The sequence below is a fragment of the Aethalodelphis obliquidens genome, unplaced genomic scaffold (assembly GCF_003676395.1).
Source record: "Aethalodelphis obliquidens isolate GAN/ISIS:26980383/991018 unplaced genomic scaffold, ASM367639v1 scaffold43, whole genome shotgun sequence".
NCBI lineage: Eukaryota > Metazoa > Chordata > Mammalia > Artiodactyla > Delphinidae > Aethalodelphis > Aethalodelphis obliquidens.
The window spans coordinates 5181004-5248248 of NW_020837987.1; the positions used below are offsets into that span (position 1 = coordinate 5181004).

General features: G+C 53.1%; 5 protein-coding genes across 18 annotated transcripts; 3 read left to right on the forward strand and 2 right to left on the reverse strand.

The window, feature by feature from the left end:
- The first annotated feature begins 13021 nt into the window (after positions 1-13021).
- Positions 13022-18706, forward strand: FXYD3 (FXYD domain containing ion transport regulator 3). Of its 4 annotated transcripts, none has more exons than XM_027079085.1 (7): positions 13022-13144; positions 15684-15747; positions 17111-17143; positions 17251-17274; positions 17821-17895; positions 17976-18012; positions 18343-18421. In XM_027079085.1, exons 2-7 carry the CDS (start codon positions 15708-15710, stop codon positions 18404-18406), a joined length of 273 nt encoding a protein of 90 aa, XP_026934886.1. In that variant the 5' UTR covers positions 13022-13144; positions 15684-15707; the 3' UTR covers positions 18407-18421. The 4 variants fall into 4 exon arrangements, with proteins under 4 accessions (XP_026934886.1, XP_026934888.1, XP_026934887.1 ...); XM_027079087.1 differs by lacking the exon at positions 13022-13144 and adding an exon at positions 13159-13292; XM_027079084.1 differs by lacking the exon at positions 13022-13144 and adding an exon at positions 18514-18706 and having other exon boundaries at positions 18343-18380.
- Positions 18707-19484: 778 nt separating this feature from the next.
- LGI4 (leucine rich repeat LGI family member 4) lies at positions 19485-27670 on the reverse strand. Of its 2 annotated transcripts, none has more exons than XM_027078982.1 (9): positions 27140-27244; positions 26626-26834; positions 26305-26376; positions 24906-24977; positions 24722-24793; positions 24319-24488; positions 21992-22156; positions 21404-21909; positions 19485-20565 (listed from the first exon to the last, which is right to left on the reverse strand). In XM_027078982.1, the coding sequence occupies exons 2-9, from the start codon at positions 26802-26804 to the stop codon at positions 20251-20253; spliced, it is 1551 nt and encodes a 516-aa protein (XP_026934783.1). In that variant the 5' UTR covers positions 26805-26834; positions 27140-27244; the 3' UTR covers positions 19485-20250. The 2 variants fall into 2 exon arrangements, with proteins under 2 accessions (XP_026934783.1, XP_026934782.1); XM_027078981.1 differs by having other exon boundaries at positions 19592-20565; positions 26626-26697; positions 27140-27670.
- A 4160-nt stretch (positions 27671-31830) lies between these two features.
- LOC113606059 (uncharacterized) lies at positions 31831-32781 on the reverse strand. Its single transcript, XM_027079930.1, is given in 3 exon segments — positions 31831-32057; positions 32060-32302; positions 32345-32781. Coding segments are annotated over 3 exon segments (795 nt in total). The 5' UTR covers positions 32670-32781.
- Positions 32782-33278: 497 nt separating this feature from the next.
- FXYD7 (FXYD domain containing ion transport regulator 7) lies at positions 33279-45284 on the forward strand. Of its 3 annotated transcripts, none has more exons than XM_027079071.1 (12): positions 33279-33343; positions 33811-33843; positions 34424-34498; positions 34996-35032; positions 35960-36009; positions 36215-36266; positions 36521-36838; positions 41020-41049; positions 42688-42762; positions 42879-42921; positions 43080-43120; positions 44910-45284. In XM_027079071.1, exons 5-12 carry the CDS (start codon positions 35974-35976, stop codon positions 44930-44932), a joined length of 618 nt encoding a protein of 205 aa, XP_026934872.1. In that variant the 5' UTR covers positions 33279-33343; positions 33811-33843; positions 34424-34498; positions 34996-35032; positions 35960-35973; the 3' UTR covers positions 44933-45284. The 3 variants fall into 3 exon arrangements, with proteins under 3 accessions (XP_026934872.1, XP_026934873.1, XP_026934874.1); XM_027079072.1 differs by having other exon boundaries at positions 42879-42912; XM_027079073.1 differs by lacking the exon at positions 41020-41049.
- A 415-nt stretch (positions 45285-45699) lies between these two features.
- On the forward strand, positions 45700-57725 carry FXYD5 (FXYD domain containing ion transport regulator 5). 8 transcript variants are annotated; one of them, XM_027079067.1, is made up of 11 exons: positions 45884-45899; positions 46167-46258; positions 46368-46483; positions 46572-46632; positions 48435-48515; positions 49264-49317; positions 50641-50739; positions 53365-53433; positions 54729-54758; positions 54838-54912; positions 57408-57725. In XM_027079067.1, the coding sequence occupies exons 4-11, from the start codon at positions 46572-46574 to the stop codon at positions 57455-57457; spliced, it is 519 nt and encodes a 172-aa protein (XP_026934868.1). In that variant the 5' UTR covers positions 45884-45899; positions 46167-46258; positions 46368-46483; the 3' UTR covers positions 57458-57725. The 8 variants fall into 8 exon arrangements, with proteins under 8 accessions (XP_026934862.1, XP_026934865.1, XP_026934864.1 ...); XM_027079066.1 differs by lacking the exon at positions 46167-46258 and having other exon boundaries at positions 45786-45899; XM_027079061.1 differs by lacking the exons at positions 45884-45899; positions 46167-46258; positions 46368-46483 and adding an exon at positions 45700-45840.
- The last annotated feature ends 9520 nt before the right edge of the window (positions 57726-67245 follow it).

Consider the following 67245-nt stretch of genomic DNA (forward strand, 5'->3'; position numbering starts at 1 on the left):
TCCCTCCCAGTCTCTCTCTATTATAATCTCCCATTTTCTTTCCTTCAAAGTAATGTATCAGTATCTTAAATCCTCTTTTCTTTTTTAAAAAAATATATTTATTTATTTTATTTTTGGATGCGTTGGGTTTCAGTTGCGGCATGCGGGATCTTTCATTGGGGCGCGTGGGCTCTTTGTGGTGGCGTGTGGGCTTCTCTCTGGTTGTGGTGCCTGGGCTCCAGAGTGCATGAGTTCAGTAGTTGCGTCACGTGGGCTTTGTTGCCCCGAGGCATGTGGGATCTTAGTTTCCCGACCAGGGATCAAACCTTCGTTCCCTGCATTGGAAGGCAGATGCTTAACCACTGAACCACCAGGGAAGTCCTTCAATCATCTTTTCTATTGATCACTTCTTTGTTTCCTGTCTGTCTTCCTCTTGACAGAATAAGAGCTCTCCAAGGGCAGGGACTTAGTTTATTTTGTTGAAAACTAGACAAAACTCCCTGGGAGAAAGATAATAAACCAGTACATAAGTAAACTTCTAGTATGTCAGAAGGTAATACAGTTTGTTCTGTAGAAAAATTAAGCAGGAGAGGAGACAAGAGCATGCATTGGGGTGTTACGCTTTAAAACAGAGGGCAGGGAAGCATTGGGGCAGAGACCTGAAGGAGATGAGGGAGGGAGTCAGGTAGACACAGGAGGGAAGGGTAACCAGGCAGAGGGAACAGCCAGTGTAAAGGTCCAGAGGTTGGAATGGTGTCTGGTGTGTAGCTAGAGCAGGGTGAGCAAGGGGGTGAGTGAGAGGAGATGAGAGAGAGAGAGGCTGGTTCTGTAGGGTGGCACAGGCCACAGGTGGGAGTTTAGATTTTATCTGAGTGTACTAGGCAGCCACGGGAGGGGTTGGGGCAAGGGAGGGACAGGATCTGATTTGTGAATTTAAAGGATTCAATGGATGCCGCGTGGAGAGCGGATCACGGGGCGGGGGGCAGGAGCAGGGGGTCCCCAGAGGGACTGGTATCTGGGCAGGTCTGCCTGACACAGCCTGGGTGCCTGTGTTCCAGGTGAACGGGTCCCGACCCTGGCTGGGGGCACTCTCCGGGCATTCTCCACGTACTCCACCATCACAGTCAGGCGGCCCCTGGCCTCTCTGTGGCCTTTCACGTGCTCTCTGGGTGACAGCGCCTGAGAACTACACTGGCAACCTCTGTGGCCTGGCTGGGGACTTTCACACGGATACTCAGGGTGGCTTCCGTGGCTCCAACAGCACGTGGCTCTCTGATGCCCACGGCTCAGCCACAGGCCTGCCACCCTCTGTTCCCGCAAGACACAGACCTGACAAGGCAGCCCTATTCCAGGCCTTCTGCAGATGGCTGGGGCCCGGACAGGCCCTATCGGGCCTGCAGTAAGGACATGGAGCCTCGGATCCACTTGGAGAACTGCCACAGGGGCATCGCGGGAGACTTTGTGTGCCGTTCTGGGGAGCTATGGCCAGGAATGCCAGCGACGAGGCCTCCCCGTGCAGCCCTGGAGGCACCTGGTGGCCTGTGATGAGTGGGTGTTGCCAGGGGACGGTCCTTCTCAGCCTGTTCTCACCAGCTGGCCCCATACCACCTCCAGGAAATCCTCCTAGGTCAGTGCCACCCAAGTAAAGTCACTGCACACCCTGCTGAATAACTGCCCCCGTGAGGACTCTCCCTCTTTAAAATGCTTCATTAAAAATGATAGCTGGGGGACTTCCCTGGCGGTCCAATGGTTAAGACTCCACGTTCCCAAGGCAGGGGGCATGGGTTTGATCCCTGGTCGGGGAACTAAGATCCCGCAAGTGGTGCAGCACAGCCAACGATAACAACAAAAACATGACACTGAGTGACATCGAATCAGCCAGGACAGTCTAGGTTCCGCGGCAGGAACCAACCAACCGGACATTTCCATTCCCAACCATGACCAAGGGTTAGTCTCTCTCTTACAAATTCCACAGTATTGTCCAGGACATGATTCAAATTCATTTCCAGCCCGTGATGGCACGCTGGTAACACGTGCACCCCCTGCTCTTCCATCCTCACCTCGGAAGTCATAGCACGTTGGCCAGAACTCGTCGTGGTCCCACTCACCTGCCAGGGCGGAGCTGGGACGGGGAAGCACGTGGGCATTCAGTGGCCATAAGTGACGCTACCATATGCATTAGCTCATTCAGTCCCCATAACAGCCTGCCGAGGGAAGGGCTGTTATTACCTCTGTTTTATGGATGAGGAAACTGAGGCACAGGGAGGTTCCATACCTTGGGCAAGGTCACTCAGAGAGTCAGCAAGATGCAGCTGCTTTGATTCCAGCTGCCCTTAGGAGGAAGCGCACGCCTCTGGCTGAGCACCTGAGCCCTCACGTGGACTGACCTGCCCACTCTTCTGACCCCTGTCTGCTGCCCTTCACCTCTCTTTACATTTCCTGATGTGTGTCTACACCCCCCAGGTGGTTTCTTGCTGCTTCTTCAGGGCTCAGAAACCCAAACGCCAGTGGAGCCCGGCAGGCAAATGTCTGATGCAGATGTAATAATGAGGGGAGACTGCTGTATAGCACAGGGAACTCTACTCAGTGCTCTGTGGTGACCTAAACGGGAAGAAAATCCAAAAAAGAGGGGATATAGGTATACATATCGCTGATTCGCTTCTCTATACAGCAGAAACTAACACAACCCTGTAAAGCAACTATACCCCAATTAAAAACACATCATGACGGAGGCCAGGCAAATGTGGGAGTATGTCCTTCCTACGGGGTTGGCGCTGCTCTCCCCAGATGATTCTTGCTAAGTGGGAGTCCAGGCTCAGTGGAACCCAATAGCCTTCAAATCCCAGCTCTGACACTCAGTAGTTGTATGACCTTGGCAAGTCACTTAACCCCTCTTGGCCTCAGTTTCCTTATCTATGAAACGGGGTGATGAAAGTCCCTGTCTCCTGGGGTTGCTGTGAGGTGTAAACAAGATGCTATATGAAAAGCAAGCTCCTGGTATCTGCTCAATTATGGGTAGTTCTTTTCATCAGTGAGATGATAATGACGTTGCGTGGTTTGTGGCTAACTCAGTTTTCTTCAGTGAATTCAGGAAGAAGATATTAATAAGTATAAAATATAATACCCTGAGGAAGCATAGAGCAGAGCCCGGTGTAGAGTAATTGTTCAGGAAATGTTATCTCAGACCATCCTCATCACTGTCATCATCTCCAACATCACATCACCATGATCACCCCCATCATCATCATTACCACCACCATCCTCCTCTCCAGCGCCACGATCACCAGCATCACCATCACTCTCACGTTACCTCCTGATGATACCCCCACCTTCCCCCTGCTCTTATGACCTGCCCTTGGCCCCCTCAACCCTCCCTCTGCTCCCTCGGTCCTCTTCCGGTTGGATACTTTCCAGAAGAGCAATGCTTGGCTCGTTATTAACTCTCATCTGTCTTCCTCCAGAGCCGGTGTGCCCTCCCCACAGCCACTACAAGCTCTGCGGCTCCTCGTGTCCCAGCTCCTGCGCTGAGCCCACCCTGCCCGACATCTGCCCAGCAGGAGGGCTGCCGGTGTGACACAGGCTTTGTGCTCAGCGGCACTGACTGCGTGCTGGGCAGATGTGCCCCCTCCCCACCCCCGTCCAGCGTGGCTTCTCCATGGGGGGCAGGTACCACCTGGGGAGCAGTGAGAGCGGTACTGACACTGCGCATCTTCCACCAACGCCGTGCACCGCTCCCCCTCCTCCTGCGGGTCTGGGCAGGAGTGTGGGACCCTGAGGGGCATTTTGGGGTGCCGCCCGCCCTCCCCAGGCACCTGCCAGGCCTCTGGGCACTCACACCTTCAACGGGAGGACCGCTGAGTTCCCAGTCATTTGTGCTTCCATCTTTGCAAAGTCTTGTGGCTTCTCCAGCTTGTTGTACTTTTCCAAGGTGGAGGCTGGGAGGGGGGACAGGTCCATTTCAAAGCCGTCTCTCCAAGTGAATGGGACCCAGGTTTGTTCACAGAGAGACAGAGAGCATTGATCTGGCCAAGGTAAGCACTCGTTGACCCCTGGAGATGCCTGAGCTGACTGAAGCTAAAAGAAATGATTTGGCTGAAACGAAGTAAAAATCATGTGACACATCCTAGTGACAGTGTAGTAATTCTGGGTCCACGGAATTTTTCTGTATACCGGCTTGGTTGTTCTTGTTTACAAATAACAGGAAAGCTTATTAAAACTAACTCAAGTCAAAATTTTAGTGTGTATAACTGAAAATTCCAGAAGGACAGCTGGCATGACTTGATCAGGGAGCAGACTGTATCTATCAGCATTTCCCTTGGTTTGTGGTCCTCCATGGTGTCAGCTTTGCCCTCAGGCAGGCTTTTCTGGTGGTGGCAAAATGACCTCCCCTTCCAGGCCTCCAATGTGCTTTCTCCGCTGTCCGAAGCAAAACCCAAATCTTTTCTTCCCTCAACTACTAAACCAAAATGCCTGTGTTTCACTTTGATTGGACCCCACTGAGCCAAACGCTGTGGCCCAGGGATTCTCTTAAGCCTATCTGGTCCTAGGCTCAGGAGCTGTACATAGGAGAGACCCCTCCAACCCTCACAGCTGCTCATTGTAGGGAGAAGGATACAATGGGAGCCCACTCCAGTGGGATCGTATTCCCAAACCAGTATTTCTTGTTGCAACAATCTTCAAGGAATGTAAATGCCCTGGAAAACATCCCTTCTGAGACCTGAGACTTTTGTCTGAAACCCACAGGGGTGGATGTGTTTTCCATGCCTGAGGGCCCCTCCTACAGGAGTTCCATTGTTGGCTGTTGGAAAACACACAGCTGTGCCCCTCCCACCCCACCCCCTTCCAGGAAGGGAACCAGCTTTCAGAATTAGTCATGCTGTCAGCATCCCACACAACAGCCCCATTGAATCCAAAGGGCAGCCCTACAGGGTGAGTATTATTCTTATCCCCATTGTATAAATGGGGAAACTGAGGCCCAGGGAAGAAGACTTGGTAGCCCAAGGTCCCACAGTGAGAAAGAGGTGGAGCTAGGATTTGAACCTAGGTTTTCTGCCTCTGAGATCCTTCCCACTCCGCTTGTGGGTTTGGGTGCCCCCAAAGTGTGGCCCACTTAAGGAAAGGGGAGGGGGGTAACTGATTCTTCTGTTATGGGGCCTGGGACATAGTAACTCGCAAGAATGGTTTTCATTCATTCACACAACACATATTTCCTGAGCACCTACTATGTGCCAGACTTTGTGCTGGGGACACAGAGGACTGTGTTCCATTGAACAGCCCAGGAAGGTCCCTCCCTCCCAAAGCTGACATTACAGGACGTGGGAGGGAGAATAAATATAACCAATAAGGATAGGATTACACAGCATGTCAGGAGGTGATATATGCTAGCGCTACAGAAAAAAGTAGAGAACAGGGTGGGGCGAGGTGGTTCCAGACTGAAGATGTGGTTTTTTGTTTTTTTAAAATTTAATTTATTTTATTCTTAGCTACATTGAGTCTTTGCTGCTGCACGCAGGCTTCTCGCTAGTTGCGGCGAGCGGGGGCCACCCCCCCCCCCCGTTGCGGTGTGTGGGCTTCTCACTGCGGTGGCCTCTCCTGTTGCAGAGCATGGGCTCTAGGCACACAGGCTCAGTAGTTGCAGCTCACGGGCTTAGTTGCTCTGCAGCACGCGGAATCCTCCCAGACCAGGACTTGAACCTGTGTCCCCTGCATTGGCAGGCGGATTCCCAACCACTGCGCCACCAGGGAAGCCCCTGAAGATGTGGTTTTAAATCAAGTAGCCAAGGAAAGCCTCATCAAGAAGGTGCTATTTGAGCAAAGCCCTGAAAAAAGAAGATGAGGGAGGGACCCATGTGACATCTGTGAGAAGAGTGAACTCGGTAGAGGGAACGGCAAGTGCAAAGGTCCTGGGGCTGGAAAGGCACCTAGTGGGTTGGAGGAATAGCAGGGGGGCCAGTGTGTCTACAGCTGAGTAAGTGAGTGAGTGAGGGGTTGATGGGGAGGAGAAGTGATGGGTGACCAGGTAGGGGAGTGATTTACAGGTTGCCGGTCATGGTGAGGACCTTGGCTTTTACCAGGAGTGAGATGCAGCCAGAGGAGGGCCCTGATCTGACTCAGGGGTTCACAGGCTCCCTCTGGCTGTGTGTGGGAAGCTGACTGTAAGGGGTGGGATGGGAGCAGAGAGACCAGGGAGGAGGCTGTGTGATGGTCCAGGAGGGAGAGGATGGAGGCTGGGCCAGGGTGGGGGCAGCGGCAGGGGAGGAGTGGTTGGTTCTGGCAATATTCTCTGGTGTTTCATTCCCTCTTCTGACCAGCTGTCTGTTCTTGGGACCCACAAAATTATGCGGGGCCCTTGATCCTACACACTCACAGGGTGTGGGGCCAGACAACCTGCCTTGGAATCCCAACTTTAACCCTTAAATAACTGTGTGTCTTGTGGGGAGGTGACTGAGCTCCTCTGTGCCACCGTTTCCTCCACTGGGAGAACAATGCCTGCCTAGCAAGTGGTAAGTCCTGCAGCCCCACATGCCGCAGGACTGTTAGTTGACAATAGAGAGAGGCAGTTAGCAATAGCAGGTCATGACTCAGGGATGTACAGGGGTGTGCAGTTGGCTCTCAGCAATGCTTTCTTGGATGCCAAGGTGCAGGGGGAAGGGAGCTGGGAGACTGAGATGTCAGGGGCCCTGGCTGCCTGAGGGCTGCCTGGTCAGTGCCTCTGCAAGGCAGCGGCTGCCAGCCGAGCTCTTAGAACTGCAGACTCATCTCCCTGCCTCTGCAGCCAAGCAGGAGCCTGCCAGCCCTAGCATCAGCCTCAGAGCCTCAGAGTGCCCCCACCGGGCCAGGGCTAGGCAGCCAGGAGTGGGTAAGGCACCCACGGCTAGCGGGAGGGGCAGAGAGGGTACCAAGGGGTCAGGGACTGATCCGAGAGAAGGAAAAGGAAGACTGTGTGTGTGTGTGGGGAAGAACACAGGCTTTTATCTAAAAGGGAAAAAATGAATGTATATATTTATTTATAAATAATATTTAATTATTGTATAGTATATACATAAATACATGATATCCAAAGTTCAATTAAATTCTGTTTAGTTAACATTTAGGTTACCCAATTCTGCATTTATTTTTCCTCTGTTGTTTTTGATCTTGTGTTTTATTATTTTTGTGTAAATATTCATTTAAAAAATGTTATTGATTCGCCCCAACTTTTATTTTGATTTTTTTTTTAACTACAGAAAAGTTACATAAACAGTACGATGAACCCAAATACCCTTCACGGAGATTCACCAGTTCTTAATCATTTGCCTCATTTGCTTTACCTCTCTATGTCTCTACCTATATTCATAATTTTTTCTGAGTTCTTGCATCTCAGAAGTGTTCTCCTTCCCCTTCTATGTGCAGGGATTTTACAAGGCTTGGTCTTTTCTGATGCTAGTTGCCAAAGACTTTCAGGAGGGAGTCTCAAAATATCACCAGGTTTTTCTGTAATCATGCCTTTTCCCCTGACCTCGGGCAGACCCGGGATGACAGGCCTGGGGATTTTTCCTGCCTGAACCGCGCCATGCTACATCCCCCAGGGATGAGTCCCTCAGGATGTGTGTGTCCAGGGTCTGTGCTGTAATGGTGGCCACATAGGCAGAGGGTGGGTCTCGGATGGGAGGTGACAGGAGCAGGCCTGGCGCCAGAGCAACTGTGGGTCTCCCTCTGCCTCCCTCCCTCCCTTGAAGCTTCCTATCAGGGGAAGATGGGGCCTGGGTCACCCCGGGGAGACAGACCTGCCCCTCCAACAACTAATGCCAAGGGGGAATGTGGCCCAGTTAGGCCAGATCTTCCACGAGAAGCTGAACATGCAGCTTGTTATGTTGAAATATCCCGAGTTTAAATGTTGGCAACTGTGAATTTTTGCAACACTCTCTGAACTCAAGCAAACATGTACAATCGTTGGGTTGGCCCGGGGGCCGCCAGTTTGAGATCCTTGTCTCAGGGACTGAGACAGGCTGGGAGGAGGCTATAGGGCTCTCCATCCTACCCCCAAATCCTCTCTCTTGCTTCTCTATAATTCCCACTCACACTTAGGACTCCTAGCCATCAGCCTAAGCCCCCATCTCCAGTGATGAGGAAACTGGTCCAGGACTGTCAGCAAATGTGGTCCCCCTTGCCCACCTGCCCCCATTAGCAGCTCTGCCCTCACCACCCCCACCTCACTCCAGCAAGGCCTCTGTGATGGTGAGCGGGGGCATAAGAGCTCCTTTCTCTTATTATTTAAGAAATACTTCAGGAGCACCATTACATTACTGCCAGGCGTTGTTCTATATATAATTCAGATGAAAATTTGGGGGAGGACCTGACATGATAATCAAAAAAGCAAAGAGGAGTTTGAAGATAGATAAGTCAGAAGGGAACAGAAAGGGAGACGGTGGATGTGATTTTAAATAGGGTGATCAGGGAAGGCCACGTCTTCAGCCAGGACTTGAAGAAGGTAAGGGAATGAGCCCTTACGTACTGACATGTGGGAGAAGAATCCCAGACAGAGGGAACAGCTGTTGCAAAGGCCCTGAGGCAGAAACATGCCTGGAGGGGAGGAGGGGTAGCGGGGGTGGGGGGGTGGGGGGGTGGGGAATGGTGGTACCTGAACCTCCCCCCTGCCCCACCCCTAGCTTTCCTAGTCCCTAAGATGGAGACTCACACAGGTGGCCATAGGGCCAGATCCAACCTTGGACACATTTCATCTGGTCCACAAAGTGTTAGGGAAATTAAAAGTCAGTTACCAACATTTAAAAATCAGGAGATTTCATCATAAAAATCAACCTTTCCAGCTTCTCTTGGTGGGTGATGACATTGAGCGGCACAGAGTGCAGATCTCAAGGGTCCTGTTAACCTTAAGTCGCCTTGTGTGGCACCTCATGTGGCACCTGGAAGCCAGGCAGACAGCGACATGCCCACAGCCACACCCCCAAAGTGTCAAGACAGGACCTGCCAGCTCCCTCTTTTTTCCCACAGGTGCTGAATTCTGAGGCCACAGGGAGCGGCCCCACAGAGCCGCAGGCGGCCTCATTTGTCTGCCCATGGGTATCTCTGTCCCCGTCTTGCCCAGGAAGCAGGAGCTTGGAGTGTCACTGTGATCACACCTTCCCAGCCCCCCAGCCCAGCCTCTCAGCCTCTACCTGGGAAGGTGAGGCCCCAGCCCCACCAGGACCCGTCTCATGGGTCGGGGTGCTTCCAGCTCCCACACCCCAGGCTGCCCCATTTAGGGCCTATGAATTTGCCAGGATCCTGAAGAAATACAGCCTTAAGAGAAGAGCAATAAAATGACTGAGTCCTGACTAGCAAAAGCCCGATTAATAAAACTTTGAACTGCTGACTACAAAACACCCCACAGCCTTGATTTTGTACTTGAATTCGGCGTTCCTGAAAACTTGGTGATGTTCAGAAACCATCTGTAGGTTTGGTTTTTCTCATTTCGCAAGAATTCCCAGGATACTGAGAAATCACAGCTAATCTCTGCTTCAGCAAATGATTTCGGGCTTCCCTGGTGGCGCAATGATTAAGAATCCGCCTGCCAGTGTAGGGAACACGGGTTCGAGCCCTGGTCCGGGAAGATCCCACATGCTGCGGAGCAGCTAAGGCCGTGTGCCACAACTACTGAGGCTGTGTTCTAGAGTCCGCAAGCCACAACTACTGAGCCCGTGAGCCACAACTACTGAAGCCTGCACGCCTAGAGCCCGTGCTCTGCAACAAGAGAAGCCACCATAATGAGAAGCCCGTGCACCGCAACGAAAAGTAGCCCCCGCTTGCCGCAACTAGAGAAAGCCTGCGTGCAGCAACAAAGACTCAGTGCAGCCATAAATAAATAAATAAATAAATAAATTAAAAAAAAACCCAAAACAAAAAACAGACAAAAAACTCCAAATGATTTCAAAAGCAAAATGAAGGGAAAATATTCCAAATGGCTTTATTATCTATATAACATGATAATATAATATTAACACATATATTTGTATATAAACATAAACACACAACACATATACATATATAAATAAGCGGACACATGTTGAATATGACTGAAGTCAAGCGGGCCTAGAAAACTCATCCCAAAAGAGATTCAACCCCCAATAGGATGCAAGCGGCTGCATGCACTCCACTCCCTGCAGACCTTCCCCAGGGTCTCAGTGTTCACACCTGTCCCCATCCACACGGGAGTCTCAAGTCCTGCCCTAAGCCCCAGCCCCTGCCCAACACCCACTGGGATGGGGCACATTCTGTTCCGCCCTGGGTTAGGTATAGGCTTATAAACATCCAAACGCAAGACCATATGATTAAAACTTCAGGGAATGCAGTTTGCAGAAGGCTCTAATTGGTGGTCCCCCCCAGGCTGAAACCAGCCCTTAGATTTGTTTCGTTTGACCTGCATAATGTTTTAAAACTCTGAGCTTTTTTTTGGTTTTTGGTCGCACCACGCGGCTTATGGGACATTAGTTCCCAGCCAGGTATTGAACCTCGGCCACAGCAGTAAAAGTGCCGAGTCCTAAACACTGGACCGCCAGGGTATTATTCCCTGAGCCAACTTTTAATATTGGGAACTCTACATAAAGGTTCAGGTTCCTGACATCTTTTGAAAGTATAGAAGCAATTGGCTAGAACTGTGTAGAGGTTATCCTTGAAATTCTTTTAATTAAACTTTTTTTCAAAGTGGTACACTTGCAGGATTTAAAATTCAGAAGGTAGAAGAAGGTGCATGAGCTTAAGTGAGTCTCCCTTCCCAGCCATCTCCCAGCCTCTCGGTCTTCCTCTTCAGAAGCAGCCATGGGTACCAATCTCCAAAGATATTTCATTCATTTATAAGTATATGAATATACATTATTTATCCCCTTACAAATGGTAGCATGTGTCTCTACATCTTCCTTTTTTTCCCATAGCAAGATGTCTGGGAGGTACTTCTGTATCTGTCCACATGAGCTTGAGCCAGTGATTTTTGTGGCTGCCCTTTATTCATTTAAATTTATTTTATTTTATTTTTATTTTTGGCTGCACTGGGTCTTCGTTGCTGTGCACGGGCTTTCTCTAGTTGCAGAGAGCCGGGCCTCCTTTTCGTTGCGGTGCGTGGGCTTCTCATTGTGGTGGCTTCTCTTGTTGCAGAGCACAGGCTCTAGGTGCACGGGCTTCAGTAGTTGTGGCATGTGGGCTCAGTAGTTGTGGCTCGCGGGCTCTAGAGCTGAGGCTCAGTAGTTGTGGCGTATGGGCTTAGTTGCTCGGCGGCATGTGAGATCTTCCTGGACCAGGGCTCGAACCCGAGTCCCCTGCATTGGCAGGCGGATTCTTAACCACTGTGCCACCAGGGAAGTCCCGGTGGCTGCCCTATAGACAGGACAATAGTTCTGTTTGCCCAGCTGCCACCGTACCTTATAGTCTCATGCCTGGCCTGCTTCACTCATTCATGATTCTTGCCTGGCCCCATTGACATCTGAGTGTGCAGACTCCGGCACAGGTGAGGGATGGAGCATCCCTCCTAGCCACCCAGCACTCGCCCCTTCTGCCTCGGATGCACGCAGTTCCTGGACTTCCCAGCAGAGGGAGACACCACCCCACCCCCAAGACCACCAGAAGGGTCTTCAAAGGAACATTGCAATCTTGAAATGTCTGGGCAAGAGATGTTATCTGACCGGACACAAAGACCCCCTTAGCTGGACTGGGATCTCCAGTCCCCACCATGCCTCCCCTTCTCTGTTTCTATCTCCCTCTGAACCTCCTGCTTCGACTGAGCCCCACCCTGACTGAACCCCACTCTTTGCAGGGACTGGCCCCTCCTTGGTGGGAGTTGTAGGGAGACCCTGTCCTAGTCTAGGGCCTGGGATTGAGAAATTGCCCAAGGGGCCCACAGAAAGAAAGCGTGTAGCTGGGCGGGCGTTCCTTGCCCCACCCTTCCCCCTCCCTGCTGAGAAGTGGGGAGGGGTCCTTTCTCCCTGCCCCCAGCAGGGCCTTGACCTCAAAACCCCCTCTCCTTGTCCAGCACTCCACACTCCCCATGGTACCCTCTCCCTGGCCTGGCTCCTGCACCCTCCTCCCCACCCCCGCAATGGTGTTGGGGGTCGCCTGGAGTCCAGCTGGTGGCCAGTGCAGAGCCACCCTAGGAAGGCCCTGCCCCTCCCCGTGACCCCAATCCTCCGCCAGCCACTCAAAGGCGCCTTGTTCTCCATCCAGCCCCCAGACAAAAGTCCCTCTGTCTAAAAAGGCGGAATTGGGGGGAGGGGGCACCCCAACGGGGAACAAGTGGGGACCTGCACAGACCCCAGCTGGAAGGAATGCCATGAGGAGGAGGGACAAGAGAGGGAGGAGGGAGGGGAAGGGAGCCTTGCACAGTGCAATGCCCTTATCCGGGGTGAGAGGCAGCCCCCGTCCCAACACCCACTGCGGAGACATCTGGCTCCCAGCACCCTTGGGAAGAACCCAGGCTGGGAAGGTCTGCCTGGTGCTGGGAACCAGATCCCAGTCTCCCTAGGCCATGATGGGCACGATGGGGGAGAGGTCATTGTCTACGGCCCAACAGCTCACTGCCCCCTCACACACCCCCTCCCCCCACCCCGTGCATCCCGTCCCCACCTCATGACCTTGGTCCTATCAGCATCTTCTGCTGACCCTCAAACTGTGTCAACGGCAGCAAGTAGCCCGGAGGAGGACTTTAGATCTCCCGCAATGGCCACCCATCCCCCCTCCAAGGACAACACACAATCTAAGTAAAAGAGATTAGGTTATTACAAACAAAGCATGGCCTTCCCCCCACCGCCCCGCCAGGCAGAAGCTCTGCCGTTAAAGACCTGAGCCCCTCCTCCTTCCAGGTCCTTTTCTGAGGGGCAGGTGACTGGAGAAAGCCACCTCTCTGGATGTGAGGGGCAGAGTTCCAGCCCTCATCGTATTCTCCTTCTGCCTCGCCTAAGGCTGCTGTGACCCGAGAGACCCCAGGGAGCTCCCTGCCACTAGTGGTTGGGGGTTGGAACTGTCTCTTTAAGAGCAGGTGTGAGGTGAGAGAGCCCCTGAGCTTTAGGGAGTCAGACTAGTTCTCTACCTGCCCAGGTTTGCTTAGGGCGTGGAGGCTGCTGCGGATAAAGGCAGGACCCAGGCTAAGCAGCCCCGCTCTCTCCCGGAACCTGAACCTCCGCGCAGCCTGGGGAGCACGCAGGTGAGGGGCTGGGGCCCCCTCCCTCCAACCCCCTCCCTCCACTGCTCTCTGCTAAAGACCCCTAGAACCTTCCCCCTTCAAGGTCCTTTGCTGGGGGAGCAGATTAGAGAAAGCCCCCCTCCCCATCATTCACCGCACAGGAGGCCGGGTGAGCCAGCTGGGGCGAGGGTAAGGCCCACAGATGGGACTGGGGTGTCTGTTAGACTGGTGGGTCTGGGTAGATCGGGGGTTCTGAGTAGCACAGAAGTATCTGGATCGGGAGGATCAGACTGGCTGGATGGGTGGATGACTAGGTGGGCTCAGGGTGTCCGCATATTGGGAATGTGTGGGTCCTGGAGACCTCTAGGGGAAGGGGCTGGCGGCTTCCCGGGGAAGCTGTAACATGGGGAGGTGGCGCGGAGACTTCAGGGACACGAGGGAGTCATTTTGCTCAGGCCTGAAGGGCCTGGCCACCATCATGGAGAAACAGAACGATAGTAGGGGATGGACGGCGGAAAGTCCTCACACCAGCACTGGGATCTCTGGGGCCAGGAGAGAGCAGAGAGGGGTGGGCGCAGCCTCCGTCTGCAGGCTGCCTTTCTCTCCAAGGCTTCAAACCGACTGCAGTCAGTTCTGGAGCTGCCCTGGGGCCTCTTCCAATAACAGCCTGAACAGGGCAGGAGAGGGCAGATGCCCGGATGCCAGCTCCCAGCAGCCCACACCATGGGACAGTAGGGTGGAAATGTCGTGCAGGGGCTGGGGTACGGCTGAGACCACCCATCAGTGCCCCTTGTGCTGGGGATGCTGGGAGATGCCTGGGGAGGGGCTGTATGGGGGTGAATGGAGCCCTCACCGGCCAGGGAGGCTTGGAGGCTCCCATGGAAAGAGGCTTAAGCGCTGAGACTCTGAGTCCCGGGTGACAGTATAGAGCATTAAGCTGAATTCGCAGGGGTGACAGGGTTGCGACAGCAACGTGAGCTAATCATAGTGCCAACTTCATCAGGCTGTGAAGATTACATGTATGAACAAGCGCAAAGAGCTGAGAACAGTGTCTGGTGTGGGGTCAACATTCAATCAGCACCTGCTCTCATTACTAGTATTAGTGAGATCGTGGGGTGACAAAGCCTACGGGTTCGCTTTAGACTACGGGTGGTCCTTCTGCAGACCTGTGCTGGGAGCCACTAGGCTGTCCCACTCACGTACACATTCCAACTCTCCCCGCACCACCCCAAATTTGAAGGGGGGCGGTCTTAAACGCCTTAGTAATGTTCCCCAAAGCTACAGGCCCTTTTCCTGCCTGAATGCTCAAAGAAATGAATGCTCAAATTAAAACTGTCTGGTATATGGGATGAACTGGGAAGCTAAGAAGGTTCCCAGGAAAGAAATTCAGGGAGGGGGTTACATAGAAGCCAGAGAGAGAGAGACACGGGACGTGCTCTCCAGCTGCGGACAAGGAGACAGAGCAGGCAATGTCAATGGGCTTTTTACCAGGCTTAGGGAGGGTATGTGTTTTGCCGTCTGTGAAATGGGGCGTATAACCAATGGCCTCTGGGATTCTTGGGGGATTACATGAGTGAAAACCCAGCAAGGTCATTTGGCGGTGCCCAGCACAGGGTGGATCTAAGTGTTAGCTCTTGCTATCAAGATTGGGACAATGTATGCTGTGGCAGTGGGGCAGGGGCGGGAGAGGGGACAGGGGGACGCACAGGGGGACTGATACTGGACCAAGAAGGGGGCGGCGGAGTGTTCTTTGTGCTGCGCAGGCCTACCTGGGGAAAGAGGAATTGTTTGCTGCCAGAGGAGCTTGGTAGGGGTAGAGGCAGGACCGAGGACTGGGGTGGGATGGGCAGGGGTGGGGCAGAAGCAGGACGGTGGGGTGCGAGGAGGGTGGGGCAGAAGATGAGGCTGGGGCTGCCCTCTCCCTCCCCCTCCCCCCTCCCCCATCCTCTCTGAGTTCTCTCCTCCCCACATCCTGTCCAGAGCAACAAGAGGAGCCAGCTCAGTCCCCAGCCCTGGCCCAGCCCAAGTTCTGCGAAGTCTGGGCAGGGCGGGCAGGCTCCGAGCTGTCTATGGGAGACACGCCCAGGAGCAAGGCCTCCTGCCACCTGGCTCCCAACACCCCATTTCCCAAAACACCCCAAGGCCCTGAGAGAGCCCTGAGTTAGGAACAGCCTCCGCAGAGCCAGGTCTGGTTTAAATCCCGCTTCCTGGCAAGGTGACCTTGAGCACCCACTTTCACCTCTGGAGCCTCAGTTTCCACATCTGTAAGATGGGGATAACAGCTGGCAGCACCTTCCTCATCTGGTTGCCAGGGCAATTCACTTAAAGCCTCAAGTCCACGTCCAGTGAGTTATTATTGCTGCTCCCCCCGTAGGCCTTCGTTCTCACCCAGCCCCCACTGCACTTTCCGGCTCCTTCTTATCTCTCAGCCCAGCGGAGTTTCAAGGCCAGGCTTTCTGCCCTGGGGTGAGCTGTGTACCCTGGATAAGGAGCACAGCAGCAGGGGATTGGGAACCACAGGCATCCCGGTAGCCCTGCTAAAGCTGGACCTCCCCCCTAGATCCCTCCAGGCCAGCTCTCCGACATGCAAGAGGTGGCCCTGAGCCTGCTCGTCCTCCTGGCAGGTGAGTGCCCGTTCCTGGACTGCCTTTCCCCTGACCCCCTCAGCTGGGTGGTGACCACGCTTGTGTGTGGCTCTCTCGTGCTTTCTGCCTGCCCTGTGGGGTGGTGAGTCTCAGGACAGCATCTCCTGGAAGGTGGGAAGTACCACACTGGTGATTTCAAGGAACACATAAAGGAGGACCTCTTACAGCAGAGGCTCACGCAGCTCGTCATGCGTGGTCTTGATGTCTCCTTGGTGATATCAAGAAGGCTCAGCTCTGGGCTACTGTGTCTTTAACACTTCTTAACACTTGATTACGAGAGGTAAGAGTTTCAAGGTTATGTGGCAAGTTGCCAAAGCCCCTTGTGCCTCAGTTTCCCCATCTGGACAATAGTAGCACCTACTTATAGAGTCACTGTGAGGATTAAACGAGTTACTGTTTGCAGAGCACTTAGAAGAGTGCCTGGGACAGAGTAAGCACCATGTGTTTGTGCTTTAAATATAATTTAAAAATATGAACCTCCCTTTAACAAAGAAAGAACAGAGCTTAGGCCCAGAGCTAAGGCAGCCCACTGCTTCTAGCCAGAATTCAAACCTAGTCCTTTGCTTTCATTGTACCTGTTTTTTTTTTTTTTTTTTTTTTTTTTTTTTTTTTGCGGTACGCGGGCCTCTCACTGTTGTGGCCTCTCCCATTGCGGAGCACAGGCTCCGGACGCGCAGGCTCGCAGGCTCGGCGGCCATGGCTCACGGGCCCAGCTGCTCCGCGGCATGTGGGATCCTCCCGGACCGGGGCACGAACCCGTGTCCCCTGCATCGGCAGGCGGACTCTCAACCACTGCGCCACCAGGGAAGCCCTCATTGTATCTGTTTTTATCAGTTACATTGGGCAAGACTGCCATTCCATTCAGGGTAGTGATGTAAAGTTGCATTTTTAAATAAAGCATATTAAGTTTATAATTAGTAAGTCACTTTAAGGGGAGTGGTGAGGGGTGGGTGGGATGTGGACGTGGCAGAACCAGGAGATGAGGGCTGAGAACGCCTGGGAGCTGAAGCCACCTGTCATCTTGACAAGACCATCGCTCGTTTCTGCAGGGGGTGTGGATTAGCCAGGTGTCTGGAAACATCAGGCCAAAGGCTGGCTAGGTGGCCCAAAGCCACCCAAGTGAAAACCTATTGCAGGTGTGGGGCTGAGTCAGGGGAAACCCTCATTTCCGAGGTGGAACGTGCAGAGGAGCTAGTTTGGGGTTGGACCCCTGTGCCCGTGGGAGGTGGGGAACTGTCCATCAGGGGACCCTAAGCTTAGGCCTGGAGCTCCAACGGCCCTGGCCCCAGCTTTGCCGAGGCCAGCACCCCCATCTCTCTCCTACCCCGCTTCTCCCTGCCAGGCCTGCCTGCCTTGGATGCCAACGACCCAGAAGGTGAGTCAGACCGACTCTTCCACCAGTCCCGCCCCCAAAGTCTCCCCCAGGACCCCTGCATCCCCACTCTTATCCTGGATTCATGTCCTATTTTTCCTTCCTTGCAGATAAAAACAGTCCTTTCTACTACGGTGAGAGCCTGTGCCCCTCCCTTTGCAGCCCCACTCACCCCTCAGACCGATTTCGTGCCAACGGTCCCACACAGGGTTGAGTGAGGGTCTGATGCGGGTGACGCAGGGGCGAGGATTGGGGCATTGAACAGTAAACACAGGGGATTAAGGCAACCAGGCATGCCAGCCTGGTCCTTAGAACCACCCCCACGTTTTCTTCCACGTCGCCCCACGCTCCCTCCCTCCCCTCCTCAGGCCTCTGCTCAAATGTGCCCCTTCAGCCGGGTCTCCCCTGGCCACTCTCCCTAAAAGAGCTGTCTTCTGACTCTCCGTCCCCTGGCCCTGCTTATATGTCTTCAGACCGCTTCTCTCTACCTAACTCCACGTTAGATCTCTGTCGCTTGCTGTGTAGAGACTGGAAAGTGAGTGCAGGGACTGGAGGGCTGTCTGTTCTCTCCACTGCTGTATCCCACATCAGGGGTGCCTAATGCATATCGTCAAGCGGTTGGGGGCTTGGATGAGGAGGGCACGGGCTGGCACCGAGGGCCCCCTCTGGGTTTCTCCTAGACTGGTTCAGCCTCCGTGTCGGCGGGCTCATCTTCGCAGCGGTCCTGTGCGCCATTGGCTTCATCGTCCTCATGAGTGAGTGGAGCAGCTGGCGGGGGAGTGGGCAGCGCAGGGCGGTGGGTGCCCTCCCCTGACGTTCCCCTCTCTCCTAACAGGTGGGAAATGCAAATGCAAGTTCAGCCGGAAGCCCCGGTAAGATGGGTCCCAGGCAGTGTGCCTGCCTCATACTGGACAGACACCTTTCAGGGGGAAAGAGCTAAATTTCGCAAAAAAAAAAAAAAAAAGGCCGGGTTTCTGGGTCTTGCCCTGGAGAATTCCTGTTACTGAGATCTTCCAGGTTTATTCTTCAGAGCCATGAATCCTCAGAGGGCCTCCAATCATGAAATGCTTTGGTCCCTGGGATGGTACCACTTTGTGGGAAAATACCTAGGAAGATATGTCGGGGCAAGCTGAGAATCCTCTAGCCTTGAGGGAGAGGATGAACGGGGGTGAACAGAGATCTCATCACTTTTCTTTCCCTAGTCACTATCCAAGCGATGCCCCACCTCTCATCACTTCAGGTAAGACAGGGACAGAATGGAGCTGACTGGGACATAGGGTATGAGGTGTGTGTGTGCGTGTGTGTGTGTGTATGCACCCTGGGGAGATATAACCTGATCCACTCTCACGAGCTGACCCTGTCACCTCTCCCAGGCTCTGCCCATAACTGTTGAGGATGGATCAGCGGAAAGAGCACCGAGGGCCACTCTTTCCCCAAGTCCTGGCTCTGCACAGGATCCTAAACTCCAGGATGGAATTCTCAGACCACCTGGCCAGGGCTCCATCTCATCTCTCACTGGAGGGGGTCTTTGTTCAATTTTCACTCTTAAATGATCTTGCCTTATGCCCAAGCAGCCTCGAAACTCCCTATGTGCGCGTTGGGGTTTTGGGGGGCCAGGAGAAGGTGGATGTGCATGGGGGCCAGCATGGAAGCTGGCAGCTGAATCTCTCCACTGGGACAAGCCCGCAGGCCTGCTTCCTCATGGCCTGGTGGACGGCATGGGGCCTGACCTCTGCCTCCGTGGCCATGGGAGCCACATCTGCCATTTAAAATGCTCTAGTAGCCACATGGGGGACATTCTGAGAGTGAAAGGGAGCTCTAGTCAGATGGAATGCTGGGACACTCAGGTGGACAGTGGGACCTTCCCAGGAAAACTAGGATGTGGGATCATCCTGTCACAACAGGAGTAGCCAGATAGCTTATGATTATAATAGTGACCCTCCGACTCACCTCAGACCCCATTTTATTATAAAAGACCCTTCCTAACACTCAAATGTTCCTGTAAGACCTTTAAATGATTCCCCATGATACTCCTAATAATATATAATGACCACACGGTGTGAGAACTCCAACAAGCCCTAAACTCCCTTGAGACAGTCTCCAATAGCCAATAAGACTTCCAAAATGTCCCCAAGAGCCATAAAAATGCCTAAAATCCTCCAAAACACCCCGCAGTATCTCCTACAATACATAAGACACGAGACCAACAATAAACACGTGACCTGTCCCCTAATAATGCCCTTATATCCCTTGGACATCCCACTAGGCCCCCCATAATCATGAGCACATACTCCTTAGAAACCTCGCGAAAGCTCAACAAGGGCAGCCAAAATGTACCCTGGGACACCCCCCCCTCATAATACCGTTCCTGGGACACGAATCCTCCTCCCTCACCCCACCCCCATGCCACAGCAGACACCCTCTCCCAAAGACCCCACAACAACCGGTGAGGCGGGTGCACAGCGCGTTTACTGAGCTCGTACACTTTCTGTCCTCGCCCCTTTCACCGACCGAGGACGGGTACCTCGGACTCCCGGCAACAATTCTCAATTTCCCGCCTATTCCCTGCGCACGCGCAACAGGGAAGACACGCTGGGCTTCCGCCTCGGCAGCAGGCATGCGCACAAGCAGCAGAGGAAGTTAGCAAGCCCGAGAGGGAAAACTCCCCAGCTACTGATGACGTCATGGACGCGGGCACTAAAAGCGATTGGCTGGATTGAGTTTAGAAGGAAAAGGAAAGCTATCCTCTCCGTAGTACTTTTACAGGGAATAGGAGGGTTGAGAGCGGGTTGAGCGGGGCGCTTCCAGACCTCATGGAGCTCTGCACATTACCCCCCGCCCCCCATGATTTCTGTACTGTCTCCGTGTGGCGGTGCCCCAGCCTGAGCCCCCAAGTCATTCTTGGAGGGGGAGGGGTCATTTGCCCCCAGCCAAGATGTTGCTTAAGACTGGACGAGCAGCTCTTGCCTGGAACTTGGCCTGTGGTCAGTATCTCACAGGACCAGCAGTCACCTCTGAGTAGGACCAGGAGTCTAGGCAATGGGGCATCCAGAGGCCCAGGACTCCCCATGCCAGCCCTCTGCCAGCCATGTCCAGGGGCCCTTCCAGTCTCAGGCACTGAGGTCTAACTCGTGATGCTGGTAGATCTGTGTGGGGCCCTTGAAGCAAGCAGCGAAGAGGAAGCGTCTGCCGGCCATGGTGATATGGGCAAAGGCCCGGGGGGCCACCAAGGCTGGGGGCCCCAGCTCCTGCAGTGGCTCCAGGAGCCCCCTGTCAGGCTCAAGGCGGAAGACCTGGCTGAAGGCGAAGTCGCTGCCCAGGATAGCCAGCTGGTCCCTGGCGATGAGCAGTGGCTGGAAGACGTGGGCGCCGCGAGAGGGAAGCTGCTGCAGCAGGCGAAACATGGAACCATCCCAGCGCATGACCTGCGGAGGGTGGCCGCTTATTAGGGCTGGGGTCCAAGAGGGCCAGGCCTGCCCGTCAGTGGTCCTCTAGGCTTTGGAGGACCTGGGACAGCTTGGGAACAGAGGCCTGCAGGTCCCCAAACTCCCACAGCTTTCTTATCTTCATAAATGTCACCACCCAGCTGCTCAGGCCACCGACTTGGAGTCATTCTGAGCCCTTCTCTCTCCCTCACACCCCACATAGAATCAGTCAGCCCTGGAATCTGTCAGTTTCACCTACCATGGTATTTATGTCTCTCATTTATTCTGGCTGCCCTCCAGCCCAGCCACAGTCACCTCCCTCCTGGACCATCACACAGCCTCCTTCCTGGTCTTCCTGATCTCCCTGCTCCTGTCCCTGTGCCCACAGTCTGCTCCCCATGCAGACACCCTGTGAACACCTGCGTCAGATCAGTGCCTTTTAGGCCCAGAGCCCTCCCCCTGGCTGTACCTCACTCCAGAGAGAGAGTGCTGGAGGGGGTGGGCCGTCAGCCCTGGGGCTTCAGGGTGTGATTAAATGTAGTTTCTGGGGTGTGTTGGAGTTTGGCGGTAGCATCTCGGGGCCAGTGTCAGTGTTGGGGGATGGGGAGTGGTTTAGGGTCAGCCAGCCTCGAGGGGTCACAGTCTTGGAGTCAGTGTTGGGGTGGGGTCAGAGCTCAAAGATCAGCACATTAGGAAGCTCAGCCCGTGAGGTGGGTCAGAGTTCAGAGGCCAGTGCGCAAGGTGGGGTCAGTGCTGGAAGGTCAGCCCTGAGTGGGAGTCTGCCGATGCAGGTCAGGCCCGGCCTGTGCCTGCCCCACGGGACTGGGCTCAGCCTCACCATGGAGTCCCCGATGTAGCGTGTCAGGCACAGGAACACATCTCCGCTGGCCTGGAAGTGGCGTGTGGCATAGACGTCCTCGGCCTCGGGGATGTCTGTGCGCCTCTCGAAGCGGCCCCCAAACCAGTGGAAGAGCACGGGCCGCTGCGAGGCAGAGGCTAGCAGCAGATGGGGCCGGCCGTCCAGCTCGAGGGCCTCGGCATCCGTGTCCCGGTGCCAGGCGTGCAGGCTCTGGCGCGGGTAGAAGCCGGGCCCGTCCCGGCACAGCAGCATGGTGCTGCCCGCCTTGGAGGCGTCGACCACCACGAAGCAGGGCTGCCCGTCCAGCCACAGGAGCTCGGCGTCATTGGGCCGCAGCAGCCGCCGTGGAGCCAGGGCCTGCAGCGGGGCCAGGCGCAGGTCGGGGCCGGGCCGGGCCCACAGCTGCGAGCCTCCCCACAGGCGGGCGGCCAGCACAAAGAGGCGTGGGCCCAGCACCAGCGGCTTGCAGGACACCACCGAGGGCGCTGTGGGGAGGCGGGGAGCAGGGCGCCTGTCAGACGAGCTGGGCAGGCTACCTGGCAGGCTGGAGGATGGGAGTGGGCTTACCAGACAGCTCTTCCTCCTGCCGGAAGCGCTGCAGGCTGTAGTCCCAGGTCAGGATCAGGCAGCGGCCGGCAAAGGGCTGTGCCAGGACGACGTGGGGCTCCCCTTGGTAGGAGAAAGCCTCTACGCCCAGCGCTGACTCGCCGACCGTCTGGAACCAGGACAGCTCTGGGAGGGGGTGCAGCGGGGAGGGGAGAGAGTCAGGCAGGCCAGGGGCACCCCACGGGTCCTCATCACTGAGTCCCGCTTTGCACACCTCTGAGGTGAGGACCACCACGGTGTCGACCTCGTAGGGACATACAGTGGAATCTTTTTACCTATGGACGTATTAACTCACAACAACGTGGCGGTACTCTAAGCTGCGTGGCATCAGCAAAGAGCTGCTTAGAAGTAACCATTTATTCATTCATTTAATTTCACAAGATCCCTATGGGTTATGTTCTGTTATTATATCCACTTTATAGATGAGGAAACTGAGGCTAAGAGGCACAGGCAGCCAGCTGTCCCGCCAAATCCATCCTTCCCATCTTCCATGAGATAGGATAGCAGCTGGGCACAAAGCTGCCCAGCCAGAGGCCACGTTAGCCCAGCACTGCCCCTACGCTGCCCCCCCAGCCTCTGAGGTCCACTGTGGCTATGACCAGACCAAGTTCCCAGTGGAACAAAAGCAGAGTGATGGTTGTAGTGCTTGCCTTGCTTGTAGGAAGACGGCTCATCCTGGACTTGGCCCTTTCCCCTTCTCTTTGTGAACTGGCCTATGGACAGGGCCACAGCTCGGTTTCAGCCGTGGAAAGCAGGATAACACCCAGGGGCTGCCCCACCCACCTGGACTGCTCACCTCAGACCCTTCTGTTTTCTTTAATTCTTGCTATTGACAGCCTCTCTGTTACAGCACCTTAGCATTTTTGGTAACGGTGCACCCAGATTGCCCAGTGTGGTGGCGGTGGAGCCGGGTGGTGGACTCCAGTCTACAATACTTCACTCTACATGCCAGGCCCTACTCCTAGGGACCAGGGTTGAAGCAATGAACCAAACCACTGAGCATACCCATCCAAAGGGGATCTTTTAAAAATGGTCATCAAATCATGTCACTCCCTGCTCAAAACCCTCCATGGCTTCCCACAGCCCTCTGGATAAAGTCCACCTTGTTCTCTGTGGCTTTCGAAGTCCTGCAGAGTGAGGCCCCTGCACCTTCCACCTCATCTGTGTCCTTCCCTCCTCACTCCCGTAAACCAGACGTGCCTCCCTTTGATCCTCATTCAGGACAAGCTCTGTGCTGCCTTGGGGGTCACTGCACATGCGGGCTCCTTCCTCTGTACTCCACTTAGCTACATCCACAGCTAGTGCTACCTCTTCAGAGAAGCCTTCTCCGATGCCCCAGGTAAGGCAGGACCACCGCCTAAACTCTCTCATCACCCCCTGTGTTTATCACGATGTGTACCATACAATTATTGGTGCAATGTTTTATTTAATGTCTGTCTCCCCACCCCCAGGACTGTGACCCCATGAGGCCAAGGCCAAGGCCCGGGGTTATCTTGGTCACCACAGTGTGCCCATTGCCTCTCACAGGGACGGGCACCGAGTAGACCTCAGTGACTGTGTGTTGAATTGAATAATGGAATGAAGAGTGACTAAGTTAAACTCCCTTGTTCTATGAATCCCAAAGACCAAAAACATGTCTTACGCTTTGATGATGACGATGTTAGTAATGGTCTTCAGGTTTGAACTCAAATGTCCACTCCTTCCTGACCCTCCATCTGTGCCTGGCCCCTGCTCTGGCTCTGGGCTCCCGTAGCTCCATGGTTTCCCTCCATCCCGGCCCTGACCCCTCTGTGCTTCCCCCATCCCAGGCCTGAGCATTCTGGGCCATCCCTCTCTGTTTGCCTCTGGCTGTGGGCTCTGTGAGGGCAAGACCCAGGGCTGGCTTCATCACTGCTGTGCTCTCTGCTTTGCCCAGTACCCATAAAGGTACCAAAATATATTTGTGGAAAAGCAAAATGATCATAGGAAGTACTTTTTAAATGGTCGATTTTATATCAGTAACAACAACGACGAGAATGAACATTTATGGGGGCCTCCCCTCCCAGGCCCTGCACCAAGTACATCACTGAAGTCTCACAGCAGCCCTATGTCACTGTTTATTACCCCTATTTACAGACAGGAAAACTGAGGCTCAGGGAGGTGATGCTGCTTGCTCAGGAGACTCACAGCCAGGAAAGGGCAGAGCAGGGAAGGAGGTGAGCCCCTCAGCCCTGGCAGCCGTTCCCCAATCTCCCACCTTCTTCCGGGAACACCTGCTGTCCCTCCCACCCCACCGGGAAAGCCCCCACCTATGGCTCTGCACTTGAACGTCTTGGGGTCGAGGTGGTGGAGCTGCATGTGGGCCAGGGCGGCGGGGCCGGCACAGGCCCCGGTCCCCACGCTGGCGTTCACGGTGGGTATCCACTGCAGCAGCCAGAGGACACGGCAGTCACACTGGAACGGGTTCCCGCGGAGGTCCCTGGGGCAAGAGGCCGGGGAGGGGCTGCGACCCGGATTCCACTCCCTGCGGGCCACGCCCCCCACCCCTCCCCAGGCAAGGTTTCAGGATAGGGCCCCCGAGTGGTGTGGAAAATATGTAGGAACCATCGCAGTCATACTCATTTGTGCCAACCAAGAGTGGGCACAGATGTCCCCTTCTCCCACCCAAACATTCCCAAATCCCCCCACCCTCCCAGGCCCCTTGAGCCTCACACGTGAGTCAGGGTCTCCAGGCCTCGGAACAGGAATCTGGGGAGGGTCTCGAGATGGTTATTGGCCAGGCTTCTGGTGGAGGGAGAGAAGGAGAAACCATCAGCAGCTCCCAGGATACGCTGTGTGCCTGGGTGATGGGTGCGGGGTGCCTGTCAGGGAGGGCTGGGGCGATGGGGGCACGCACAGGTGTGTGAGTGAGCGGAGTCCTCTGAGAGCGTTCTTAGAGATGGAGCCAATCTCATTGTCTTCGATAAAGCTGTGGAGGGAAGGTGGGGTCAGGGGGTGGCCCTTGGTTCCCTGCTGTGGCCCCACAGTGCTTGGGGAACTCACCCCATGGAAGCCATAGGCCACTGGAATGTGCCGAATTCTCCCCCAACAGCTTGCACGATCCCAGGGAAAACCTCCCAGGAACCTCTCCTCAGCGAGGTCCCAGCCTACAGTTTCAGGACCCAAGAAGCTGACCCTATGGTCACTGCCAGCCTCACCATGAACACTGCCACCACCATCACCACCACTGCTGCCCTGATCACCAACACCAACACTAGCACCAATATTACCACCCATACCTCCACCATCATCCGTTACGCCCAGTGCCTCTACCATCGTCATCACCAACAATATACCATGTCACCACTGTCACCGATACCATCACCACCCGTTCCCATCATCAATACCAACACCAACACCAACACCATCATTACCAAACCCACACCGGCAACACTGATAAGCATCACCAAGAACACAGCCTTTGTGATCAATACCAAAACCAATGCCACCATCATCACAAGCTTCAGCACTGGTACCAGCACTGCCAACACCAGAAACATCACCTTTACCCCCAGCACTCACATCATCACCCATCAGCACCACTACTGCCGCAATTTCCATACATACGAACATCTCCGCCATCACCACCAAACCCCACACCAACAACATTGCCATTACACCAACACCAACATCCTACCCCAAACCATCACCAATACCAATACAATAATTACCAATGCCCAGAATACTGATAATTATCCCTAACACCAACCCTTCAAACTTCATCATCCGTACCACCAACAGCACCATCACGTTGGGTCCACCATTTTTATCAAAATCATCCCCACTCCACCATCCTCAATAATGCCACCACTTCCCTGCGAGCAGCTGCACACCACCACCATTATCATCACCACCGGCACCAGCAGTCATGCTGGCGTAGTCATACTCTCATCACCACCACTACCATCAGTACCACCATCACCAACTAACTCAGAATAGTTTCCTCTTAATTTGAAACGCTTCTTTATTTCTGGCCTCTCTGTAACCTCCCTGGGCTCCCAAAAGTCAGGTAGGACCAGAAACAGTCATGGGTCATCCAGGCCTTTCGTGAATCTTGAAACAGAGAGGGCAGCTGAGCAGAAGCCCCAACCCCACTCAAGAGGCCAGGACCCTTGCCCCCTCCAGACGGTCCCTTGTGCAGACACTTCCTCCCCAGGGCAACAAGCCCCTATCTCCCCCACTCTAGGAGACACAGAGGGGCTCCGCCTTCCTCTCCCAGGCCCCCATTCCTGCCCCCATCTTCTGGCCTCACTCACAGGTACTGCAGGTGGGACAGGCCCGCAAACGCATCGTCCTCGATCACGGAGAAGGAGTTGGATGTGAAGAGGCTGGCAAGGAAGTTAGAAAGACATTTTTCCAGGGTTGCTGCTCCCTACCTGACATGTTAACCTTGCCCCCTCCCAACCCCAGCCCACGTGGGCACGGTCACACACACATACGCATGCCACGTGAGTATGTGTGTGACACGGATGCTTTCATGGACACGCACATATGTGTATGTGTGCACACTCCCCCACGCGCGTGTGCACGGACACCCCCTCCCTCAGGTGGCCGTCGCTAAGCCGGGCCCCACTCACAGCAGGTGCAGTGACGGTACCCTCAGGAAGCTGCCGGCCTTCAGCTGGGTGACTCCAGTCCTAACGAGTGAGCTGGGGATGTGGGCAATGGTGGGCGAGGAGAAGACTGCTCCAGTGTGCCAGTCCCATCCCAGAGCTGTCTCCTGTGTCCGGGGGTGGGGCGGAGGGGACCCTGGCATGCCACCTGACCCTGGGTGTGTGTATTTCCCCTACATCCCAGGGGAGACAGGCATTTGCCCTCCTCGCTTGGCAAGGATCCTGGCAGCGCTCAGCCCACCCCACGGCTCTCCTTCTTCCCAGGCCCCGATGCTGACCCTGCCCTTTGGAATTTCCCTCCGGCTCCTTTCCAAATCCCAGCAGCCCCCTTTCAGGCCTCCCGACATCCTTTGCTGCCCCCCTCCCAAGATCCTGATGGGTCCCTGTTTCCTTGGGGAGCCAGCACCCTGCCCCCCAACCCCTGGGGTCCCAGGACTCCCATCCGCAGCCTGAGGCCTCCAGAGGGCCGGACACTCACAGCGACAGCAGGGTTGGGGAGAAGCTCTCGGGCAGGTCCGGGGAGCCCTCACACAGGGCACTGTCTTTAGAGCAGGAGCAACTCAGAGGACACTTTCCCTTTGGGGGTCTCCAGGCCCCCCCCACACCCACCCCAGCCAGCAGCAGCAGCAGAATTCCTGCCCCTCCCATGCCCCCTGACCTCCACCGAGGCACCGGCTTCTCTCTGCCCACCCAGCTTGGCCCAGGTCGCGGCCACTACATCTCCCATGCCAGGTGACCCTCCATGCCGCCCGCTGGCACGCTCTGCCCTGGCTTCTCTCTCCTCTTTCTTGGTCTCTCCTCAGTCTGCTTTGCTTCCTGTATCTCTTTAGTGTCTAATTTTCTGTTTATTTCTCTTTCCCTGTCTTTCTGTCTCTCTCCCTTTTTATACTTCTGACTCCGTGAGTTAGTCTGCTTCCCACTCTCTATCTCTGTCTCTCTATTTCTATCTGAATTGTCTCTCTGTCTCTGTTTCTCTTTTTCTCTGTCTCCTTCTGTCTGTTGGTCTCTCTTTGTGTGTGTGTGTGTGTGTGTGTGTGTGTGTGTGTGTGTGTGTGTGTGTGTGTCTCCCTCTGTCTGGTGTCTTTATTTCTGTCTCCCTACCCCCCCTTTCCAGCTCCTTGGAAGTTTCTTCCCCTCCTCCCACGTCCCTTCTCCCAGGAGGTTTGGGAAAGGGACTTGCTGGGCACCGGGTGCTCCAGGCAAAGCAGGGCAAGAAGGAGGAGGGCGTCAGAGGCCATAGGAAGAGCAGCCCTTGGGAAGGGGCCAGAGGGCCCCATGGGAGGGGAGGGGCTGCGGAGCGTTGGAGCTGCCCTGGCCCCTCCTGGCCAGCCCCCTCCCCAGATTCCCCACTCCACCCCACTCATGGAGTGTGAGGAGGCTGTCACCTGGGTGGGGACCGGATGACTCTGCAGGCAGGAGGGGGGTGGGAGGAGAGACCACCAAGGGCTGGAGCCGCGGTGGCCACTCCCAGCCAGCCCCCTCCCCTGGCTCCAGTAGGGCTGGGTGGGCACTGGCACCCAGGCTTGGAGGGACCAGCTCAAGTCCAGCTGCTCCCTCTGGTGGCGACACTCAGCAGGGCAGCCGCCCTTCCCCAAACGCACAACCTCTTTTGCCCGAAATTAACTCCTTGAGTACCCACCACTCACTTAGGGGTAGGGAGCCAACCCAAGGGAAAAAGGATGGTAATGATGCCATCCCCTTCCTTCAGCACTGACTCTGTACCACGCCGCGTCCTACAAGTTCATCTATTAGCTCGTGCTGACCTCACTACAGCCCTCCGAGGCTGATACATCATACAGCTATTTTACAAATGGAAATACTGAAGCGAGGGGTCAGGTCATTTGAGATCTAGGTTATCGAGCTGAGGCAGAGCCAGGACTCAAGCCCAGGCAGCTGGCTGCACAGTCTCCCAGTATGATTTTGCATTCCTCCTTTGGAGATCAGAGCCCATGGATACTGACTGTTTTCGTTTGGACTAAGCTTTTAGCAGTTTGGATAGATTCTGTTCATTAAATAAGAAAAATAAATAAATGATATTACCCAAACTGAAGTAGTAGTAATGATACTCACTGAGCCCTTACTATGCATCAGTCTTGACATGAATTTACTCAGTCCTCACAACAACCCCTTGAGGTGGGGAGTATTATTAACCCCCACTTTACAGATGGGAAAACTAAGGCATGAGGAGAACACACAGCCTCTCTTGGCACTGCTGCACACACCCAGAACACTTGGAGGACAAAGGACCTAACAGCACCAGCTAGGGGTCACCGGTCACGAAGCAGGGCACGGGGTGGGCCTGGCACGCGGGCTAGTCGGGGCTTTGGAGAGCACCGGGCAAAGCTGCGGGCAGATGAGGCCCAGGCAGCGTTGGGTCAGCTTCGGGTCGGCATACTCAGGACTGTTCCACTAACGCCTTTTACAGAAAAGTAGAAATGTGTGTCTTACTGGTAAAGCATAAATTATTAAACTTGAATATTTTTTTAAAAGTATTGAAAGTGACCACCCCTGACACCAGGTGGGGTCACTCAGATCAAGGTCATCCCTGATCCTCAGTTTGCCCATCTGTCAGATGGGGCAATCGTGTCACCCACTTCTCAGATGTGTAGAGAATTCCTCCTCTATCCGAGAGGATAGAGAGTGTTCAGAGCAGGGTGGGCACTCCCCAGCTTGGGGTGGATTCTGGATCCAAGGGCTTGTCCTGCACCTGAACATCTCTGTGATTTGAGCGAGGCCCTTCAGGTCTCTGTTGCCTCAGCCATAAAGCAGGGATGATAAACTTCTTTACAGGGTCTTTGAGAAAGATAGATAAAGAGCTTTGGGCCAGGGACACCGAGGGGAGACAGATGGGCCTAAATCCATACTCACAGAGCGTTCAGCCCAGCAGGGTTCTCCCTCCTGTTTATGATGAGAAGAATGACAAGGATGATGATGGTGACAGCTTACTTTTTTTTTTTTGTGATCACTTACTGTGTGCCAGGCTTTGTTCTCAATATTTTCCATGGATCATTTCAGATAATCATCTCGACCTCCCTCTGAGTTGAATAGTATTATCATTTCCATTTTACAGAAGGAGAAACTGAGCCACAGAGAGGTTAAGTCATTGGCCCATCACCCAGCCCGAAAATGGCTGGGCCTCTCCACTCTGGAGCAGCTGGCCTTGTGAGGGGAGGGACCCCAGCACTGGCTAGAGCTAGCCAGGTGCCCCCCTCCCTGCTGGCCCCCCTTGCTCCTCTGTCATCCCTCCCCAGGGCTACATAAGTATTAGGGTTATCATTAACCAGGGACTGCTGGTGACTCTGGGGTATAGGGCCACAAGGGGCAGAGGCTCATGAGGGAGACTTTTGAAGCTGCCGGGGTCCTCTGAGACCACGTGCACACGTGCACGTGCGCGTGTGTGTGCGTGTGTGTGTGTGTGTGTGTGTCAGGGCCACCTGTGCCTGGGTGTGAGCCGTCTACCTGCTCCTGATCTGTGTCCTGCAGAGTGTGGTATCTGGGCCCAGGTCTCTTTCAGGTGGGGGCAGTTTCTGTCCTTAACCACCAGAGGGACCTTGGGAGAATTATCTCCACTTTGCTAAACATTGGTTTGCAGATATCTAAAATGGAGTTAATAATAAGACAGCATCAGGGGGACTTCCCTGGTGGTACAGTGCTTAAGACTCTGAGCTCCCAATGCAAGGGTCCCAGATTCGACCCTTGGTCAGGGAACTAGATCCCCCATGCATGCCGCAACTAAGAGTTTGTATGCCACAACTAAGGAGCCCACGTGCCGCAACTAAGGAGCTCTTGAGCTGCAACTAAGACCCAGCGCAACCAAATAAATAGTAATAAATAAGTAAATACATATTTTTTAAAACGGCAACGTCAGGTTCAGAGACCTCTGAGCCTGGCCCAGGGTGATACATATTACCTTAGTGATTTCTCCATTTTGTAGGATGGGAAACCAAGGCACAGAGAGGTCTCTTGGGCTGCTCGAGCTCTCACAACTAGGAATGGCAGAGCCCAGAGCTGATGCCCCTTTTCTCTGTCACCAGTGCCTGGTAACCTGGTCTGCCCATGAGGACGCCAGGTGTGTTGTCCTCCAGGGGGTTTCAGGGGTCACATGAGCTCAGGGACGGGGAGGTTCTGGGCTAAACACATCAGCGCACATTTGGTGGTGTCTCCAAGTGTGTGAACACAGAGCGTGGGCCTGTATGTCTGCGACTGTATGACCAGCTGTGTGCCTGTTTGCCGGTGCATGAGGATGTGTGTGTGTGTGTGTGTGTGTGTGTGTGTCTGTTTTTATGGTTATGAAACCACAGCGTGGTTGGTTGTATGCCTGTGTCCTTGACAGTGTTTCTGCTTCTCCATGAGCCCACATAAATGTGTGTGTGCGTCTGTGTACAAATGTACACAGTTTTTGTGCCTTCACATGCCTGAGATTGTGTAGGAGTGCTGGCTGTGGCGGTGCCTTTGAATGTATTTATGTTTAGTGTGCATGTGTTGGTGTGTTTCTGTACAGACATTTGTCAGTATTGTCCTCGCCAGAGTGTGTATCTCTGTGACCATTTGTAAGAGTGCACAGTTGTGTGGTTGTGTCTTTGTGCCTCTATACGGGCATCCATCTCAATGAACACGTGTGTGTTTTGTGTGTATACAAATGTGTTTGTCTTGGTGTTTTGTGACTGGTGTGAGGAGTGCTGGTAAGTGTCTTTGGGCTTCTCTATGGGTGTGTCATTCTGGATTTGTATGTATGGACATGCATGTATTTGTCTTGTTTTGTGCCTGTTTATCCAGGTCTTTGGGTTTCTGTGTGTGTGTGTGTGTGTGTGTGTGTGTGTGTGGTGTGTACCCCTGGGGGACCTCACAGTCAGTAGAAGACAACCTATATACACGCTGAAATGCCCCCCAAATGGCCCTGTGGTGCTGACGAGGGCCCCGCAGGACCCTGGGGTCAGGGGTCAGTGGACTCCTAGGCACTCAGGCCAGGTGACCTTAAGCCCAGGCTGGGCCCAGTTCCCAGGGAGCAGCGTGGAAAATCATTGACACCCACCCTGCCCTCCCAGCTCCGAAGCCCTCTGAGGTGCGGCCGAGGCTCACGTGTGAGTGTGTGTGCGTGTGTTTGTGCCCCTGTAACACAGTCCTCCCTGCCGGCACCTCTTCTCCCCAGCTTTCCCCACGGCTGGCTGCCTACGATTCCTCCCTCTGAGCTGAGAGAGTTAACCTAGCGGGCCAGGGCGGTCTGGGCTGGGGGCCGCCCCCTGGCCCCCCTCCAGCCCGGCTCCAGTTACAGCTGCCGGTTGGGGAGGGTAGGGGTGGGGTGGGGCGGGGAGGGGAGACGGCTGAGGGCAGCGCGGCCAGCTCTGGGCCAGGGGGTCCAAAGTGCTCGGCCCCAGGGCACAGCCGGACGTTTGGGGCCTTCTTTCGGCAGGGGACAGCCTGACTGGGGTGAGCGTCCCCTGCCCCTCCCCTCCAGGCCTCACCCCTGGCCTGGCTGGGCCGCCTATTTTGGGAACAGGAGTGGCTTCCCAGGCAGGCCAGACCCAAGAGGAAGGGAGTGTGGTTGGGATGTTGGGGTTCTCCCAGGGGTGGAAGTGTGGGTGCAGCTCCTCCCTGCTCCTGCTGTGGCACGTGCACCCTGGCTGGGTGTGGGTTTTGGACACTCACGTGTGTAGGGTGTAGGTCGGGCTGCGTCATTGTTTGGGGGTGCAGAAGGCCCAGATAAGGAGTAGCGTGTGCCTGGGTCTCCACCCCATGTCCTGCTCCAACCAGAAGTTTAGGGAGTGGGCGTCGTCTCCATTCCAGCCCCACTGTGTGTGTGTGCGCGCGTGTGTGCATGTGTGCGTGCGTTCCTGCCCCGGCATCTGTCTTCTATCTCTCAGCCCCACTGGCCTGGGCCGCAGGTCACTCGCCTGGCATTGTCCGTTCATGAAAGATGTCACCCAGAGGCAGGCAAAGGGGACGTTTTCCCTGTTCTCATCTCTTCCAGGAGAGGAGAAGGGGTGGCCTTTCCCACGGGGGCAGCCCATGGCAATGTGGCAGCCCAGCCTCACCCGGGCAGCGTTGTGCGTGACCCCCAAGGGGGGGGAGGAAGGCTGTTGCCATGGTGGCCTGTGCGAGGCAAATTCCTCCAGGGTGAAATGGGAGATATTTATACCCAGGGTCAGGCAGAGTGGGCCAGCGGCTGAGGGCAGGAGAGCTGGGATATTACGGACACGGTGAGGCTGTGGTGTGCGGGCAGGTGGGCCCTTGGGCATGTCCTGGCTGCCTCTTCCCTGGCAGCGTGTCTGTCTCTCCACCTGGGTGGGGCAAGGCATCCAGGGTAGGCATGGGGAATCTGGGGCCTGCTGTGGGGACGGCCCTGGCCTGCGGGAGGTCCCTGTGGACTGTGTGTGTGTCTCACCCCTGTCCTTGCTGCTCTGTGACCCCCATGGTGTGGGTTGTTTTCGTGATGCTGTGTCCCAGTGAAGCAGGAGGGTGCCTCTGTTTCTCAGGGTGATCAACCTGGATGATGGACGCTTTTGAAATTAAGTCCCTGGACTGTCTCTGACTTAACAGAGACAGTCCCCTGAAGAGAGTTCAGGCCCCAGAGGTGGGGGAATGAGGGTACAGGTTTCCTGACCCTTGTTGTCCCCCAGGACAATGGCATCTCTCAGCCACATCTTGGTTCTTTGTGTGGGTCTCCTCGCCATGGTCAACGCAGGTGAGTCCGGGGAAGGCAGCCCACTACCCACTTCAGCCCCAAGGGTGGCAAGGGTAGGGGAAACCCTGCAAGAGAAACAAGTTGGAGACTCCAATCTGAACTGAGTCAGTTGAGGCACCAGGAAATTGGGGTCTCACGTGGGGTTCAGTTACAGGCTGGTATCTGGGGGAGGGGAGAGGATGCCCCAGGTCAGGCAAAGGTGGAGCGCGGGATGGAGGCCTGTGAATGACGGAATCAGAGACAACCTGTAATGAGACGGAGAGCTGAGGCAGTTAGGTGCCTGCTGTTCCACCCAGGACAGTGCAGCGGGGCAGCTAAGACCCAGAGAGGGTAGGCAGCCTGCTCAGGGTCCAGCAGTCCCCAGACTCTCGGCCCAGGAATGTGAAACCCCCAAAAGGTCTCGTTATGCCCCTCCTTGTCCAGGATCCCAGGAAGCATCCGACCCTGATTTCTTTCTCTCTTTCCAGAAGCGCCACAGGAACACGACCCATTCACCTATGGTGAGGGAGGGAGGGGCACCTTTCTTTGGGAGTTAGGGGGTGCTGGGCTGGGTTCGCCTGTCCTCTCCTCATTCCTCCCCTCCCCCCACCTCTCTCTGTTTCTGTCTCCATCTATCTCTAGACTCAGTGTTTATGTCTCTGTCATTCTCATTCTCTCTCTTTCTCTTGATCTGGCTCTCCGACTCTTTCTGTCTTGATCTCCCTCTGTCTCTGTCTCTCTGTTGGTCTCTGTCTATTTCATCCCTCTCTGTATCTCTGAATCTTTCTCCTTTTACCTCTTAGTATCTTATGGCTCATCCTCTGCTGCCACCTGCCTTTCTCCTCTCCCTGATCCTCACCATCATCCTTCCCCACTCCCTTGTCTCCTCCCTCCTCCTTGCCTTGCCCACCTCCTCCCCTCCCTTTTCTTTACATCCTCTCTTCTCCCTGATCCCCCTTCTCCCACATCTCTCCCTCTTCCTCTCATTGATTTCCTTTCCTCTTCCCCATCCTTCCTCCTTGCCCCTTCCTCCCCATTCTGCCCCTCTACCATCCTTCCTCCTCCCCTCCCTGCATTCACGCTCCTCCTTGCTGCCCACAGACTACCAATCCCTGCGGATCGGAGGCCTCATCATCGCCGGGATCCTTTTCATCCTGGGCATACTCATCATCTTGAGTGAGTACCCCTACCCGACTCCAGCCGCGAATCTGCGGGTGTCTGTCCCAACCCCGTCCAGTCCCCGCTCCGCCTCCAACCCCGCCCCTATCAGAGCCCTTGGCCCCGCCCTTATTTCTGCCCACCCCGGCCTCACGCCCTCGGCTCCGCCCCTGTTTATGCCCCTCCCCCATCGCTGCTCTAGGCCCCGCCCCTTCTACTCCGCCCTCGGCCCCGCTCCCGCTTCTATCACCGCCCCCGGGCCCGCCCCGTTTACGGCCCCGCCCTCGGCCCCGCCCCTGTTTCTGCCCCTCCCCTTTCCCTGCCCTAGGCTCCGCCCTGCCCCTTCTACTCCTCCCTCCGGCCAGCCGCGTCTCTATTGCAGGCCCAGCACCCCCCTGTCCCTGCCCCACCCTTATCCCCCCTCGCCGCTCCAGCCCTGGCGAGCGCGACCTCTGGCTCGCTGTGCCGCGTAGAGCGTAATCTCAGCGCACTCCTCCCCACGCCCCCACCCACAGGCAGAAGATGCCGGTGCAAATTCAACCAGCAGCAGAGGTAAGAAGCCTCTCTGGGCTCTCACTCATCTACTCCCGCTCTGAAGGAGCACTGGGGGTGAGGCCGGAAGTCCACTCAATCCAGAGCCAGAGAGACCCCTCGGCAAATATGTATCAAGCACCTACTACGTGTCCAGCCCCAAGCCAGGCCTTGGGACCAAGCCACGAATTAACTGCCCTCCCTGCCTGGCTGAGCGTCCGGCCCAGTGGGGGCGGTGGCGATGGGCTCCAACAGACCCACAAATATAAAATCACGAAGCGCCGTAAGTGCTGTGAAAGAAGGAGCCGCGGCGAAATGAGATCACCTCACTTGGCGGCCCAGTTTAGCTTGGAGTCCTGTTTCTAGCTCTCTGATTCATCCTTAAATAAAAATGTAAAGCCCAGGCAGTGTATGAATACCTTGTCGGTATTAAGATACTTGTAGATGTTATTATAAATAAAGGTAGTATTTATTGGGTGTGTCCCACGTGCAGGATGCTGTTTCATGATGTGTTATTTATCCCTCACACCATATCTATAAGGCAGGTGCTTTTATTAACCTCATTTTACAGATGAGGAAACCAAGGCACGGGAAGGTAGTCACACGCCCCAAATCGCTCAACTGCAAGGTGAAGGCTCTAGGTTTCTAACCTAGGCCGTCTCCAGGCAATCTGCCCTCAAGTCGCTTTGGCTATACCTCCTTTGCAAATTCTAGTTCCTTCTCCAGCATTCGGGGAGGTACTCTCTGTTACCGGCCTGGAGCGCCTCCTGCCAAACACTTAAACTGCTCCTGGGTGCACTGGATTTTCTGGCGGCCCGGAGCCTGCTCCTCGCCCATCTCTGGGTCTCAGTACACAAGTCTGTGAAATGGGGGCTGCACTGGGGTTTCCCGGGTGTAGCTGCCTCTCTCCTTTTCCATCCCCAATTCCTTCTGCATCTCTTTTCTCAGGACTGGGGAACCTGATGAAGAGGAGGGAACTTTCCGCAGCTCAATCCGCCGTGAGTTTGGGGAGACTTCGGGTGTTTGGGGATGCAAGCTGGTTCCAAGAACCCCTTTCCTGGTCCTCCGTGGAGGACGGAGGGCGCGTGGAGCGGGGGGCTTGATCTGAAACCCGAGGTCGGGGAGTTGCCCTGCTGTGCTCCCACCTTCCAGAGGAGCTGGGGTGCCCCTCCTGCTATCCGAACTCTATGTGTTCCCCCTTAGGTCTGTCCACCCGCAGGCGGTAGAGACACCTGGTGCGATGGAAGCCAGCCAGGTCCTGCAGCTCTGACTAGGCTGGAGGGGGGAGGGGGGAAGGAGGAGGGGGCGAAGGGCTGGGATAGGGGGCTTGGAGGGCTCTCCTGCCTCTTACCCTTTTCACCCACACAGAATTCCCCTGGCACCTGACGCCTCCCACCCACCTTCCGCGCGCCCACCTCCATCTGGACTGTCCTCTTTCCCAGCCCTGCCCCCACAGACTCCCGTCTGCCGCTCAGATTTCCAATAAAACGTGCTTTTCTGTCTTGACAGAGCGGTGTGGATCTGTCAGTCCCTTCGCGCGGAAAACCTGGGCGCCCCCTTGGCCCCGGCAGAGGGCGCCCCCACCCTTGGGGAAAGGGCGGGGACGTCGGCAGTGGGCGGGGGCGGGGGCGGGGGTGGCCGGGACGGGGGCGGGCTCTCCGGGCCCCCATTGGCTACGGCCCCCTCCACACCAGGGCTCCCCCCATCTCCCCCCGACAACAGTCCGTCCCGGTTCCAGCTGCTGCAGCCGCGCCTTCACCGCCTCGGCATCCAGCCGACCCCTGCTCCGGCTTGGCATGGCGACCCCGACCCAGGTCACCACAAAGGGTGAGCGTCGCCTGGGGAGACGGCGCAGGGGGGCTCCGGGATCTTAGAGCTTCGGAGAGAGGCTCTGGGGAGATTCCAGTACTGGAAGGGGAGGGGAATGGGGAAGGGGATGTCCCTTCCTACCATGGGCGGAGGCCCCTGCAGTGCACCCCTTGGCACCCCTCCAGGCCTCTTGGACACCTTCTCCCGGTGGTGTCGTTCCTGTGCGGGACCCGTGGTTGGAGAGCGGCAGTCCCCGGAGAAAGGATGCTCGGACCGGTAGCTATAGCAACCGGGTGGCTGGTCCAGCACAGCGGTGGTAGTGGACTCGAAGAGATGGGCTTCGAAGGTGGGAGCGGGTGGATCTGCAGCCACAGAGGTTCTCGCAGATTTCAGGGGGGTAAGGGGAGGGGGTCCGTATGCCTCTTTTTTTCCTAGTGCTGGCACCTACGGTGGGTGTTTCCTGAAATCTCTGACAGGCAGGTTCAGTGGGAAGCAGGGAGAAAGAGGGAAACATAGGAGCTGGAGGAAGTGAGAGAGAGACAGAGAGAGACAGAGAGCAAGAGAGAGGGAGACCGAAAGGAATACAGAAAGAGACTGACAGAGAGCCTGAAAGAGATAGAGACTGAGAGACAGAGGGACTGAGGCAACTATGGAGAGGGAGGCATAAAGACACAGAGGGGGAGAGAGAGAGAGAGATGGCCCCACAGCGTGAGAGGGAAATAGAAAAGAGAAGGGGGGGTGGCACAGGGTGGGGCCCGTACCACTGCAGTGAGCCCCCATGGGCAGGGATGGGTGTCAGGACCCTCCTTCCCAGCCCACATTCGGGGTGTTGTCTGGTCCGAAAGGTGCACTTGGGTGTGCACACAGATGCCCCTCTCTACCTCCATCGCCCACACAGATATTTACATTTCACACCATTAGCCCAATTGTGCACCCCTGAAATACTGACCCCCCCAACAGCCCCCTTTCTTGAGCCTGCTTCTGCAGATGGGCAAGGGGAAGGATGCTTCCATGGTGGGGGAGAGGTGGGCAAGGGAGGGTCTCTTGCGCTGAGAGCAGGGCCAGGGGAGAGGCCAGCGGTGCTGAGGAACCTCTGGCAAGTGAAGGGAACCCCAATTCCACTCTGATCTCTCCTCCCCTGCCCGCTTTCCTGGGAGGTGGGGGCTGCTGCACTGAGCCATATCTGCAGAATTTGAAGCAGGGCGGGGGGGTGGGGGTGGGGGGGCGGCTGCAGAGGCTGGAAGCCACCCTAGGGAGAGGGGGCAGGGCTGAGGCAGCAAGCCTGGCGGGAGCCTAGTGCTTCCTTTCGCGGAGATGGTGGTTAGCAAGATCGATGGCAGCAGACGGGCAGAGGTGGGAGGACAGATGCCTCCACCTCCCCACACCCTTTCTCCAGTCACAGCAGGAGAGGGGACCACAGGTCTTGGGAAACCCCGGGGGAGGAAATGCATGTTGCCTGTTGCAAACCACTTAATGAAATTAATTAATGAGTGAATGGATTGTTTTGGGGCGGGGGATGGCTCCCGCATCCCCCCATCCCCCACCCCATCAGAGAGCAGGAGGGTGTGTTGGGGATGAACAGAAAGAAGGAGCAGAGCTGGGCCTGGGTCCCTATCCCTAAGAAGGACCCTCCGCTTGGCCAGAAGCCAGTCCTGCAGAGGCAACAACAGGAGGTACAAAGGGAGCAGAGGCAGTCAAGTTTGGCCCCAGAGTTAGAAACCCAACCCCCAAGTCCCACACAGGACCCTATCCAGCCTGGGGTACCCAGACCCATCAACTGTCTTCACCTCTCAAGATGCCCCAGTTGCCATAGTAACCACCTCCTTCCTGATGTCTCCTTGGCAACTGGCCAGGAGTGGTGCACATTCCTTCTCCTGCCTCCTGGCTCCACCCTTAGCTCAGTCTCGTCCTGAGGACTCAGATTGCTGGGGCAGCAGAGACCAGAAGAGGAACTTCTGCATGGAGCAAGGAGCACCCAGGGAGGAACCAAAGAGGACTCTGGGGCAGGCGCTCACCCACTGGGCTTCTGTGATGGTTTGGGGAGGCAGGATGTGTGGAAGCACAGGAGACAAAAGCAGGATAATTCAACTGCTCCACCTCTGATGCAGTCTCCCTGCAGCCTAGTAGGAGCTCATTCATTCATTCATCCATCCATTCATTCATTCTAGAAAACTTCTTTGAAAAACTTTATAAATGCCAGGATTAACAGTAGAGATGAATCCAATAAATTTACTCTCCATCTGGTGGGGGAGCTAAGACAGAGCACAGATGGCTCTAAACTAATGTTTCCCCATCCTGATGCTTATGAGTACCACCTTCATGATTTTTGCCCTGTCCAAATGTTCCCCACACTGATATTTACTTAACATTTTTCCTTCAAAGAATTAACTTTTAAAAAACTTTGTTAGCTTTATTTTACACTGCCACCACAAATGGAAAATCAGGAATTTTTTTTTTTTTGGTCTTACACTGAAGGCAAGTATTAAAATGATCTTAAACAGGTGACTTCACTTTTCTGAGCCTCAGTGTTCCTCTTTTGTGGAATGAGGATGAAGATAGCGCCTATATCAGAGAGCTGCTGTGAAGATAACTGTGTTAATGTCTGTAAAGTGCTTAGAAGAGAGCCTGGCATGGACTCGGTGCTATCAAATGCTGCCTAGATAAATAAATAAAGGAGAAAAGCAAATAACGTCATAACAGCCTATTTAGATATTGTTGCCTGCTGAAGGCCCCGAACCCAAGGCCTGTTTCATCTTGGGAGATTAACAAGGGTTGGAAAGTGTAGCATCACATCAGCTCCTATTTAAGACTTGCTCTTTGAAGATTGGACAGGGAACTGAGAAGGGTGAACTTACACACTGTGAGTCAGTGCTAATCAGAGTCTTGCCTGGGTGCCACCTGCATGAGTCAGTTTAAACGAGCGTATACTGTGGTAACAAAAAATCTCAGTGGCTTCTCACAATGAAGGTAGATTTCTCATTTAGCCTATATGGCCACCACAGGTCAACTGGGGGGTGTCTACTCACCAAAGAAAACTGGAGAAGCCACGATCTTGAGCATTCGTATCACCAGGCCAAAGGCAAAAGAGAGCTCTTGCGCGGGCACTTAAATGCTGCAGAGTTCATTGGCCCGAATGAGTCATGTGTCCCCCTTCCCAACCTCAAGGTGGCCAACCTTCCTGAGCCTGGATAGGGGAAGAACATTAATGACAACATCTGGCATCTCCCTGGCGCTCCTGATACCCCACCCCCACCCCCACTCCCCTAGTGGTGCTTGTTTTGCAGAATCGTGCTCTAATCAGGGCAGAGTGTACTAAAAGCTGTCAGAGGAATTAGGGAAGCATCAGGGTGGGTTTCTTGAATGGGAAGGATGTTCTGAGCTCTCCTGAAGGGGAGTATAGTTTGAGACAGGGAGGTGGGAGTTGGGGAAAAGTAAATCCACAGACACGCAGACACACACACGTTTTATCCACATGTTAACGTTTTTGAAATCAGAGTGAGTCTTCCAATGGATGAGTATGTTTTATGTGGTACAGCTACACACATATGCGTGCCTATACACACACACTGGGAAGGTTATTACAAAGTCAATTTTGAATCTTTAAATTGATGTCTGAGAAATAAGTAATATAGGATATATATATATATAATATAGTATGATATAATATAATATAAAATTTTGGACATCTCTGCTCTGCTGGATTTGGTGTCAGGAGCAAGTGGATGAGAGCCGTAGCCACAGTGCCTGCCTTTTGGGGCTCTCAGATGGCTGAGAAGTTTCAGGGAGTGTTCAGGGGAAGCTGATACACTCAGCAGTCCACTCAGCAGTGGGATTGGAGTCTCAGCATCCTATGCAAACGGGAGTATATATGTGTATTTCAGGAAATGAGTCCATGCTTGCATTAGACCTCCACGGGGGGCTAGGACCAGGACCGCCATGTATGGTTAGGTAGGTTGTACACTGTACAAGGGAAGGTATCGACCAATGGAATGAGTGGGGGCTGGAATCCAGCCTATGCTCCTCTCTTTAAGCTTCGTGTCTGGCCATGAGGCCATCATCCAGAGCAAGAGGTCTCATTATCTGATTTCTACACAGAAACCACTGGACCAGTGGCCCCATCAGGATCCTCAAAAATGTTAAGAAGCTCATTGTTGAAATGTTTTTCCCCCTCTCTTTCTTTCTCTGCCTCCTTGCCACAGTTCCTCAGGAACCTGACCCATTTTACTACGGTGAGTGGCAGATGCTGTGCTGAGGGTACCCTGGGGCTGGATGGAGGGGTGGCTCTAGATCCCCATGGGTCACTGCTGAAGTGGCTTCAGCTATGGCTACACGCTACGTGCTGGCCCACTGGCCATGTGACCACGTGGATATAATTCACATCAGCTGGGCTCATGGAGGGCCGAGTCAGACTTGGGGAGGGGGTACCCTCTATGGACCCTCTTTAGGCTTCACCAGCCCTCTGGGCTGGCGCACTGGGATCATCAGAGAAGCAAACAACTCTGACACCAGGCTGTCGGGATTTGAATCCTGGATTATCCACTCACTAGCTGTGTGGCCTTGAGCAAGAAACTTTGCCTCTCTGGGCCCTTCTGTAAATAAAGAATAGTAATGGTTCCTACCTATAAGGACTGTGGGAAAGAGTTACTCGGATGATATCATTAAATCTTCCCCACAGCACTGAAGCTCAAAAAATGACTCCAGGTCTCGCAGAACTGACCCCAGTTCTCCCTCTAAATACCCTCCTGCCCTCTCCCATTGCTCACTCATACCGCTTCTCCATACGCCAAGTTCTTTCCTGCCTCAGGGCCTTTGCACTTACTGTTCCCTCTGCCAGAATACTCTTCCTCTAGCTCTCCACACAGCTCCTTTTTCTTCTTCAGGCCTCAGATCAAATAATGACTGTCTACTAGGAGAAGCCCTCCTGACTCCCCAGCAAGAGGGGCCACACCCACATCTAGCCATGGTCACATGACTGAGGTTTTTGGTTTTCCTTTGTTTATCACAATATGAACGACAACTCCCTGAGGGCAGGGGCCTGGGCTGCTGCTGGTACGGAGTGGTTGCTTTATAAATTAATATTTTTATAAATGTTTACTACAGCATACTAGACAAGAATAATTCTTATGAAGGAAAATAAAAGAAAGAATGAGATTAGGAAATGTTGAGGAGAGCATGGAAAATTCTAAATGAGACAGTCAGAGAATGTGTCACTGACATTTGAATAAAGCCCAGAAGTTGGTAAGGGAGGGCTATTTGGGGGAGGAGCTTTCAGGCAGAGGGCCCAGCAAGTGCAAAAGCCCTGAGGTAGGACCAAGCCTGATAGGCTCCAGGAACTGCAGGGAGACTGGTGTGCCTGGAGTAGGGGATTGAGGAGGAGAGTGGAGTGGGATGAGCTCTGAGAAGGGATAGGAACTAGATGGTACAGGGCCTCATGGGCTGTGGGGAGGACTTTGGCTTTTCCTCGCAATGCAGTGGAAGTTGGAGGGGGTGGAGTGGTGTGCTCTGAACTCAGGGAGACCCTGATCAGACTCAGGTGTTAACAGGATCCCTATGGCTGGAGGGTTGAGTAGGGGGATGGGTGACAGAGAGACCACAGAGAAGGTTGTTTGCTGAAAAATATACATACATATATATATATGCGCAATAGAGGAAGTTCATATCTTTATCTATATCTATGGCCAAACAATCCAGAGAAGGGTAAGAGAAGGGTAAAGAGGAGAGGTTAAGGGGAGCGCCCAACGCCCAAGGCCATGCACTTGATGCTCACATTGACCTACTGGAGGAGCCTGCAGCCTTGAACCCAGGCCAAGGCTCCGGGGGAGCTGAGGTGCTGCCCCCACTTTGATGTCCTCCCATATCTTCCCCAGACTATGACACTGTCCAGACCGTGGGCATGACTCTGGCCACCATATTGTTCCTGCTGGGCATCCTCATCATCATCAGTAAGTGTGACCCCTTCTTGGGCTCCAAAGCCCTGGGCACCTGCAGTTCCCCTGCTGGCTTTTGTCCAGACCCTTATGTCCTGTCTCCTTGTTCTGTTCTGTCTCTGTCCTAACAGGCAAGAAGATGAAGTGCAGGAAGGCGGACTCCAGGTCTGAGAGGTCCGGCAGCAGTGGGGAGAGACGGGGAGGGGTGGGAGCGGCCTGGGGCGCAGGGGGGCTGCCAAAAAAAAGGGCCCCCGGGGCCTGCCAGGTGTTTCCCAGAAAGCCTGCGCAACTGAGCCTGTTTATGCTTTTCTCTCTCATCTTTGCTTCCACAGCCCAACATGCAAATCCTGTAAGTCGGAGCTTCCCTCCTCAGGTGAGGGTGTGAAAGGGTGTGGTTCTGGGAAGATGGGTGGGAGCAGGGAGGGGAGTCAGAGGGGAAACTGCACTGGATGTCCCTAAGAATGGGGCCACCAACGATGGAGCTGAGACCCTGCCGATCAAACATGTTAAAACATGAAGTTAGCGGGATGTGAAATGTCCTCAAGGGTCCTTGAAACAGCCCAGAAACAAGTACCTAATCTCGTAAAAGCAAGGATGAACTAATTCCCCAGATGAGAAAGCCACAGCCTGTGGAGAGAGGGGTCCACATGGGAAAAGGATGTTGGTAGTCAGAATGAAGGCAGAGTTGAGCACTAGAGAAGGCAGGAAGATAGAATGTTTTCCAGACTTTAGTGTTCAGTTGGGAAGATCTAGGATGAAATGACTGAGAAAAAGGGAGGAAGGAAGGAAGGAAGGAAGGAAGGCTTGTGAATAATTGTATCAAAAAACAAAAAGAGAGACATATAGAATACAGGTTTTAAAAATTGATATTGGAGGGCTTCCCTGGTGGCGCAGTGGTTGAGAGTCCGCCTGCCGGTGCAGGGGACCCGGGTTCGTGCCCTGGTCCGGGAGGATCCCAACATGCCGCGGAGCGGCTGGGCCCGTGAGCCATGGCCACTGAGCCTGCGCGTCAGGAGCCTGTGCTCTGCAACGGGAGAGGCCGCGACAGTGAGAGGCCCGCGTACCGCAAAAAAAAAAAAAAAAAAAAAATTGATATTGGAAAAGAGACAATAGAGGAGAGAATATGAGTGTGAGGATGGAAAGATGGAAAGTATAGGATAAAGAGTGAAGAGAATGGGGGTGTAAGAGGAGGTGAAGGGTGCAGGAGGGGATAGAGGAAGAGGGGGAAGGAGTCCCTAGAAGGGGTGGAGAATGGAGGAGGAGGGTGGAATGTGGGAGGGGGTGGGGTGAAGGGGGGGTGGAGGGGGGGGGGGGGGGGGGGGGGAGGAGGGGGAGAGTGAGTGCAGGTGGATAGATGTAGGATGTAGGAGGGGGGATAAGCATGTAGATGAAAGATTGTGACTCCTTGGGGGTGTTAATTTTAATTATGTAAAAATATCTCGACCTGTTTTTAGTGGAACTGTGTCCTTTCCAGGGACTTTTAAAAAATCAGAGATGGGACACTCTGCCTCTTATAAAGTTTTTAGAACTAAAAAAATGGGCCTTGGGGTACTCTATATTTGGAGGATTTGATGTGGAATTTCATGTGTTTAGTTTCATGTTTATTTAATGAGATTTAAGAACATTAATGGGTCACTTTGTGGATGATGGGGGGGTATGGTTGGCCTGGGTACCTGGCCACAGTCTAAGAATATGTACAGAATTCTCACCCATTCCACTTGAATGATGGGCCCAAGTGGGTGGGAGACATAGGAATTCCTGTTGTATCCTAATGTCCCAGAGATGGTGTGCTGGAAAGGAATGGGGGTATAGGAGGACGCTGGGAGCGTGGGAGAGGGTTGGAGACTCCTTTTCTGGTGGGGGGACACCACAGAAAAGCCCAGGCTGGGCCAGGGGTCTTCGGCCTCATCACAGATGTGTTCCTCTCATGACAGTGTCCTGTGGGACAGGACAAAAGCCCCAAAGGTGTCCCTCTATGGACCAGATATTAGGATGCAGGGAGGCAAGACAACTTCCCAGGGCTAGCTCTAGGGTGACAGTCTGGAGACCTGACTTCCATGAAGGGGGCCTGGCAGTGTGTGGCGGGGGGCTGCCTCCACCCCTCCTGCTGCCCACTGGAGCTCCATGGCTCTCTCTCTCTCTCTCACTCCCTCTCACCCCAGCCCCTGGAGGTGGCGGCGTGTAGACCAGCCCTGGGCACCTCCACTACTGTCCCTGCCTGATTGCGGGAGCCTGAGGACCAGGTGGAGGCGGTGGGGACCCCAGCCTTGCCCAGGGAGCGCTCCCCTGAATGAGCCGTCCCACCTACTCCAAGGCTGGAGCCGCTGCACCTCCCCAGGCCTTGGCAATTACGACCCCCCAAAGAGCCCGTCTGCATCCCAGACCCAGGGACTCAGGCCTCCAGCTCCTGGGGTCCCGGGAGTCCACCCTCAGCCCCCCACAATCCCTGTGTGCTACTCCCCGGCACCTCCCTGCTCCCCGCACCCTCAGCGTCTATGTCTTGAGCTTAATAAATGTGCATTTGGTTTTTCCCCCTGTTCTGTCTGTGTGTTCTCATCTGTGGGGACCAAACTGGGGAGGGGACAAAGCTGAAGCTGGGGAGCTGTCTCCCCCATCCCCAGATTTTCCCCCTTCCTCTCCTTCCCCTCCCGCAGCGCCACAGTGGCCGCCTTCTCTCTCAGAGCCCCTCAAGCTTCCCTTCCCTCCCTCAGCGCCACCGCCCCCAGCTGCCCCTTCCCTTCTCATCCCCAGACCCCAGAGTAGACCCCTCCCCCGCTCTCCCTCCCTCCCCACAGGAGCCCCACCCCGCCCAGACCTGCCCGCCCTGCTGTTCCCCACCCCCACCCTCCCCTAGGCCGGGGGGCTGGAGGCCTCCGCCCAGCCTCTCACCCCAGCCCCCCCATAGCCCTCAACGTCTCCCCCTCCTGCTCCCACCCCGGGCTCTGAAGCCAGGAAACCCAAGAGGAAATGACTGAGCCCGTCTCGGTCCCCGCCCGCCAGCGCTCCCCTGGCCACACCCTCCGCCTGGACTCAGCCACTGCAGCTGCCCTCTCCGCACGAGGCTGCCGGCGGCTCGGGACCACCAGCTCTGACGTGAGTCTCTCCTCCGATCTTCCTCCGTCCGCTCCCCTCTGCCCAGGGGCCGGGCTCAGGTGGGTAGAGAGCGATCTTCTTGGCGCCTCTCCGCGCCCCCCCCCCCATGCATGCTCCCTGTCCCTCCGGCTCCCCAGTACCTCCGCGTGCGGCATTGCTTCTCTCCTCCTGCCTCAGTCTCCCCAGCTCGCCTCCATCCCTCTCACCCTCCCAGATCTGCCCAGCATCCTGCTCTATTGTCCCTGCAGGGAGGCCCCTAACACCAGCTCACTTTTTCCTCTGAGATCAGGAGCACATTACTCACTCTTCCTCTTTCCCCCTCCTAGCTGACTCCTCTGCTCTGAGGACTGCCCCGAGGGAGGGACCGAGGTCCTCAGATCTCCTCCGGTGCCCCAGATCCCTCCCCTCGCCCTGCACGGTCAGTCCTGCCTAGCCCTTGAGTGCTTCTCTGCCTCAGCCCCGTTCAGTGGCTGCTACTTGAAGCCTGCTTTAGTCTGATGCTTCTTGTTTTCTTTGGGGACCTGCAGAGGGAAAGAGGGAGTGACTGCTGGCGATCCCCACTCCTGAGACCCTCCCCCTGGCCCTCCTTCCCGCAGCCAAAGACCCTGGCAGGGGTCTCTGAAGCCAGAGGTGCCTGCTCAGGGTAAGGAAGGGGGCTGCAGGGTCCCCGCGGGTTGCCCTGGGCCTGCCTCACTGACATCATGGCTGACCCCCGCTCTGGCTTGCTCTAGATGTCGCCCTTTGGTCACCTGTGTCTCCTGGTCTTCGTTGGCCTGATTCTCCCCACCAGAGGTAAGGCCCAGCCCTGACTCCACCCTGCTGCAGAGCCCTCAGCCCCGCTCCGGGTGCATGTGTTGCTGGGTGGACGGCTGGTGACTTTGGACGCTCTGTCCTGTGTCCTCAGTCCCCTCCTGAGCTGGCACCAGGAAGTGGGGGCCCCAGTAAGGGGGCCAAGGTTACACCCTGTTTAGATACCTCAGACCTGGGTGGCTGCTTCCAACGAGTCTGGCCAGGGCCTGTCCTGCTGAGCATCCTCCATTTCACCTCCAAGAAGGACTCAACGGAGTTTGATTTGGCGGGGAGATGGGTGTCGGTTTCCTACTTGGCAGCCAGGAACGCCGGACTCACAGCAGAGCAGCTCCCTGGGATCCCCGGGTGATATATGATTAGGGAAAAGGGTGAGCTGGGGCCAGTCCAGGAGTTGGAGATGTCTCACCCTTACCTGAGAAGTGTTTTCTGAAGGCAGTCCCTGTGGTGGGCCTTTGCAGGTGCTTTCTACACGACAGGTGCTTGTTTCAGCTCCAGCTCTACTCTGTGATGCTGTTGTCATGACCATTTTACAGATGAGGAAACTGAGGCTCAGTGAAGGAAAGTGCCCTGTGCCAGAGGCTAGTGAGTGGAGGGGCTGGGCTACAACCCTGGAACCCAGAGCAAACTCTGCACTGAAGCTGCCCCATTTCTCTTTGATGAAATGGGTTTCCTGTGTTCATTCAGTCATTCAACAAGCGTTCACTGAGCAGATCCTATTCTAGGCACTGGGGAAACAGCAATTGCATAAAACAGGAGCTCACATTCTAGCTGGAAAGACACACAGTAACTGACACATCAGTAAATTATATAGTATGCTAGAAGGTGAAAAGTGCTATAGAGAAAAACAGAGGAGAGAAATGAGGATTGTTTAAATAGGGTGATCAGGTAAGACCTCACCAGAAGGTGACATTTGGGCAGACACTTGAAGGAGAGGAGGGAACAAGCCAAGCAGGTATGTAAGGAACGAGTGCTGTCTGGAGAATGTGAGTGACAGCAGGCAGGCCAGGGTTCAGGTTCGGGTTTGGGTTAGGGTTAGGGTGGGAAGGGGCAGGGTGGTAAGAGGAGAGGTCAGAGAGGTGACAGGGGACCGGGTGGAGGGGGGACTTATGGGCCAGGTGAGGACTTTGGCTCTTACTAGGAGTGAGATGCAGCCAGAGGAGGGCCCTGATCTGACTCAGGGGTTCACAGGCTCCCTCTGGCTGTGTGTGGGGAGCAGACTGTAGGGGCGGGATGGGAGCAGGGAGACCAGGGAGGAGGTTGTGTGATGGTCCAGGAGGGAGAGCATGGAGGCTGGGCCAGGGTGGGGGACAGTGGCTCTATCCAGCACTGACTGCATGTTAAGCAGTGCGGGAGACCTCCATCTCATTTCACCCTCTCTACGGTCCTGAGTAGTAGATTCAAGTATTATCCCCACTTTGCAGATGAGGCAGCCGAGGCTCAGAGAGGGGCTTCACTTGCTCCAGGACACACAGCAAGGAAGTTATTGGGAACAGATTTTGAGATCAGGGCCCTGGCTGAGTCTAGCACCTGGGCTCCTAGGCTAAACTGCCTCTCTCACCCCACAAGGATGGGTACGGAGAGGCAGCTGCAGGTCGGGTGCTGGGGTATTAGCATTTCTTAAAACACTTCCACCAAAGCTGATCACACATCTGTCTGCTGCTCTGCCAGCAGACAGGACTTCCTGGTTATCCCCCAAAGTTTCAGGAGGGAGGGCAGGGTAGGGGTTTCGGTGAGAGAAGGGGGACCAGAGGCTCCTCCCTGACTTCTCATCCTTGACTTCCCAGGACAGACATTGGAGGAGGCCACATCCATTACTCTAGCAGACCCAGTCACTGAGAACGTTCATGCCCTGACTCCAGCCCCAGGTGAGGAAAGAGGGACAGGTCTGTCAAGATCCTGTCATTGCAAATAACAATGGCAACAAAAACCTCAAACTTGGACCAAACGGGATTGTTTGGATTTGTGTAACTGAAAAGTCCAGGGGTAAACCTTCAGGCATGGCTCCGTCTAGGCTCAGATTATGCTATCAGGAACGTGTCTCCATCTCCCGGTTCTGTTTTCTCTGTGATGGCTTCATTTTCAGGCAGATTCTCCTTTTATGGAGCAAAGATGGCCCATAGAGACCTGGAGCTTCTATCCTACCTGCTAAGAATCCAGAGGAAAGAGAATTTCCCCTTCCCCGATCCAGCAGATGCCCCAGAGCTGAGTGTCAGTGACCAGGCTCAGGTCACACACCCACCTGTGAGCGGATCATTGTGGCCACAGGCATAGAAAACTCATTGGCCAGACCCGGGTCTCGTGTTTAACCTCCAACAGGGCTGGTGCCAGGCCCATTGAACCAAGTGGACTGACAGTCAGGGAAGGATGGTTCCCCAAAGGAAGTTCAGGGGGCTCTTACCAGACGCGGGTGTGTGCTGAGTAGGGGAGACATCTGTGGGAGGGGAGGGCCTGAGGCCAGGGAGATACTGGCATCCCATCTGGGCAGTTAGCAAATGGCTGGATTAATTCGTTTCCATGACATCAAATTTGAGTTGCTATGGAAATCCCCCTGTACCTCCAGCATGCACCTTCTCTGCATCTTCTCTCTTTTCTCTTCCTGTTTCCGGACTCCAGACACCTACCAACCAGAACTCCAGCCCACGCCTCAGACTTCAACCCTGCAGGCTGGTAATGAGTTGGGCAGGGCAGAGGGTGGGGAGGTGGGCCTGGGACAGACATTGTTGCCCCTCTTCCTCTGACACTCTGGGTCCTTGATTACCCATTTCAGTCCCCCAGTGCTGAATCCCCAGGTTTACTTTGTCGTGGGGCAGCCAGCTAACTCCATTCACTTCTTGTAAAAATTGTTTGAAATCATGAAAAATAACATGCCTATAGAAAAATATAAAAACCATAAGTGTACAACTTAAATTACTCTAAGTTGAACCCATGTAACCATGAGCCAGGTCAAGGAATAGAGCTTTGCAGACACCCCAGAAACTCCCTGTATGCCAACCCCTTCATTTTCTTCCTTTTATCTCTTTATCTTTTTCCTTTTTTGAATTTTCAAATCATTTCTTTCACCCTTTCTTGGAATATAACACCATTCAAAAAGCGTTCACCAGTTTTGTCCATTAATGTTTAGTGGTACATAAACACGTTCTCCTTGGAAATAAAAAGAATATCGCAGGTAAGATGAAATCCCTTCATCCACTCCCCATTCTCATTCTCTTCTCCCTCTCTGAGAGGTCCCCACTGTTAGTGTTACATTGGGAGTAGTTCCCCAGTGATACTGCATCACGTGTGTATTAACTGGGGAAAACATACTAATTGGGAGGTGTCGTTGTGGGAGCTTAAGGGTACTGTATGACTGTTGTTCAGCAACTTGCTTTTCTTCCCCATGCAATAATGTGTTTGGAAGCTCTTCCCACAGTCCTATAGAAGCATCCATGTGGGTCTTTTTCACTGCGTGGCATTCTGCAGGGTGCCTGTGCACAGCTGATGAAGCCATGCCCATCTTGATGAACATATTGGTTGCTTCCAGTGCTTCTTGTTGCTTGCAGTGCCACAATGAGCAAGCCTGTCCCCTCCTCCTTGAGCACTTATAGCACAAATTAAGTGCCGGTCATGGTTCTAAATATTTCACCCTCATTCACTCATTCAATCCTCACACAAACCCTCTGAGGTAGAAATGAGCATTAGCTTCGCTTTACAGGAGGCTCAGAGTAACTCACCCAAGGTGTCACCGAAAGTAGGTGACACGGCTAGGATGAGGGTCCAGGAACCTGGCTCTAAAGTTTACCCACGACACGGTGGGGCAAAGGCACACTGATTTGCCCTGCCACCAGCGGCGCGTGAGAGAGTCCCCCTCTCTCATCCCCACAGCAGCACTTGTACATGGATGTCTTTGATGTTTGCCAACTTGAGGAGGGGAGAGGGCCCCTTGCTGCTTTCTGCAGGTCCCTGATTCGCTTCTTTCTTACCCTCCCCTCCTTTCTCTTCCGACCTGAGTAGAAGCAACCCCGAACCAGATGGAGATCCACACCCAGCAACCGACGGAAATGGATGTGCTTCTAACAACAGGTCCGGGGACGGACAAGAGCAGGACGCAAGGTAGAGCCTGGGACTAGAACAGCAACATACGAGTTGTGTTTAATTCTCCATCTAGGTCGGCATTTCCCTGAGTACGTTTCTCAGAGTACCTGTTTGGGGAATTAATACATTTTTCAAAAAAATTTTCTTGGTTTGCGGTCAAAGGTATTAGGGAAACTCTGAGTTAAAGTTAAACATGTTTCTATCTGGCAGGACTTCTCGGAGTCATAATAAAGCTTGTTTGTAGCAGGCATCCCAAGAGGGAGCATCTAGTTTGCAGCGTTTTCCAAACTTGGTAGACTCAGGAACCCTCTTTATTCAGATCCCTTCGAAGGGCTGGTGCGGGAAATGTACCTGTAGGTGTTTCCTTGGTGTAGATCTTCTTAATGTTAGAGCAGGAGCTGTTCAGTTGCAAAACTCGGAAAACCCAACTGGAAAAAAAAAAAAAAAAAAGATGTATTAGCGATATACGCTCTGTAAAGTACAGAGGCACCAATTTCAGGCACAGCTGGGCTCAAGCACTGTCATCATGACTGACTTGCTTCCTCTCTCAGCTCTGTTTTCTTCATTCTCAAGCGGCTTTTCCCCTCTTAGTGACAAAGGTGGTCCCGTAGCTCTAAGTTTAGGCTACAAACTCAGCAGCTAGAGTGCATCTCTAGCTGAAAGGCCTAGAGTTGACTCTCATTGGCCCAGCTGGGGTTATGTGCCTATGTCTGACCAATGGGAGCCCGGGAAATGAACAGCTCTGACTGGTCAGGCCCTGAGTCTGTGCCCCATGTCTGATCTGCATAGACCAAGAGTCAGGGAAGAGGTGGCTCCCCTCAGGACAAGGGAGTTAATGTTACCAGAGGCGTGGGAAAGGGGGATGAGCAAAAATAAAGGTAATAGGGGGTCTCTAATGCCTGTGTGATGATCCATATTTGAGAGGCAGCCCCCACTGGAAAGTACTATAGATTAGGCCACTCCCAGGCTGAGTTGAATGCATGGTTGCTCAGACTGGGCACTGCACAAGAGCACTACCTAGAAGGTCACACCATTCTGCTTGTAGATTTTTTTTATCATTGTTACAACTTCCCAGTGATGGCAGTAAAGCATCTCCTTCTGAAAGAATCTGTCTATTAAAACAATTTTACAACAGATGGAGATACGGTGTCTTGGGGAAGGGAGCTTATTTTATTTTGTACAACAGTGGGGTTTGGGGGTGTAGCAGCTGTTTCCACATTTTCCAAATGAGAAAACATCTTCACATCTCCGGATTCACTCACTCTGAGTCCTTGCTGACCTGGGTTACCCTATGTGGTATTCCTTGTTCCTGGTTGTACGTGATGGAAATTCAACTGGGTCGAGGGGGGTCAAGGAGCCAAGTGGTAAAAGGCACTGCTGAGCCCAGCGCCCCCAGAGCCTCTCTCCCTTCTTCATCTTTGTCTCTCTTGCACTGGAGCTTGTTTTCCACCTGGCAAGGAGATGGCCAGCTCGTCACCTAGCATCCACTCAAAAGCCCTACTTGGAATTTGAAAGGTAGGGAAAGGTGAGACTGGGTCACATGCTCCCCCTTGTGGCTGGGTTACAACAGGAGACCCAGATGGTCTGGGGAAGCAGGAACATTTCCCCCCAAAGAAAGGGGACTGTTGCCAGAAGAAGGGAGGAGCGAGAGCCAGGTAGACAATAGCAACAACGTGCTAAGGGTTTGCTCCATGCGGGACCCACTGTGCTAAGCTTTCACGTGGTCACTCGTTCACTGCTGACAGCTACCCTATGTGGGAGGAGCTGTCAGTACCCCATTTTACAGGGAAGGGAACTGAGGCCCAGAGAGGTTACTTGGCTGGCCCTAGGCCACACAGTGCAAAGTGGCAGAACCAGAATTTGAGCCCAGGTTCCCACACACCGGAGTGGCCGGGGTGAGGGCCGGGGGGCGGGGCATGAGCACCACGTACCACTGAGACTGTGCCTTTATTACATGTCCTGTGGTCCCTCCATCTTTACCCTGGATCTGGCTCATCCCTTTTCTTGGCAGAACTTTTCCTGAACATCTCGTAATCGGTTCCTATTTAGGAAACGAGGTGCTGAGGCTGGCCTGGGGAGCCAGGTCATGAGGCAGCTTCTCTGCTTACTAACTTCACACCGGGGCATCAGGCAGGGATGGCCACCTCACTGAGGACATTTCTTAGTGCCAGAGGGGCAGGTCTTCCCTTGGGTATTGATTTTTTTTTTTTTTAAGGAGAGGAACCCGCTGGTGTTTCTGGTCTGGGAGCAGAGGCAAAATTCAACATGTTTTCTAACAAGCATCTCCAGGCTCTGTAACTGGGTCAGGGTTCTGGAGGCCCCTGTCTGGCTCTGACAGATGCCACCCTTTATTCCTGATCACGGGGTGGTCCGGGAGGTCCTAGGAGAGGAGCCAGGGGTTCTCGGGAGTCGGAGCTGTTGGTCCTAATCGGGGGTTGAAGGCTTATTGCAGTATTTCCATACCTGCCACTCCTGGCTGCCTCTGTGGGTGGGAGGCGGGGATACCTGACCTGCGCCCTGAAGGTAGGCGTGGGAGAGGGGCTTCTCCCAGACGCAGACGTTCAGTTGTCTTTTGTTTCCCTCCACGGCTCACTCCTGCCCTCCACCATCTTCTGGCCACTCTCTCTGCTGATTCCACTCAAGGCCCCACGCCCCCCAAGACTCAACTCCCACGCAAAAACGTCAGGACGGACCCCGCCCTCAGGCAGACTGGTCAGTAGCTCCCTTCCCAGACTGGACACAGGCTATCTCCTACTCACTGTGTGTTTTTAGCACCTCAGTACTGCCCAGCATAGAATAGTGCTCAGTAAACAGGTGTCGGGCGAATACCTGACCTCAGGGCTGGTGTTCTTGTGGAGTGGGCACAGGGTAGACACACAAGAAATGTCTGAATAGATGAATGAATGCGTAAGTGAGTGCTGCATGCCGACGACCCCCAAACCCAATGGCTTATAATGACAATCATTTAGGGACTTGCCTGGTGGGCCAGGGGTTAAGACTTCGCGCTCCCAACGCAGGGGGCCAAGTTTAATCCCTGGTCAGGGAACTAGTTCCCGCATGCCACAACTAAAAGAGCCCACGTGTCGCAGCTAAAAGAGCCTGCATGCCACGATGAAGATCCCACATGCCGCAACTAAGACAGGACGCAGCCAAAAAAAAGACAACCATGTATGTAGCTCTCAAGTTTGCAGCTTAGAAGTTTAGTCTGGGCTTGGCTGGGTGCTCCTCTGGTCTCAGCTGGACTTACCTGTGCATTGGAGATCAGGTTGGGGTCAGCAGGGAGCTCGGTTTGCAGGGGCACCCTGATTCTTCCCCTCCCGGTCTTATCTTCCACTTCCTGTCCAGCCAACCCCAGTGAACGGATGGAAATGATACACCCACAGGTCCTATAGAGAGTTCATTCGTTCATTCAAGCAATATTCATTGAGCATTTATTGTGTGCTGGGCACTGCTCTAGGTGCCAGGGGTACAGCAGTGAATGAGACAGACAAAAATCTCTTCCCTAATGAAGGAAAGGTTTTCATGGGGAGAGAGAGACAATACATAAGAATCATAATAACTATATATGAGGTGGTTTTAAGCTGCTATCAAGAAAAACGAAGAAAAAAAGGAATAAAAAAGAAAAATGAAGCAGGGTTAGGGTGAGAGAACGACTGGAGAGTATTTTCTGTAAAGGGCCAGGGAGACCTCACTGAGAAGGAGCTGAGGGGGAGCCATGTGGACATCTGGGGAAGGGAGCTTCAGGCAGCAGGAGCAGCCAGTGCAAAGGCCCTGGGGTGAGAAAGGGTCTGCATGGTCACCAGCGGGGGTGGGGGTGGAGCCCAGTAAGTGAGGGGGGCAAGTGAGGAGAAAAGGTTAGAGGTGAAGGGAACCAGACTGTGTGCTGAGTAAGGACTTCAGTTTTGCTCTAAGTGCACCAAGGCTGAAACCCAGGTGTCTCTGCTCTGACTCTGACTCTCACTCACCGATTCACTCCACAAACCTTTGCTCCCTTCTGTCCCCTCCAGGTTCAAGCGAGGACGACCCCTTCTCCTATGGTAAGTTACCCATGGGAGGCTGTGGGGAGAGGAGGGTGCAGGCCCCTCTCGCCACACGCTTCCATTTCTCTCTCTGCAGATGAGGGTACCCTCCGGAAACGGGGCCTGCTGGTGGCAGCCGTGCTGTTCATCACCGGCATCGTCATCCTCACCAGTGAGAACGGAGGTTGGGGGGGAGGGGCATCAGGACTGGGAGGGAGGAGGCCTTGGCTTGGACTCTGACGGAGGATAGGTTCTTGAAGGCCCCTGAGCAAGGTTGTTTTAAAGGAGGCATATCCATATAAGCCTCGCCAGAGTTCAGTGGCTTAAAATGATAACCATTTACTGAGTTCTCAATTCCGCAATTTGGAAACTTAGGCTGGGCTCAGCTGGATGGTTCTTCTGGTTGCAGCTGGATTTATTCACGTGTCTGAGGTCAGCCGCGGGTCAGCAGGGAGCTCTGCTTCTATGGGCACCTCAGTTCTTCACCTGGTGGTCTTCTCCAGCAGGCTAGCCTGCGCTTGTTCACACAGCGGTGGCAGGGGAATGCAGCTCCCCAGGATTAGCAATAGCGGGAAGCTTTGATGGCCCCGGGCTGCATGAGTGAGGAGTGGTAATGGCTGCGCCAGGGCCTGATGAGAGATGGAAGTGGAGGAGGGGGCCCCAGGCAGGAACTGTGGCTTCAGAGAGAGGTTTCCAGCCGTGCCTCCTGGTAAGCCCACCGGGAGGGAGCGGGGCAGGGGTCGAGGGGATCGGACACCTCAGCCTCTCTCTCCTCCTGCCCTCCTCTCTCCCTCCAGGGCCTGTGGGCTGCGGCCTCTCAAGTCAGCCTCCCAGGGCCCAGTGTCGAGCAGGGAAGGGGGGCAAAGGGAGATTAACAAGTGGAGAAACTAATTTTTTAAGAAGTTTAAAAAATGTTACAGATTAAGGGGCTTCCCTGGTGGCACAGGGGTTGAGAGTCCGCCTGCCGATGCAGGGGACACGGGTTCGTGCCCCGGTCTGGGAAGATCCCACATGCCGCGGAGCGGCTGGGCCCGTGAGCCATGGCCACTGAGCCTGCGCGTCTGAAGCCTGTGCTTTGCAACGGGAGAGGCCACAACAGTGAGAAGACCACGTACCGCAAAAAAAAAAAAAAAGTTACAGATTAAGTAAAACACGAGGGCAACCAGTTTGCAAGCTCTCAGTTAAGCTGTACAACCCACGCCAAGTTTTATGAGTGACCTCTCTTGTCCAACTTCCTTATCAGGAAAATGGACACAGCCTCAGCTTTTTGCTTTAAGGTGGGAGACGGAACACTGATAGAATTAAAAAGAGATCGCTGATGCGTGTCTGATCCTATTGAATCAGGGAGTCAAGCACTGTTGCCTCAGTTGTTCAACTTGTGCTTATAGATCCTGACTTAGTGCCAGACCCTGTTCTCTCCCCTGTGGGAAAAGTGAGGCTCAGAGAGTTGAGAAGTTTGTCCAAGGTCACACAGCACAGAAAAATCAGGGAATGACTGGACCCAGGTCTGTGTGAGGGCAGAGCCTATATGTTAGCTCTGGGGCCATAAACTGTTCCAGTGACATTTGTGAGCACCTACTCTGTGCCCAGCCTGTGCTGTGATGCTGGGGGCCCTGGTCCCCACCCTCGGAGAACTCACAGCTGGTGGGGGGATGACAATAAACAGCTCAACACATTAATGAACAGAGTGGAGCAGAGGTACAGAAAAAGAGAATTACCAGGAGGAAAATAAAGATGGATTGAGAAGGATGGGGAGAGGTACTCCCTCTAAAGAGGTAAAATCAGAATGGATTCTGATAAGGAAGATGATTTTTAAAAACAGGTAGAGGGAGCAGCAAGTGCAAAGTCCCAGACGCAGGAATGAGCTTAGCGTGTTGCAATAACCACGGGAAGAGGCTAGGGTGGCTGGGGCAGTGTGAGCAGGAGAGGGGTAGGAGGTGAGTCTAGAGGGACAGGGAGGTGTAGGTAAGGGTGGCAGCCAGGAGATGGGAGAGGGCTGTTCTCTGAAGTCCCCTTTGTTTTCTAAGATCCCCCTCATTTGCTTTGGCCCAGCCCCCTGGCCTTCCTGCTCTCCCTTAACCCCACCTGTCTACTTCTGCCTCAGGGCCTTTGCGTTGACTGTTCCTTATGCCTGGAACACCCTTCCTCCATATGTCCATGTGGCTCCCCCCTCACCTCCTCATTGAGGCCCCTCTAGTCACTGCCATGAGGATGCCCTCAGCTCCTGGGTCTCCCTGCATCCTTCCTTGTTTTATTTTTCTTCCCAGCATGCACCACTGTCTGACACATCACTGTATGTGCACTTGACTTAGTTCTTTTTCTCATTGTCGGTCTCCCCCACTAGAAAGCTCTACTAGGGCAGGGATTTCATCCATTCTTGCTCCCAACTGTGTTCCCAGTGCCTAGGTCACTGCCTGGCACAGAGTAGGTGCACAATAAATGTTTGCTGAACACATAAATGACACACAAGCTAGGGCTCCTCTGCGTAGGGGTGGGGGGAGGTCCCCCCTGCGGACCTTTGCACCAGCTCTTCCCCCATCAGCTTCTTGTCACTTGCTCAGAGTTGCCTTGGAGCCTCCCGAGGGGAGGCTCGTCCTCTGGCACCCAGATCACCGCAATAATCGATATTGTTCCGACTCATGACTGAACCATTTCCTTCACCTACAGGTGGCAAGTGTAGGCAGTTGCCCCGGTTATGCCGGAGTCATGACAGATGAGTCCGTTGGAAGTGGGCGCTGATGACCCGATGGGCACCCCGAGACTGAGCCCCCGCCGGCTCACCGTGCCTGGCCTCCTCCCTCCCCTCGAAGGACCTACAGACTAGTCAACAAAGCCCAGCCTGAGAGGTAGGACGTGGATGGAGCCAGAGCCGGAACTGGTGGCCTGAGCCCGCTACTCTCCCAGCCCTGCCCTCCCTGAAGGCTGACTGGCTCCCCATTTATCCATTCTGTTCCGACAAGAAGTAAAGCGCTGTGGTCTTTGCGCCATGGTCTCTGATCATTCCTGAACGGGGAGTGGAAGAAAGCAGCAGTGGCTGGGGCAGGGACCCCAGGAGTAAAGTGAGGGAGTCACAGACTCCAAAGCCAAGCTGGGGGCCGCAGTGAAGGAAGCCAGCCTGGGTGAGGTGGGAAGGATGGGGGCAGGGGCGGGCCACAGGGGAATCTGGCCAATGGGAGGGTCAGTGTTGGATTCCACCCATGGCAGATCGAGACCCCTGGCCTGGTCCTTGTGCAGAGCCTGGTGTCCAAAGCCAGCTCACCCCTGACACTGAGAGGCAACACTGCTAACCGGGCAAGCACAGAGGGAGGGCCCAGGCCCACGGTGACCCTCTTTTTTCCCACTCTGGGTCCCTCAGCATGTGAGTGTGGACACCCCACCCTGCACATCCAAGGTCCATCCACACCCCTGGTTGCCTCTTGGTCTTAGGGCTGTGCCCACAAAGAAAGCCACGCAGGCCCTGGAGTGGGCTCAGAGTAGCCTGGGTGGGGAATTCCAGGGTCCTGGGGGTCCAGAGCGTGGCTGAGAAGGGGCACAGGCTCCTGAAAGCCCTTAGGTTCTGCAGCCCGTGGGGAGGGACTCAACCAGATGAGGTGGGAGCAGGCCCTCTGAAGTGCAGGGCCTGGGCTGGGGACCTCTGCTCAGGGTCAGGGGTCATCATGCCAAAGCCAAGAGACAAGGTCCTGTTCAAGGCGGTTGCATAACAATGTTTCACAAACTTCAGGTCATAGCCTGTTCCCGGGGTTACAAAATCAATCTAGTGGGCTGTGAGTAGCATTAAAAAAAAAACAAGAAAAAGAAGTAATAAAACAGAAAATAAAATATCAGAATATATCACAAATAATATGACATTGTAGATAGATTCTTTTCTCAATTTTTGCCCCATTTTTATCCCACCTGTATTATTATTCATTTTTTAAGAGAAGAACACCCTTTTTAACTTAAATAAATATATTTAAAAAGGCACAGTGAGGGGGCCTTCCCTGGTGGCCCAGTGGTTAAAACTCCACACTTCCACTGCAGGGGGCACAGGTTAGATCCCTGGCCTAGGGAACTAAGATCCTGCATGCTGCATGGCGTGGCCAAAATAAACCCCCCCAAAAAAGGCACAATGATATATGGAAAACCAATACTGCTTCAAATAAATAGAAGATAGCCAAAAAGATAAATTCAATGAAACAAATACATATATTTTATGCAATATATTGTATATGTGACATATATTATGTATAATATATGTATACTATCTATGTGATATACATCATACATGATATATATATAATATACATATGGAGGGATACTAAAAATATTTTTTGATTGGCACTCCCCACCTATGAATCAGAACAGATACTTAACCAATCAGGAGGGAATATCATTCATCTATCTATCTATCTATCTATCATATATTACACATATATGTATATATTCATGTGTAATGTGTTATCTCTATTAAATTGAAATATAAATTAAATATGAAATTGTCACTATTCAAATTTTTTTGACCTATAAAAACAATTTCATGTGGCTCAACTAATGATGGTGTAGAACAGATTTCATACTGCAGGTCACTTTTTAAACATATTGAAAAGCACTGGGGAGAGGGAGATATGCTTGTCACATATATGCTTGTCACATATGGTTGTCACAGCGAAGGAACTAAGGTTCTTTCTCAGAACAGGAAGTGCTGGCAGCCACATTTGCCCCCTGGCTGGATGGCCACAGGAGTATGTGGAAGATGTCTCTAGTATTTCCCAAACTTCAATCATCACGCATGCTCTTCACAAGTTTTGCTGTATTTTCATCCTGCCTGTACTATTATTATTCACTTTTTAAAAAATCAGCTCCCTTTTTAACTTAAATACATTTATTTTAAAAGGCACAATCGTATGTGGAGACCTAGTACTGCTTGATGTAGATAGAAGATAGCCATAGAGATAAATCCAATGAAGACAAGCAAGGAGAAAGATAGACGGCATTCGAGCTGGATACTGAGTTGCTGGCTGAGGGCTCTGAGCTGGAGGCCAGAGTCTGCTCTGTTGGAGGAGAGCATCAGGTGTCAGGGCTGTGATTGTTTCCTTACCGCCCAAAGACACTGCAGAGTTTGGGAGGCCCAGAAGCACCCTCACTTCTGATGCCAACTATAAGACTGAGTGTGCCCAAGACCGCCCTTGGGTTTGATAATTCACTAAAAGGACTCACAGAACTCACTGAAAGTCATTATTCTCACAGTTATGGTCTATTACAGTGAAATACAGTGTTTTACAGTTCCCTACAGTGAAGGGAACCAGATTAGGATTAGCCAAGAAAAGAGACACATAGGGCAGAGTCTAGGAGCGTTCCAGACATGAAACCCCCAGTTGTCCTCTCCTAGTGGAGCTGTGGACAGTGCTATCTTCTGGCAACAGTGTGTGACAGTGCACATGGAGTACTGCCAACCAGGGCAGCTCCCACAAGCTTTGGTGTACAAAGTTTTTATTGGAGCTCAGTCACAAAGACATGACTGACCACCCACGTGGTCACCTTACTTTCCAGCCCCTCTGGGGCTGATACCTGTGACCCAAAGGCCCTACCATAAATCCCATTGTTAAAAACTATCTAGGCTGGCCCAAGTCCCCCAGGTAAAGAAAGACACTCTTTTCAGGCAGGATATTTCAGGGGCTTAGAGATTACCTTCCAGGAGCTGAGCACAAAAGCCAGCCATCTCTTTACTAAACAGAGTCTTCCTCCCTCATATCATTTGATGGATTAAATGATATTCAAAAAGCAATTTACTCTCGTGATGCAATTCAATGTGAATTAATACTGTTTGGGGCCTAAAACCATTTCGCATGCCACCACTGGAGCAAAGCCTGAACTTGAGGAATCACCAACACACGAGCATGCCTGACAGCCTCCAGTGCAGAACTAGGGCAGTGCTGACCCACTTCATCATAACTGGGGAACTGGTGCTGGGCGTCCACTCCCCCCTCATTCCATCTTCCCATGGGGTAGAGATGAAAAAGCTCATACTGTTTTTCAAAGATGCCCTTGATATGGAGTTCTGGATGCAGATTCAACTCTGCTAATTAGAGGCCCTTGTATGAAATTGGAAAGCCAGAGAGATCATCCTCTGCTCTACTGGCTGCTTTCTGCTGATAAGTAGGGTTGCCAAGGTGATGAGTTTGGGACCGCACCGTTCCAGTGTCCAGTCGCTAGCTTCGTGGGCATTAAGAGGCAGTTATGCACACACACACACAAACGATATCTAAGTGGCCAATAAACACATGAAAAGATGCTCAACATCACTAGTTATGAGCAAAAAGTAAATGAAAACGAGAATGAGACACCACCACACACAGAATGGCTAGAATTAGAAAGACTACCAATACCAAATGCTGCAGAGGATGTGGAGCAAGTGGAACCTTCATACGTTGCTGTAAATTGGAGTGTAAATCAGTACAGTCACTTTCGAAAGCTATCCGTTCTTTAAAAGGGTAAATGTACACTTAACCTATGATCCAGCAGTTCAATTCTTAAATATCTATCCAAGAGAAAGGAAACCAGATGTCCAGAAAAGACTTGTACTACACAAGTGTTTATAGCAGCAGTATGTGTAATAGCGAAGGACAGGAAACGATCTAAATATCCATCAGCATAGGTGAGTGGATACAAACTGTGGCATACTTGTGCGATGGAATACTACTCAGCGATAAAAAGAAGAATGACTGGTACACACGACAGCATGAATGAATCTCAGAAGCATTATCCCGAGTGAAAGGAACCAGGTACAAGAGAGCACACACTGTATAATTCCACTTATATGAAATTCTGGAATAAGCAAAGCTAATTGATGGTGATAGAAGTCAGGATAATAGTTGCCTCTACTACTATCATGTTGCCTTTACTATGAGAGCAAGAGGTTGATGGAGAAGGGACATGAGGGAACTTTCTTGAAGGATTGAAATGTTCTGTGCCCTGACAGTGATGCAGATTAATTGAATGTATATATTGGCCAGAGCTGGCTGAACTGTACACTTAAGATTTGTGTACTTTACTACATGTGAATTATACCTCAACACAAAACACAACAGACTGGAAACCAAAAGGGCAGTTATGTCCTGGGCTGCGATGACTTCCGGGTCCTGGATCAGAGATAGAGCTACAAGATTCTGAAGATGCCATGTACAATGGGTCCTCTTGATTGGGGTGGAGGGAGAAGCTCCCCAGGTGGGTCAGTTTGGTCATTGTGAAATGAGAAAAAAAAATATATATATATTTATATTTGGTTTTGCTCCCAGTTCCCGGCACACACTTCCTAAAACCCTTGTAATTTCCTAAACGATAGGAAATTACATTAGGAGCATCTTTCATTCTAATACTTGGTCTCTGATCCCAGTTCCTGATGTGGAGCTCCGAAATCCCTTGGAATTTCCTGGCTGATAGGAGTGTCTTTTGTTCTAATGAAGCAATGCCTGGTGGGCTCCTGGATGGGGGCTGGTCACCAGAAAGACCAAGGCACGGTTAGAAGCTTGGAATTTTCAGCCCCACTCCTTACCTTCCGGGAAGGAGAGAGGGGCTGGAAATTGAGTTAATGGTTGACCATGCCTACATGATGAAGTAACCTCTATAAAAATCCCAAAATTATGGGGTTCAGAGAACTTCCACGTTGGTGAGCACATCTACATACCAGGAGGGTGATGCACCCCAACTCCAGGGGGACAGAGGCTCCTATGCTCAGGACCCTTCCAGATCTTGCCTTATGAACTTCTTCATCTGGCTGTTTACCTGTATCCTTTATCACATCCTTTATTATATGATAAACTGGTCAGTGTAGTGTTTCCCTGAGTTCTGTGAGCTATTCTGGGAAACAATCGAATCCAAGGTTTGGGGGGAGTCATGGGAACCTCCAATTGTAACCAAGTTGGACACAAGTTGTGGACAACCTGGGGCCCTGCTAGTGATTGGCATCTGAAGTGGGGGGCAGTCTTGTGGGACTGAGCCCTTAACCTGTGGTGTCTGCACTAATTCTGGTTAGTGTCAGAACTGAATTGAACTGTAGGACATCCAGCTGGTGTCACAGAGAACTGCTTGGTGTGGGAAACCCCCCACGCCACACATCTGGTATCAGAAGTGTTGTGAGCGTGGCAGTAGTGAGAGGGTAAAGCAGAAATGCACAGGAGGAGGGATGAGTTTCTCCTTACAATCATGTTCTGGGAATCATCTACAAAGTCTTAACCTAGAGCCCATTCCACTAGCCTTTTCTTTTCTTTTCTTTTCTTTCTTTGCCACTAGCCTTAGTCAAAGAGCTTGTCAGTCCCTAATTCCCTGTATCAAGCCAGCCCATTTTTGCTTAAATATGACAGTAATAAACAATAAAATCTAAGTGGCTTACAACAACAAATATTGGTTTCTCACTCACACTGCATGTCCATCATGGGTCAGCCAAGAGCTATGATGTAACCTAAGATGATGGAGAAGCTATTACGGAAATATTCCTGCTTATCATTGACAGAAAGAAAAGAGAATAAGATGAAACACATATTGACTCTTGTAGCCTCTGCCAGGAAGGGACACTTATTATTTCTGCTGAGATTTCATTGGCCAAAGGAAATCACATGGCTACAGTTGAGTTCAAGAGAGCAGGAAACTACAACCTTCTCATAGGGAGGGAACTGTGATATAGTTCGTGAACAGTAATATAGCTTGCCGCAAAGGAAGTTAATTATCTCACATAGCAAGAATTGCGGAAGCAGAAACCGTATTCAACTGCAAGAGACATAAGCCAGAAACAACAGTGATGTAAGCAAGGTGATTTATTTCTCTCTCACATAACAGAACTCTGAAGCATGTAGTCCAAGGCTGGGGAAGGGGTCCCTTGATGTCATGAGAGACCAGGCTCCTACTGACTTACTGATCTGCCATCCTTAGAATGTGGCTGTAATCCTCAAGGTCACAAAATGGCTGCAGGAGCCTCAGCCATCATGCCACATTCCAGGGGAAAAAGCAAGAGCAAAAGAAAAAGGCAGGGTTAACCACTTGGCAACTACATTTCCCAGAGTCCTCTCCTTCCCCGTGTGCTTCTGGTTAGGGTGGGCCACGAAAGACATTCTAGTGGGAGGGTTGCTGGATGGATATTAGAGCAGCAGCCATTTTCTGGCTCACATTGGTTGTCACTTATTTGCCCACTCACCACTGATGAGTCAGCTCCTTTTAAAGAGACTTTTCAGGATCCCTTCCCAAAGACTTCTACTTACTTCTGATTGGCCACTGCTATCTGCAAAAAGAAACTGGGAAATGTAGTCTTTTGGCTGAGTCTGCAACACTCTGAATACCGCCAGGGAAAGTGATAGCCTGGAGGAATTTGTGGATATGGTGAGGAGGATGCTGAGCTTCTCCCAAGTCAAGGGATGGGAGCTCAAGCAATTTTAATTCAAATACAAGAAGAGAAGGTAATTCTTAAGACTGGAGTCTGCCGAGACCTCCAGGGGACAGCAACACTGGATCTCAGACTTGGAAAAGACACTCAGAAACCTCTCCACTAGTGCCCCAGGGCTCCCCAAAGGCTGTTATCTGCTGCCCAAACCCCTTCTAGCACGACACCTTTTTCTGCTGCGTAGTGTCTGAACTGAAGCCTCTTCCTCCACTCTTACATCAGGGGTGAGATTTCTTGCCAATAGCTAATGCAGTGGTTCTTCCCATGCAGCCAGGCTCCTGAGTACGATACTGACAAGGTTCTTGTTCTGGAAGAATTAAGGCCAAATCACAGCAACTGGAAGAAATCTGCTTTGCTCATATGAGGCTAGATTGTGCTTTTCTCGGGGCGTCGGGAGCGTCCTCCAAATGCTTACTTCAGGCAGGGGTGCTGCTTCTGAAGGGGCTGGTGAGTGAATGAACTCCGGCTCCTGCTGGTGGGAGATTAAACAGAATTTGAAACGCCCTCTGAGTGGCTTTGTGATGTGTCCACTTGGTGAGGTTAACCTACATTTCCCAGAGTCCTCCCCTTCCCCGTGTGCTTCCGGGTAGGGTGGGCCACGAGAGATGTTCTAGTGGGAGGGTTTCTGGGTGGAGATTAGAGCAACAGCCGTTTTGTGGCTCACACCAGTTGTCACTTATCTGCCCACTCGTCTCGTTGGCGTCAGGCAACAACCGGGCCAGCAAATGCTCCAGCTTCCCCTGGATCCATCTTCAGCTTCTCCAACTCCTGGGCCAGGTGCGTGCTTAGCCCTGTGATCGGGACCCTCAACTCCACTGGACACCCGCACCATCAAGGTCAAAGGTGACAAGAATGACGGGGTTCACTTCCTACACTGTTGGTGGGAATGTACACGGGTGCAGCCTCTATGGAAAACAGTATGGAGGTTCCTCAAAAAACTAAAAATAGAGCTGCCGTATGATCCAGCCATCCCACTCCTGGGCATATACCTGAACAATACTATCATTTGAAAAGATACATGCACCCCAATGTTCAGAGCAGCACTATTTACAATAGCCAAGACATGGAAGCAGCCTAAATGCCCATCGACAGATGAATGGATAAACAAGATGTGGTATATATACAATGGAGTATTACTCAACCATAAAGAAAAATGAAATAATGCCATTTGCAGCAACATGGATGGACCTAGAGATTATCATACTAAGTGAAATAAGTCAGACAGAGAAAGACAGCATGTGATATCACTTATATGTGGAATCTAAAATAGGACTCAAATGAACTTATCTACAAAACAGAAATAGACTCACAGACATAGAGAACAGACTTGTGGTTGCCAAAGGGGAGGGGTTGGGGGAGGGAAGGTCGGGAGTTTGGGATTAGCAGATGCAAACTGTTATATATAGACTGGATAAACAACAAAGTCCTACTGTATAGCACGGGGAACTATAGTCAATATCCTGTGATAAACCATGATGGAAAAGAATATGAAAAAGAATATATATGTATTACCGAGTCACTTTGCTGTACAGCAGAAATTAACACAACTTTGTAAATCAACTATACTTTAATAAAATAAATTTAAAAAAATGAAGAATGATGGGGTTCAGTCCACCCTCGTGGCTTCCAGATTGTTCTTGCTCTCCCTGGCTTTACATCCGTCTGCCCTTCCTGACTTCTGGCCTGTGGATTTCAAGTTTCAGCATCAAGTACAGAGACAACAGCCTTACAGAGACAGCTTACCCAGCTCCCACAATGGGGAAAGGGCAAATCCCTGTAACACATCGTGCGTGTGTGTGTGTGTGTGTGTGTGTGTGTGTGTGTATCAGTGGTTCCGCTTTGCTGATATAGAATTGGGTCTAAGAGTGGGCAGACTCTTAGAAGAACAGACTCTTAAGGATGAGTTTTGGTTTTTTCTGGAATTGGTTCTCTGATCTAATCAGATTTGAAGTCATTAATGACCCTGTTTCCAGAGGTAAAGGGGACACTGAAAATCCATAGCATGAAGTGGCAGAACAGTTACTCAGATCGTGACCTGTAGCTTCCTGAATCAGTTCTATAGGAGGGAAGGTTCTGGGTGACTAAGCATTTACTTCCATGAAACATTTCAGTAAAACGAAGGAGTGTGCTGGATTGGTTGATTGTTTCTAACTGTGCTGGAAAACATGGGGGAAAGAAAATGATGAGCTCAGAGCTTCAAATTCCCAGTCAAGACCTGTATAAGAGACTCGAAAGCTTCTGTGACTACACTGAAACTTATTTCTCATGGTCACCGGGCCAAGAGTTCTGAAGACCAAGCTCAAAGTCCGATCCTGTGAGTGGCTGAATTACAACACAAACTGAACTTCCAACCTCATGGGGTCTTTTTGGTTAAAGTTAGGGCATTGATTGGGAAGGACTAGGATCCTGAAAATTGGGATTAGGGTGTATGACGAGATTCTAATAAGGCTGGGTACCTCAAACCCCTGAATTTTGCCATCTTCCTTGCCCAAAGCAGCAGTCTGCACCCCTGCTATAGTGGCCTCAGTTTCCCTGCAAGGCACTGCTGATCCTCGTCAGAACCTACTCCCTTTTCTCGCTTCCAACACCTCTAACTAGACTCAAGTCTCAACAGAAACCAAAGGCTGAGGTACAAAACATGACCCATGGGCTTCCCTGGTGGCGCAGGGGTTGAGAGTCCGCCTGCCGATGCAGGGGACGCGGGTTTGTGCCCCGGTCCGGGAAGATCCCACATGCCGCGGAGCGGCTGGGCCCGTGAGCCATGGCCGCTGAGCCTGCGCGTCCGGAGCCTGTGCTCCGCAACGGGAGAGGCCACAGCAGTGAGAGGCCCGCGTACTGCCAAAAAAAAAACCAAAACATGACCCATGAGGAGGTGTGATGTAATACCAAAACAATTGCCAATTTCTGTTTGCCAATTTATATCAAGAGAAAACTGGGGCATATGTATGGAAATGGGTCTTAAGAGTGATGAATCAAGGTGGAAGAATACAAAGTGGGTCAGGTCAAATTTATTGACATTGGTCCACTAAACAGGGAGGTAGAGGGGCTAAGGAATGGCTCTGACGGTTTTCTTGGTTATTTGACTGATGTATGTTC

What these genes read in the sequence shown, in the direction of transcription:
- FXYD3 (XM_027079085.1), top strand. Translation starts at nt 15,708, where the DNA reads ATGCAAGAGGTGGCCCTGAGCCTGCTCGTCCTCCTGGCAG. An exon ending in GGATGCCAACGACCCAGAAG is followed by an intron (nt 17,144 to 17,250) that starts GTGAGTCAGACC and finishes CCTTCCTTGCAG; the next exon opens with ATAAAAACAGTCCTTTCTAC. An exon ending in AAGTTCAGCCGGAAGCCCCG is followed by an intron (nt 18,013 to 18,342) that starts GTAAGATGGGTC and finishes TTCTTTCCCTAG; the next exon opens with TCACTATCCAAGCGATGCCC.
- LGI4 (XM_027078981.1), bottom strand. Translation starts at nt 27,309, where the DNA reads ATGGGAGGGGCAGGAATTCTGCTGCTGCTGCTGGCTGGGGTGGGTGTG. An exon ending in GTACCGTCACTGCACCTGCT is followed by an intron (nt 26,377 to 26,625) that starts GTGAGTGGGGCC and finishes CTTCCTTGCCAG; the next exon opens with CCTCTTCACATCCAACTCCT. An exon ending in GTTCAAGTGCAGAGCCATAG is followed by an intron (nt 22,157 to 24,318) that starts GTGGGGGCTTTC and finishes ACCCCCTCCCAG; the next exon opens with AGCTGTCCTGGTTCCAGACG.
- FXYD7 (XM_027079071.1), top strand. Translation starts at nt 35,974, where the DNA reads ATGAAGAGGAGGGAACTTTCCGCAGCTCAATCCGCC. An exon ending in GGGCATCCTCATCATCATCA is followed by an intron (nt 42,763 to 42,878) that starts GTAAGTGTGACC and finishes CTGTCCTAACAG; the next exon opens with GCAAGAAGATGAAGTGCAGG. An exon ending in GTCGGAGCTTCCCTCCTCAG is followed by an intron (nt 43,121 to 44,909) that starts GTGAGGGTGTGA and finishes CTCTCACCCCAG; the next exon opens with CCCCTGGAGGTGGCGGCGTG.
- FXYD5 (XM_027079061.1), top strand. Translation starts at nt 45,715, where the DNA reads ATGACTGAGCCCGTCTCGGTCCCCGCCCGCCAGCGCTCCCCTGGCCAC. An exon ending in CCTGATTCTCCCCACCAGAG is followed by an intron (nt 46,633 to 48,434) that starts GTAAGGCCCAGC and finishes TTGACTTCCCAG; the next exon opens with GACAGACATTGGAGGAGGCC. An exon ending in GGACAAGAGCAGGACGCAAG is followed by an intron (nt 50,740 to 53,364) that starts GTAGAGCCTGGG and finishes ATTCCACTCAAG; the next exon opens with GCCCCACGCCCCCCAAGACT.